This window comes from Ananas comosus, linkage group 1, assembly GCF_001540865.1.
Source record: "Ananas comosus cultivar F153 linkage group 1, ASM154086v1, whole genome shotgun sequence".
NCBI lineage: Eukaryota > Viridiplantae > Streptophyta > Magnoliopsida > Poales > Bromeliaceae > Ananas > Ananas comosus.
In genome coordinates this window covers 9,785,091-9,857,179 of record NC_033621.1, presented here as the reverse complement: position 1 = coordinate 9,857,179, position 72,089 = coordinate 9,785,091, and the positions used below count along the sequence as shown (strand labels likewise).

At 37.2% G+C, this 72,089-nt stretch overlaps 3 protein-coding genes across 10 annotated transcripts; 2 read left to right on the top strand and 1 right to left on the bottom strand.

The window, feature by feature from the left end:
* Positions 16,737-26,977, top strand: LOC109713848. 2 transcript variants are annotated; one of them, XM_020238093.1, is made up of 8 exons: positions 16,739-17,639; positions 18,025-18,147; positions 22,121-22,242; positions 22,365-22,482; positions 24,175-24,294; positions 24,388-24,500; positions 24,580-24,734; positions 25,957-26,977. In XM_020238093.1, the coding sequence occupies exons 1-8, from the start codon at positions 17,117-17,119 to the stop codon at positions 26,648-26,650; spliced, it is 1,968 nt and encodes a 655-aa protein (XP_020093682.1). In that variant the 5' UTR covers positions 16,739-17,116; the 3' UTR covers positions 26,651-26,977. The 2 variants fall into 2 exon arrangements, with proteins under 2 accessions (XP_020093692.1, XP_020093682.1); XM_020238103.1 differs by lacking the exon at positions 18,025-18,147 and having other exon boundaries at positions 16,737-17,639.
* Positions 31,146-56,013, top strand: LOC109721542. Of its 7 annotated transcripts, none has more exons than XM_020249203.1 (8): positions 31,146-31,156; positions 31,271-31,469; positions 31,567-31,769; positions 37,130-37,202; positions 43,701-43,796; positions 44,094-44,144; positions 44,733-45,104; positions 46,696-47,554. In XM_020249203.1, the coding sequence occupies exons 2-8, from the start codon at positions 31,389-31,391 to the stop codon at positions 47,038-47,040; spliced, it is 1,221 nt and encodes a 406-aa protein (XP_020104792.1). In that variant the 5' UTR covers positions 31,146-31,156; positions 31,271-31,388; the 3' UTR covers positions 47,041-47,554. The 7 variants fall into 7 exon arrangements, with proteins under 7 accessions (XP_020104792.1, XP_020104818.1, XP_020104809.1 ...); XM_020249220.1 differs by lacking the exon at positions 31,146-31,156 and adding an exon at positions 55,994-56,013 and having other exon boundaries at positions 31,291-31,469; positions 46,696-47,078; XM_020249211.1 differs by lacking the exon at positions 31,146-31,156 and adding an exon at positions 48,507-48,591 and having other exon boundaries at positions 31,291-31,469; positions 46,696-47,078.
* LOC109711991 (uncharacterized mitochondrial protein AtMg00810-like) lies at positions 56,125-57,046 on the bottom strand. Its single transcript, XM_020235432.1, has one exon. The coding sequence runs from the start codon at positions 57,013-57,015 to the stop codon at positions 56,125-56,127; it is 891 nt and encodes a 296-aa protein (XP_020091021.1). The 5' UTR covers positions 57,016-57,046.

Below are 72,089 nucleotides of genomic sequence, written 5' to 3'. Positions count from 1 at the left end.
TGGCGATTCCGTTAATTTTAACAGTTTTTTTAACGGTTGGGAACTAATTGTAATAAAATCAAGAGATTAGGGACTCAATTGCAAAAAAAAAAGGTTGGAGACTCAAGTGAAAATTGGTGCGAAGGTTGGGAACTACCGACGTAATTAACCTATATTGAAAAAGACCAAAAGTCAAAATACTTTTTGTGCCCCTGACTTTAAGGGCAAATAAGAAAGTCAGTGATGATGGAAGGATATATTTGAAAGAGCAAAATAGTAATTTTACAGAGATAACAGAGTTAATTAACAGATTTTAACTCTAGGGGTATATTAGAAAGGTTGGAACGTAGAAAAGGTATTTTCAATATTAGCCTTCTAAGAAGAGTAAATCGGAAAGTTGGGAACTTTCCAAGGGTATATAAGCAATCGCCCCTATTATAAATGCTGCTAATACTTTTAGCAACATTGGCATAGGCAGCATTTGGTGTCATATACTGCTAAAATATTTAGCAGCATTTGTTGATTATTTAACAGCATAAATAAATGTCACTAATGACTAATTTTCTAGTAGTGACCTTGAAATAAATGATACATTGGTTGTTATTGTAATATTGAATGTCAACCTTGTGATAAAACCATGGATTGGGTATAATGTGTTGTGCATGAGAGGGATATGGCATGAATTGAGAAAGCCTCAAGTATGAATAAAAAATTAGGTCATTGCATCGTGGCATGATGTTGAGTTACCATATTATTATGAAGCATTGCATAGTTGCTTTGTCCAGATAGTGTGGTGTTTGTATATCCTATTGATGCACGCTACATGAGTTGAATAAAATCTCGAGTATATCTGGAAAAAATTGGGTCAGTGCATTTATAGCGTGGCATCTAGTGCTATGATATTATTGAGCATGCAAAGGATTGAAATAGATGCTCTGGACCATACTAGGGATTAATACATCCGAGTGTTATGGCATTGGTTGGCATGATATCCTCAAGGTTAGATAATTGGATCATATTCACATATAGTCTGATTAGCTTGAGGGTGGTCGCTCCACCTCAAGCAGTGAGCTTCGGAGTTGTTATATCTGAGTGGTAGCGGAATTCTCCCCAACAGACGGTCCCAGCGGGTTGTAGCAGAATTCTCCCTGACTGAGGGATTTGGTTTGGTGAGTTTGGCTTGACTTCGTGTGAGCTGTTATGATTGGGTCAAAAAGAAAAGAGACAGGTTGATTGACCATATTGTATCTTATACTATTTGCATTGTTGCATTTTATGTAGAGAGTAAGCATAGTGAGATCGCATGCTGTGTATGGGGTCGATCATGATATTCTTGTGAGTTGGGCTTGGTCTTGTGAGAAGCCCCGATTGGGTCAAGTGTGTGTGAGAAACACCATTGATCATAATGGACCATGACATTCATTCCTTATTGTAAGGCATAGTAGTAATCATTATTGCATATTGTATGTTTAGTAGTGGTAGATTGCATATTCAGTTGCTTATATATCGCATTGCTATCTCCTTTTGTATTACTATGCCTTATTCGATCTAGTGGGAAAGTTGGCGAGGTCGGCGGCCGAACCCACTGGGAACTTCTTTTAGTTCTCACCCCCTGATGTTGCAGAGCTACCATTTGTGGAGCGGCAGCGGATCGAGGCATAGGCGTTGCACCTAGATAGCAGGGTCATCTAGTATAGATCGCCCTATGTCCAAGCAAAAGAATGTAAATGTAATTTTGGGAAACAGAAGTGTAATTGTATATTGGAAAAAGATTCATGTATGTAAAGTGAAAAAGTGGATGTAAAATATAAATGTTCAATGTTGTAATTGTTAGGTTTACATTCTCGCTCTTGTCATATGCTCTCGTGCAAAACTGTGCTGTACTGTTTTTCCTGAGTGGAAATTCGATATACTTGTTTTGTGGAGCCTTAGGCGGATAGGGGAAACTCTATCCGTTCGGCGGTCTATACACGTGCCCGAACCAACCAAATCGGCGGTCCCGGGGCGTAACAATCAGGGTCCAAAGCCTTTCTCTCACCGACCTCACTCCAATTCAAGGGTGATCGATACTTGCGCCCATACAACGCTTCAAACGGAGCTATTTGAATGCTTGCTTGATAGCTATTGTTATACGCAAACTCAACCAATCTCAAGTATCGATGCCACCCACCTCCAAAATCCAAGACGCAAGCTTACAACATGTCCTCTAAAGTCTGAATAGTCCGCTCCGACTGACCATCTGTCTACGGATGAAACGTCATGCTAAAGTGAAGTTGCGTACCCAAAGCTGTCTGAAAGCTCCTCTAGAAATGCGAAACGAACCTCGAATCTCTATATGATACTATAACACACTGGACCTTTGCAAATTACGAGGTTCGAGTGTTTAATTTGTGTATAGAGTTTTCCCAGGTATTCTGGAGGGTCATCGATGGTGTTCCGACCTATGGCTCGCATCCCGAGAAACGAGCTTTAAAACTTAGCACCAAAATCTCTAAAGTGAAGATTTTGAGCTGCTCTCGGGTTTGCCTCTGCAGGGCTGAGTACCGGTACTGCATTGACCTGGTACCGGAACTGGAGGTGGTACCGATACTGCATCGAGCTGGTACCGATACCCAGTGCAATTGTTCGCCAACCCGAGGCTCGGGTTTGCGCGTACTGCTGGCCAGTACCGGTACTCTTTCCCACGTACCGGTACGCAGTGCAGTTCGTAGACTGCTTATTTTTTAGGGGTGTAATTGCATTTGTAGCAATACTACATATACCCCACGCCCCCTCTTGTGTTCCCTGAGCTTGGACCAGTGGAGAATAAGATAGGGAAGTCCTCCTCTTCCTCTCTTTGATTTTCTTCCATTATTGTTGGAATTTTTGAGGATTAATCACCTCTTTTTGCTTCTTTTTGCTTCTTGATGTTATTTCCACTATAAGAAAAGTCTTGAAGCTTGGATTGGAGCTTGTTGGACGAGAGATCTTCAACCCTAGCTCATTCCAAATTTAGTTTGAAGCTTCTAAAGAGGTTAGTAGCTTGTTTCCCTCATTTAATCCATGTTTTGGTGGATTTTTCATGATGAAAACCTAGAAATGAGAATCTAGGATTTTATTTGAAAATTTTTGATTTGTGGCTTTAGGGGCTTAATTGATAGATGTAGAACCTTCATTTGGGTTGGATTAAAAGGGTTATAGCTCTCATTTGAAGATTGAAAGAGATTTTCACCATACAAGGTGAGTTTTTGCCCTTTTTTTGGGTTGGTTAAAGTTGATCTTTGGGGTGTTCGTTCGTTGCATCTAACCCTTGTAGAATTTTCTTTAGGGAGCTAGGAGGCTAGTGGATACCTTCTTTTGCGCGAACGAAGAGTTCCGAGGAGCTCTTGGTGGGTTTGACCTCACCGAAACGGGTGAAATCCCCCCTATGTTATTTTTCTTATTCTAAAAATAGAAATTCATGCATATTCATGCTAGATAGAGCATATGTGAATTTTAAAATGCTTAAAATATATATGTTATATTTTATGAAAAATTGCCTCTATGTAGTAGAGAGAGATATGTGCATTGTAGCTATGCATATGGTTAGCATTCTATTTTATGGTTTGGAATCATGTTTTATGTAATGAAAAGGACGAGAATAACATGCTGTTGGATTTAGAACTCTTGTGTGACATAGTGGACAAAAATGCCATAAAGGAGCATTCAACATAGTAAATGTTTAGCTTCTACAAGATGATATAGTGATAGGCCTTTGGGGTCACTAGCTCTTATACCATGTTTTAGACATGATGACTTTGGATTTGAGACGGATGATTACGCTTACTTGCCATTGTGCTCATTCACACATGCTTGTGAAGGTCGCCCCACAAGCCGGCACTCCGGAGATAGCCATCGCGACATAAGCTTGCTCGTGCGGGATTGGGCGCCGAAATGGCATGCCGTGGGGGAGCCTCATTCCTAGGATGGGAATGTTAACTACCACGGGGCCATTAGGCACGGCGCAAGCCGGACTACCCACGGGTAGGTCCTATTTAATCAGAATATTATTGAACTAAAATACAAAATGAATATTAGACAAATTAGTAAACAATGACATTTTACTAGTTGCACTTGTGAGCATCATGTTGGTTATATTTATGCATATTCATGTTAGAATAGCATTTATATTTGTGGATATACATGCTAAAGTAGAGGCATAGTAGTTAGTAAGTTTATTCATGTTTCATCTGCATGTCGCTCTTTTCATTTACTAGTTGAACTTACTACTTTTGCCTTTTAGCCTAGTGGTGCATTTCGCTAAGGTCAACAATTGCCCACTGAAAACTATTGATTAATAGTTCTCACGCCCCATATTTTGTTGTTTTATTACAGAGCCTTCCACCTTGGGAGAGGCGCGGGATTGCGATAAAGGGATCGCTACTAGCTAGATAACGAGGAGTATTCTCTACTAGGTGGTTCATCTCTCTATTTCTGTACTTGATGTAAAAAGTTTGAGTTTTGTACTTATGAGTAGAGACCACCATTTTTGTACATCTAGCACTTGTATTTGGGATTTCCTATTGTACTACTCTATTGTTTGTGTTAGTAGATTAGTTCTTTTATTTGCCTCCTTGTTCTAGAATCTAGTTATTGTATGCTCTGATACTCTTAGTTGTTCGATTATTATTGTTTTATTTATCGCTTTGCTGTAGACGCCTTATATGTTATAGGCATATGGCGGGTCTGGACATGTACCAGGCGGGCTTCCGCTGGGTCCCGGGGCGTGAAAGTTACGATTGATGTAGATACTCCATGTAACATCACTACCTAATCCAAATACAACTGGACAAGTCGCTCCTTGGACCAAGTGGTTTGCACCGGTAGAAAGTGAGCAGACTTGGTCACTCTATCCAGTATTGCCTAGATGGCATCAAAACCACCATGTGCTCTCGGCAAACCCACAACAAAATCCATGGTGATCTGATCCTACTTCCACTCTGGCACTGGAAGGTTCTGAAGCTTGCCAGCAAGTACACAATGCTCCGTCTTCACTTATTGACAAATCAAATACCGAGCCACACATCTTCTAATATCTCTCTTCATCCTATTCCACCAGAAGTGCGCCTTCGAATACTTATATATTTTGGTTCCACCAGTGTCACGCCCCGGGACCGCCAAGTTGGTCGGTTCGGGCACGTAAACAGACGCCGAACGGACAGCACCTCCTCTGTCCGCCCAAGGCTACACCAATACATGTATAACGATAGCAATTCAAACATAATGAATGCAAGTATACACGGCTTGCACGAGGGCAAGCAACAACCATCTATGAAGTGAAAGTGATCTAACTATTACATTTTTATACATTGTATCTTGATCACTTTCAATCAATTACAAAGCTCATACAATTTCTTTACATTCATTCATCCCAATTTTACAATTTCATCTCTCAAATGAACTTAATACATTTTCACCTCTCACATGATCTTATTACATTTATATTTTATATTTTATATTATCGACATAATAAATGAAATATACATGGGTGCCTCTATACATAAAGGTAGTACGCTACCTAGAGCACGATAACCACGCCACGAGCCCTGATCGCCCCGCTCGCGCTAGAACCTGCATGGTTAGTGGGATGAGAATTAGAAGAAGTTCCCAGTGGGTTCGGCCACCGACTGCGCCGATTCGCCCACTAGGTCTACTTCAGGCATATGTATTTCAATAAAGAAGGATAACAAACCAACTAATGCACTTCTAATACAATGCCTGCAAGAAAGCAATTCATAGATAGATATTCATATTCAAATACATGATGATTATTCATGCATGCCCTTTTCACTTTCCTTTGGCCTTTACCCAATCAACCCGGGGTGCTCCTGGTTTACCCCAAACTCACAGTCCACATATCCCGTCTAACGGGGAAGGCACAAGGCTCAACCGCCCGAAGGATCTTCGCCGGGCACTCTCACCCGTGGTGTTTTTCACTCCGGAGTACACCGCTTGTGGAGGAGCGACCTTCCACAAGCCGGAACCAATACATGTGAGTATGATCCCATCCTCAATTTGAGGAGGTATAGCCAACCAGTCTCAATGCCACAATGCCGATGAAAGGTCTTTACCTATTCATGCATATACTACCATTTCCAATATCACAACGGTCCTGATGCCACAATAAGCTAAATCTTGTTTAGTCGTTTCTTTTAACCATGATGCCACAATACCGATGATAGGTCTTTACCTAATCATGTATGACACTTTACTAAGCCACAATGGTCACAATGCATAGAATGGTCTTTACATCTTTAACCATGATGCCACAATACCGATGATAGGTCTTTACCTAATCATGTATGTCACTTTACTAAGCAACAATAGTCACAATGCATAGAATGGTCTTTACATCTTTAACCACTTTTTCCATTATTCTCATATTGCTCATAAGGGCTTACCCTACTGAGCACATCAATTCATATTGTCATAGGGTCACATTATCTAGGGCCACACTTGCTACAATGTCCACTAATGGGATAGTCAATATTTTACAATGCTTTTAAGGTTTTACCTTATCTAGCACAATATGTCCTTGGTGCCAATCATGTCACTAGAGTCAATGTCACCTTTATTTACTATGGATCAAGTCTTTTCTCACTTTCACATACATATAGGATTGTTCATTTTCTCGTTCTCATGGCTCTATAATATATTTGCAATGTTCATAAGCAGATAATTAACACAATCAACATTTATCTCATTACCCTACATGCATGAGTACAACATTATCAACATGCTCAAAGAAGTGACATAGACATAAAAAGAGATCTGGTGTTTCCGGACAGCACCCCCCAACTTGTAGGAATGCCGAGAAGCCCCGATTCAATTTTCATGATTTTTAGACACCTACGCCGCGAGCTGCGGCCATCTGTACCAATTTAGCTTGTTTCTTCAATATCTTCGTACCGGCTCGACGAATCGACGAATCGAGCGCGCCAACGCGTTCGTTGACCTATCAATTAGGTTAGCAAGAGATCAAACTCAAGTTAGATCTCAACTTTACAAAATCCCATTTTCTAACCCCTATGGTTTATCATCTTTCCCAAATAGGTCCCTAGACCATAGAAATCCATGAATAACCTAGACCATAGAAATCCATGAATAACCTCACCATGACACTCCTAGAAGCTAGATCTAGAAGGAAATACCAAACCCTAACATCAAAGCCATAAAACCCTCAAAACCTAGGGTACTTATCTCAAACTTGAAGCTTTCCTCCAAGCAAGGTTGTACAAGAGGGTTCATCTCCACCAAGCTTCTCTTCTCCACCATGGCTCCACCATTGGAGCACCTCAAAGGGAGAGGGAGAGGGAAATCTAGAGAGAGAAAGAGAGCTCTCATGTTGGATTGGAGGGAGAGAAATAAGGACTAAACTTCATCTCTCCAACATATAAACTCATATACACACATTTGCACTTAATCCCCCACACCCCTCTATGTTTAACACAATGCCCCTGCTCATTCTGGGCATTTTCACGTGCTGGGACCGGTCCCTGGCAGTGAGAGACCGGTCCCCGAAGGTCCAAAAATTCTGCACCTTCCAGACTTAGCCAAATTTTCAGCATTTTCAGCCTTCGGGTCCGTTTTCGCTTGTATGACCTCCGATTCGTTTCAAATCGAACCGAGACTCACAAAATATGTTTTCGAGCGTATTTAAACCATCTTTTCATCCATGCCTTTGTTGGATTTAGTCCATGATCCAACATAGCCTTTCGGGCTCCGTTTTCGCACCCTACGCGCATTGAAGCACCCGAATGCTTCCGAACTTCACCGTAACCATTCTAACGGCTTTCCAAGCTAACATAGACCATAACTTCATAATTATAGAAGTTCGGCATGTTACAACCAGGATGAACCGTAAAAGGGAAGTAATGAGCCTCTCTCAAAATCTCCTCTCGAATCTCTGAATCTATAGGCGCACAATCGGTCCATGTACCGTAGTACTCCCGAACTATCAACAGTCACTACAACAGAATTAGGTTATAGGGACACATGTTTGGGACACTTTTGTGTAAGTATCCTATTTATGCCAAAACTTAAAAAAAAATCTACTAATGCTTAAATATAAAACCCAATCCAACCAAAAATAAAAGATTACTCTACTCAATCTACCCTACCCAGCCCATTCGGCCCGATTATAAATAGAAAAGAAAAAAAAAAAATCGATTACCATCTCCCCTTCTCTCCTCACTCAATCCACTGAAATCCTAGACGAAGATCCCTTCCTTTCGTTCTCCTCCACTACCACAGCCAATGAGATAGAGTTTCGGCGGTTGCTAAATGCTTAAATAAGTGTTAATAAATTAGCAGCACTCTTTTAGGTTATAGCGACACTCTTTAACTGTCACTATATACCTAGCGACCCCACATATAGCAACACTTTTTAAAAGTGCCGGTAATTTAGCCAACAACACTTTTTTTGACCTATACCGACATTTAAAAGTGTCGCTATAGACCGATTTTATTGTCGTGAGTAAAGTCCCCTATCAGTCCACTCTCAGTCTTGTTGAGAATTTAGATGTTGAACTTTTTACCTTCTTAATGTAAGTTCTTTCATAACCAAGCTCAAGTTTGTCCGTTTGACCGAATCCGAGTATATGTTCTAGCCTTTTCGATCCAGAAGAAAATTTTTGAATGTCAGATTTCAATTGATGAACGTGATTGGTTAAAACTTGGTTGGAAGTATGGATTACCTTATATTGTTGTTCTGGAAAACCAATTTTTTCTTGGTGTGATTTGATCGTCATCTCCGATTAGTCTAACTTCTCTTGGAGGACATTATTATTCTTTAATACGTGTTCCTTTTCCTCCTCAAGAGCTTTAAATGCATTCTTCAATCTATTGTTCTCATCCTCAAGCTCAAGCAATCGCTTTCTCAGATTTTTGTTGTGCTTAGCCATCTTCTCGGATTCTTTAAGTAGTTGTTGATACGCCTTGGCTAAGCACTCATCGTCTGACTCCCTCTCACTCTCGCCGTTGTTCGTTGATGTTTCATGCAAGGAAAGAGAAACAAAAGAATCAGAAATAATTGACTATAAACAAAGAGTCGAAAAGGAAGGTAAAGAAGTATAAGAACATAAAGCTATGGCATCATTTTTCTCCTCTTCACTTGAGGTTGATTCATCAGAGGTAGAATCGTCCCAAGTTTTTACTTGCGAAGCTTTTATCTCATATGATTTTTGTCACGCCCTGCTCCCCGCCAATTTGGCGGGTTCGGGCCACGCGAACAAACGCCGAACGGACAGGGCCTCCCCTGCCCGCCCAAGGCTCTAGCAACAAGTATAATAAAGTAATCAAACAATGAGATTTGCAATTATCCAAGGCTTGCACGAGGGCAAGCAACAACGGAAGCGAAAGCTCTAAGCTACAACATACAACCATACATAATATTTTATTACAATTAAACAAAATACTAGTAAACTAAACTATTACATTCATTTTGCTTTCATTCAAGGTTTCTTTACATCTTAATCATTCCGCCAAAAATACATGATTTGTTTTCAACTTATACAACTATAGATCAACAAAATAAAAGTTGATACATGTACACAAAAGGGATGACTAAATGCAAGTACTCCGGTGGCCACTAGCTATAACACAATACCCTTGCCTCGATCCTCCGCCACCCCGCTCGCGCTCGGATCTGTAGGGTTAGTGGTGTGAGAACTACAACGAAGTTCCCGGTGGGTTCGGCAACCGACCTCGCCGACTTACCCACTAGGTCTATTTAGGTATAAGTATTTCAAGAAAGAGAAGCAGTAACCAATACTAATGCTAATACTATGCCTGCAAGAAACACTGTCAGTAGATATATATAATCGAATAAGAATAATTATGCATGCATGCTTATTTCATAACTTTACTTTGGCTTTAACCCAATCTCACCGGCTAACCTTGTTAACCCCAATAACTCACAACCCAAAATCTCTTAATAACGGGGGACTCAAACCTCCCTGGGTACCGTCTTCGGGGACCTCGCTCCCTATGGTGACTATTCCAGAACGCACCGCTTAAGGGGGAGCTACCTCCCTCAAGCCAAAACTTATCGTGAGTATCAATCCAATCCTCAACTTGAGGACATATAGCCACTAGTCACAATGCCACTTTAACAATGATAGGTCTCTACCTTATCATACTTGCCAATCTCTAGGCTACTCTTGCCATAATGTCACTATTGTTTAAACTAGGTTTAACAATGTGTATCTCGATGCCAATCTTGTCTCTATTATCAATGTCACATTTGTTTACTATTATCTTAGTCCGGGTCTCACATTCATACAAGTTTAGGGTTCCCACATACATGTCCACTATGGTTCTTATCATTCTCTATGTTCATCTACGTTAGAAGTATATAAATGAAATTCAACCAATTTTCACATGTAAACCACCCTACCATGCATGAATAACTATTGACATAATACTCAACAAAAATATGAAATAGATATAAAAGGGAATCCAATGATTTCGGAGTGCACCCCCCACCTCGAATAGTAGTAGAGAAGTTGGGGTTCGATTCTCGCAATTTTTAGACTCCTATTCCGTGTGCTGCGGTGATCTGTACCAAAATAGTGCTAAATTAGGCTTTTTATTAAATATCTTTATATAGACTCTTCGTTTCTCCGAACCGAGCGCACCAACGCGTCGAAAATACTCTTAATTACATTTCCATGAGGTCAATTTACCTCGAAAACGATCGGAGGTAAAAGCCCCAAATTCCATGCCTTAACAATGCTATATTTAAATTTCTCCTAGATTGATCTTGTATCTAAGCAAAATACTAGCTTAGAATCATCTAGGAAGCTCTCTAATACCATTCCTAAGCCATTTGAACCATTTCTAGAGCATCTACTATGAATCCTAAATGACCACCATGAGAGCACCTTGAGAAAACCATGGATTTCATGTATTCAATGTCTCAACTAAGTTTCTAAACATGAGATAAGGTCAAAACTCTAAGTTTTGGTGGAAATCCAAACCCTAGAATTGTTCTTGCATAAACTCACCTTAGCCCTAAGCTCCTCCCAAGTTCCACCTTGTTGGAGAGCTTCTAAAGCCTTCTAGACCTCCAAAATATCTCCTTCAAACCTTCTTCTCCTTCTCCTTTGCCTTGGTGCAAAGCTTCTAGAGAGAGAGAGGGAGAGAAAATGAGAATGAGAGAGATATCCTTGCTGCTGTGAAGAAAGGGGAGGGATGGGGTCATACATAGTGTGTCACAATTGCAACTAGGCCCCCCAACAATTTTTATTTGCAACAACTTCAAAGTTGCTGCCAGACCAAAGTGTACCGGTACACTTTCATCTATCACCGGTTACACGATCGTGCAGAGGCAAACCCGAGAGCAACTTTCTCTCGGTCAGCCGTTTTGTACCGGTACAACATTGATGTTGTACCGGTACACTTTGCCCAGACTGCAGTTTTTGCATCGTTTCAACTCTACTTCGCGCCGGTCGATGCTAAAACCTTCTAACCCCTCTTAAACTTATTCTTAGCCCTTCCAACCTTGTTGGAATGCTAAATGGAACTTGTCCAACCAGTTCTCTCGGCACTTTAACCCAATTTGGGTAAAGTTCGATAATCGCTCTCGAGGTTTTAATATGTTACAATTTTTTAGTAGGACAATTCGTAGAAATATGTCCGTAACCTTTGCATTTATAGCATTGGATTTTTCCTTCAAATTATCTTTTTCTTTAGAGATTTTTGTAAGTTTCTTGTCTTTTAAGGATTTTAAACTTGAAGATCCTTCCGAAAGTTCCGATGAAATTTCTTGGTAAGAAGTGTCAATTGTTGTTCAAAATCGGCAAAAGTGATTTCTTTATCAAAATTTGAGTCGTCTTTTTCTCCGTAGTAGATTTGAGTGCAATACCTATACTTTTAGAAAAAACTTTGGAAAAAGATTGATTAGTAGGAAAAGTCATCTTATATGTTTGTAAAGTACCTATTAATTCCTCAGCTTTCAAATTATCCGGATGTTTAACGGTTTCAATTGCCGCAACCTTCGGACGAAATCTTTCGTGAAGTGTTCTTAAATTTTTTCTTACAACTTTGGGCTCCGAAATTTTCTCTCCTAAGCTTGCGCATGTATTAACTATGTCTTGAAGACGGGTATAGTACTTAGTAAAGGTCCCATGTTCCTCCATACAAATAGAATCAAATTTACTTATTAGGATTTGTAGTTTTTGGATCTTTACCAAGCTAGTTCCTTAATGCGTAACTTGGAGAGTATCCCATATCTCTTTTGCCGTCTCTCATGCTGAGACAGGTGAGAACTCGATTTGATTTAAGGAATTAAATAAGACATTGATTCCCCCACCGTTGTAAAAAGATAAATCAATCTTTTCCTTACTCCTTTTATTTTGAGGTTTTAGCTTATCAACATTCTCAACCTTTCGGTAGGATGTTTTCATCCAAATTCGATCGATTGCCAAACCCGCTCATCAATGGCTATTAGAAAGGCTCTCAATATGAACCTTCCACTAGGAGTTTTCCTTACTCCTTTTATCTTCTTTGGATCTCGCGCATACCAACAGGTTGTCCACGCCCCACGTCCGAACGCAACGTCTCGAATCCACTAGACGTCCATACTTCAAATCCACGAAGCTTTGATCACACCAAATCCACAACGCCTACTCAAATCCATGAGCACACTCCGTCCGGAGCAAGATTGAATAAGTTAATGATGATTTATTGCTTAGATGATCATGAAGGAACCACAGAAGATATCTCTAAACAAATCTCAAATTGATTCTAGAAGAAAGTAAAGATCTAGGGCAATGAGAATCAATTTGAGAGAAGCTTGTTGTAGAAGATAAGAAGGACAGCTACGTACCTACAAGCTTCTAGGGTTTCTAAAGGATAAAATATGCTTAACCATGCTTTAGAGACACCCCCACATCTTATTTATAGGTTCGGAGGCAATTAGAATTAAATTAAAATTAAAAAACTGAGTTTAAAAAACCTGTGTCGGGTTCAGGTTCCGGACCATGAGTTCAGGGTCCGGAACTTAAAGTTTTCCAGAACTTCAAAGTCCTGACCTTGCCTACCAAGGTCCTGACCTTCCCTACCAAGGTCCTGACCTTCACAGCCTACCAGCCAAGAAGGCTTATGGGTTCCGGACCTTCCAACAGGGTCCAAAACTTGAAATTTGAAAAACTTAATTTTTATATTTTAAATCAATTTTTATCTATTCTAATGTCTTCCAAACACTTGTAAATGTTCATAAATCACCATTAACTTTATAAAGACTTACCAAGCATCGTGAATTCAAATATTGAGTCTTCAAGTCTTCAAGCTTCATCCTCTCTTTTTTAATCCTTTAAGACTCCGACTCAACCTAAACGACTCATCACGATAAGTCACAAAATATGCCAACCCAAAAATACATAACAACACTTTCTTCATCCATGAGCCATCATTCTCTACTTATAATATCAATCTTTTTTACTAAATATTACTTAAATTTTTATAAACCCAAGTAACGTGGGCATAAGATCTACACTCCTATTGAAAAAATACAAGTAAAATTTACTTGTAGACCCCAAAAGGGGTGTGGATCTTACACTCCTCATCGTAGGGTTCATAAAGTTCAATAAATTAGTAGTATTAGAAAAAAAAAAAAAATTGACAAGATATAGGCCTATTTTCAAAGATATCAATAGGTATGGATACCCGAAATTTTATTCGAATCGGAACCTGAATGGAGCAGATACTAAACAGATATAGTTTCGTATACAGATATAAAAAACGAAAATTCGACAAATTGAATTCGGATATGCATTTTGTCTATATCCGACTCGACCCAAACCCAACCTAAAATTTGACCCGAATCCTATAACGACCCGACCCACTAGCAATAATAACTCGTTGGGCTAAAACCACCGGCCCAAAATGCTTAAACCTAGTTATTATGTCTAGCCCAATCAAGCTTATATACTCCCACATCTAACCATAACTATCCGATGTGGGACTATTCGGGTGTCACAGACTCTCCTTGTTTAAGCCCTGATGTCCTTGTCAGTCTTAAACACAGCCCAAGCCCAAAATCACAAGGCTATGTGAGACTTATCTTTCTAGCCTTTGTCATTCCTACCCTGACTTAGCCTGTCAATTACCAACCTTGGCTTAGTCTGTCATTTTAACTCTGGCTCAGCCAAGACTTATCTCACACTTCCGGCTGGTGAACCTGCTCTGATACTAAATGTAATGACTCGACCCGCTAGCAATAATAACTCGTTGGGCCAAAACCACTCGCCCAAAATATTTAAGCCCAGTTATTATGTTTAGTCCAATCAAGTTTATATACTCCCACATTTAACCATAACTATCCGATGTGAGACTATTGGGATGTCACAAATCCGAATTGATTTTATTATATTATATTTTTTTATTCTTCGATGAGGATGTGTAAGATGTACGTTATTTTTTTTAGGGTTGATTGCATACACGTCCCTGCAAACATGGTGACTTACAGATATATACCTACAAAGCTCAACTTTCATAAGTTATCCTTGCAAAAATTCTAATATATTCAGATATGTTCCTTCTGTTAGGGTCCGTTAGAGAAATTTCGTTAACCACAGTTAAAATACTTAACCATGGTTAATTAATAATGTGAATTGACAATTTTTCCCTTCTTCTTCTTCCTCTCCTGCTTCTTCTCTTTCCTCTTCTTCTCCATATCCTTCTTTTCCTCCTCCTTTTCTCCTACTTCTTCTTCTTCTTCTTCGTCGCCGTCGTCGTCGTCGATGATCCGATCGTAGTCGTCGTCGTGGTGCCCGCGTGGGCCGTCGTCACGGGCTCATCCGACGGCATCGGTCGCGCATTCGCCTTCCACCTCTTCCTTGTCCTCGTTGGCCGCAACCCCGACAAGCTCCGCAAAGTCGCCGTCGCCGCCATCTGCTTCCGAAGCTTGAAGAGGAAGAGGAAGAGGAAGAGGAAAAGGGTAAGAGCAAAATTGTCATTTCACAACGCTACTATTAAAAAATTAATAGCTCTCTAACGGATCTTAACCAGAGGGAATATATCTGAATACATTAGGACTTTTGTAGAAATAACTTATGAAAGTTGAGCTTTGCAGGAATATATCTATAATTCATCATATTTGTAGGAACGTGTAAACAATGAATCCTTTTTTTTAAGGTGCAGATAGGGGCAAAGCTCAAAAAAAAAAAAAAGAAGTTGTGAGGTCAAATTTCATATAGTTGAGGGTGTCTTTGAACGTGGCGTTACATACGCGGCTCCTTACCGTAGACTCTGTCCTCAAGTGAATGAGCTCGTGGAACGTGGGAAATGAATTTGGACCACTTCCCTAATCTTTTCTCCTTCCCCTACTCGCCGCTTTAGACAAACGGGTTTGGTTTCCCATGCAACAAAAGGAACTTACTGCGTGCACCTGGTGCACACGTGTATCTCACACACTGCATCCTTAAAATTTGGTGACAAATTCGAGTTGAGATCGGTTTGTTTCAACGTAAAATTATGAAAAATAATTTTTTATGAAAAAAATTTTTCCGTGGAAATTTTTTAAAAGTTTTGTAATGTGTGATTTGTAGAAGCAAAAAAAAAGTTTTTCAACAACATTTGTTTGGTTGAAAGAAAAAAAAAATCTATATTTGTTTGGTTTAATGAAAAAAAATGAATGAAAAAATTTTATGCAATTTGAGTTTTTATTTTCGGCCAAAAAATAGCGAAAAATAAAACTTCAATTTTTTTTTTCCAAATCCGTAAAAATACTTTTACGGAAAAATAATTTTACGTCGAACAAAATAAGCGGGAAAGTATTTTTCGTACAAAAAATAATTTTTCCCTTTGTCTTACGTTGAACCAAATGCCCCTAAATCAAAATGCAACTTTTTTTAACGACCGTTGGGTTGCATACATTTGTAACTACACTGCAATTTTAACTATCTACAAATTATGGTATGTTTTAAATATAACTGTTGTAGTTCGAGTTACACAAAAAAGCTCCACTACAGCAGTTGAAATTACACCTGAGTTGATCGCATTTTCAACTGCAATGGTTGAAAAGATTAGTTTTAAATAAACTTACCTTACTAATATCTTTTAAATAAGTAATTTATTTTCTTTTTTATTGAGAATAATCCTATCATCCTACATATAAAGTGTTAAATTTATAAAATATAATTCTCAGCTACCAGCAACGAAATAAATAATATATTTTTGCTGTCGTACTTTCCATTTTATTCAACTAAATACAATACAAACAACATCATATTTATCTGCTTGCATTTCTTGCTGTACTATATTTATAATTATACTTAATCAAGGCCTTTTAATATATTTTAGGCATTTTCTTTAGAAATTAAACAATAGTTTTTTCTAAATATTAATTTTGGGCCTACATGATGCCTTGATTATAGATTTTTTTTTTTTAATAAAAGTATACAAATTGCTGTATATTGACTTTAAACATTTCAAATTAAATTTGTTAAATTATTTTTAAATATATATAAATCATTAAATATGATGTGTGGCGTACGAAGTGTATAAATAAACACTCGGTGCAGGCAAAAACTACTCGCTCACACTAGACTCGCGTAACGACTCGTGCGTGATTTCCAACTACTTTTCCTTAAATACCCCTCCTGGTCCAACCGACACCACTATTACTCCGAAGCAGCCACATCCACCGTCCATTGACCTCCCCAAACCGATCCCAACCGTCCGTAACGTGCTCCATTCCCGCATAGAGACCACTATGCGGTCGCCGGGGCATCTCAGTGCCACGAATCTTCCCTCCAATATCTCTCTCTCTCTCTTCTCTCTCTCACTCAAATGGGCAGAAGCAGGAGAAGCGTGCCTCGGAAGGCACTACTCTTCTCCTCCTCCTCCTCTCCGAAACCCTAGATCTCCGATCCCAACGATCTCCTACCCTCAATCCCTCTCCATTAGGTGTGGTTCGAATTCCTAAGATCAATCGGGATCGGTAGAACGGATCTGTAGTGAATCGATTCTTACTCGTGCGATCGATCTGTAGATCCCAAATTCCACTCGCATTGCCCCTTGGATCGCGGTTTTCCGATCGGATCGGTGGATTCTCTGCCGGATCTAGGAGGGGATGAGCAGAGACTAGGGTTCCGGCGTGGCGGCGGCGGCGGCAATGGCGGCGGCGGTCGGCGGCGGCGGCGGCGGGGAGGTGCAGAGGGGGTGGGTGTTCGATGAGAGGGACGGGTTCATCTCTTGGCTGAGGGCGGAGTTCGCGGCGGCGAACGCCATGATCGATCTGCTGCTGCACCATCTCCGCGGCGTTGGGGAGCCCGGGGAGTACGACTACGTCGCGGCGTGCGTCCACCAGAGGCGCTGCAGCTGGACGCCGGTGCTCCACATGCAGCAGTACTTCCCCGTGGCGGACGTCGCGTTCGCGCTGCAGCAGGTCGGGTGGCGGCGGCAGCAGCAGCAGCCGCCGCCGTCCATCGTGCCCCCGCCGCCTCCGCCCCCGCCGCTGCAGGCGCGGCATTTCGATGGGGCGAAGGAGAAGGATGGGAGGAGGGCCGGGTTTGGGCACCGGTACGGTAACCGGTTCGACGGGGCCAGAGAGAATCACGGAGCGGAGAAGGAGAAGGAGAAGAAGGGGGAGGATCGGAACACGAAGGGCGAAGCCCAGATCCCGGATGGGACTGATGGTGAGAATGTATTATTTGCCTCTTTTATAGTACTAGCTTGATGATGCAGCCATCTGCTTTGGATTCTCTTTTAAATTATCGAACTCTTATTCGCATCAACTTAATTCAGATGCAACATTGGGGTCGGTAGGTTGCCAAATCTGTTTGTGTTCACATTTGTTAGGTTATTTTTCGCAGAAAGTAGTAATTTGCTATTACCGTCACGTTGTCCTTTTTGGCTTAGTGAATGAATGCATGATGCACAAAATAATCCTGTTAATTTAAATAATGTGTCTCATATGCTAGAAATAAAATGATTGAATTTTACAACTATAAGAATTTGAGCATAGAGGTTGGATCGATTGATTTAACATTTTCCTTTTTTCTTCTTTCGCATGACACCCAGGGATTAATAATTTTTGCTCCAAGTCGAATTGTTTGCAAACTGAAGGAGAAAATCCTGTTGAAACTCATACTAGTAGGTCAGAACTAGCTGTTACAGGCGACAGCCAGACAATTACGGCAAGAAGTATGTTTTAACTGTTTCATTTAACATTTACTTGATTATGTTGCTTCAGAGTTCCAGCTGTAATGCTTCTAGAAGTAAATACGGGAGTTTACTTCCGCGCCATTTCCTGCAATGTGCCGATCCCTACAGTGAAGCTTGATCTAAGCTATTTGAACCTCTTAGGTTTCAAATTTCGTGATTTTATGACATCATTTTTCTAGTATTCAAATACTCCCAAAATTCACATTCTTTAACAGCTAACATATAGTGAATTTGAGACCACTTGATCACTTAGCAAATGATATCCTAAAGTTGCGAAATTTGAAATTTAAGAAGTTCAAATAGCCTAGAGATCAAGTTTAATGGTGTGGATCATCAATTAGGATCCCTCATCAACGGAAACGATGTGGAAATAAATCCATTTACTTCCAGAAGTATTCTAGCCTAATTCTGCTTTCAGATCATTCTTTGTTTTTTGCTGCATCTCTTGATATATGTTGTATTCGTATCAAGTTAAAAAAAAGGAAAGCAAGGAATTGTGTAGGTACAATTCTGGAAAGCAGACAAGATGGTGCCTAGCCTAAATTCCATGTGGTTGTACTGCATATGGACTACATATGCATTATATGCCTTTATTTGCAAATGATCCATCTTTCTGATATGCAGATTGTACACCTTTCTTGACCCCATATTGACTGCATATGCTGTCTGCAAATCATATGTGAGGTCACTGTTCAATTACATAAGTAGCCTATATTAAAGAGCAATACCTAAAGATAAGAGAGAGAGAATTGTAGGGAATAAAGTAGTTGTGGGCCTTGCAGCGAGTGTGATAGCAATAAAATATCATATCTATCTTAAACCCTAAACCCTAAATTCTAAATCCATATTTAAAGGTATTGTATACATTACTTTTATTGCTAAATCACATAGTACCTACATATGCGCGTGGATATGCTTATGCTATTTGATGTCTTGGCTACCCGCAAAACATAGGTATGTTTTAGAACTTTGATCGCTGGTCTGCATTTGCATTTTTGGGTTTTAATTCGTAAGGACCTGAAATTTTTAATGATTGATGATGAAAAAGAAGCTCAAAACACTGATCTATTAGGAAGTGTCTATATTTCCAAACTAACAAAAGCTTTGTGTATTTTATCTACTGGAACATCAATACTTAATAGCAGAGCTCATGATGTGGTGTTGGCAGTTACATATACTACTTAAAGTCTTGAAATCATCCTTTCTGTGATTTCTATTGCTGCTAAGAGCCTTCAAATTTGATGTGAAAGAGGAATGGAATTTCAGAAGAAGATAAAATTTTCAGAGGTCTAACTTTTTTTTTTGTTTGAGTGAATAAATTCTGGGGCTGAAAGTAGTCATCAAACTTTTCTAATATGACAAACTTTTAAAGATTCTTGGAGGCGATCTCATCTGTAATCCTTATCCATACACGACCACCAATGTTATCCTATCCAACTTCAGCTTTATGCCTTTATGAGATGCCTACTCAAATTGGATGCTAACTGCTCCATCTGTTGATGATTTGATTTTTTTCTTAATATAAGATTATTTTGTTAGTAATAGCTCTCTGTTAGTTCAACTGCTTCTTTAGTTGATTGCCTTTTTTTTCCTTTTTCTCACTTTGAGAATTGTAAAACTGTTATCTTGTTGCTCTGTATATCTTTTATGTTGCAAGTCCCTACCGATATTGTTGATAATGTCAGTGTCTTGATGCGTTTAGTTTTAAACTTCTTGTATCTGTTATCTCTGTCCCTTTGGTTTTGAATCTTGGATAGTACTATAATTATTTTAGCTGGAGTCCCTTTCCTTGCAATGCCTGCATATTCTTTCTGTAATCTTTATATTGTACACTCCGATCTTGCTACAATTTGAAATCATCTCTAATGAGCTCATTTTTCTGTCCTATTCGTAATGTTATTCAGCTTTCACCTTTTTTCTTATTTCTTATCCCTTATATATTCTCCTCATCTTCCCTATCTTGACTTTTTAAACAACATGAATTGCAATTTTTGGTTGTAAATTATGCAAACTGTTAGTTCATTTGTGCACAGTGCTTATTCACCTTCTTTGGCGTGTACCAACTTCTTGTCAGATCCTGCAGGACCAAGCAAAAGATATTTCCCACTTTGTCTTGATCTGCACAGGATGTTTCTCCACTGATATCTCTTGTTCGTTAAATCTGGATTTTGCTAGTTGCTACTAAGAAACCTTATTGTACACTGTTGTCAAGATTCTCTGTTTATGAAATTTTAATTTCACTACAGTTTGTTATATTTGATGGGTAATGGGCATGATCTTTATTATATATGGATAATGCTCACAGTGCCATAGTCTTGGGCGCCTGATTTCAATTGTCAATTTCTTTATGGAAGTTTGAAAAAGATTTTCATATTTCTAAGACAATGCAAAAGGGTGCATCATCAAATAATTCTTTAATTAATTATATAATAGAACTTTCTTTGCTACAGATCTACAATCTTTCTACCTCTATTGTTGAAGAAAAGTGCATCATAAATCATGATGATGATCATCATCATGATCCTTGTTTCTTTTAATTAATGCCTCTTTCATCTGGGGCATGATAACGTCACATGAAAAATACTGCTGCAGGATAAAAGAGTACTAGTTTTATTTAATAATATTTGTTACTACCAACTCTTACTACATAATTTTAAGGCATCAATAAAGAACAACGGGGTTGCAATTGGTGGTTCAGCCGATGCTGTTGGCATGATAATTTATCAAATAATTGTTCAACAATCAATCACCTTTTTTTTTTTTTTTTTTCTTTTTTACTTTGTTACGTTTTCTCTTTAACTTGGTGGTAGATCATCTGCTTCCACATATGTTTGTTTAATTTTGTTGATAATTTTGAACTATCTTTTGCAGTTAGTGATCCACGTTTGACCATTTTGATATTTGTTTCTTTCTCACCGTGGTGGGCCTGGAGGCTAAAGTTAATTCTAGATAGTGTCAATTTTAAGTTTGTCAGCCTCCATTTAAGCGATAACAGCTTTGATTACTAAATTCCTTATCTTGCAAAAGTTCCTTGTGATTTTTATTTCGGAAAGGTAAAAACATACAGACAACACTTGAACAATGCTGTACCTTGAAAAGGGTATCTGGACTTTAAAAGTTTTGATTTTAATAAATAGGCTTTCATTTATGGTGTTACCTCCTCCCCATCAGGTGCTGTCAAAATTTGATAGGTTTTAATAAAAATCTATAGGGTATCCCATCAAGTAATACAATATTCTATTAAAACAGTTAGAACACCATTGACTTCTGATGGAGAGGTGGTAAAATAATAATAAAAAGTTACCTGCTGAAATCAAAACTTTTAATGTTCAGGTTACCCATTTCAAAATGCAGTATAGTTTGGATAATATCCATTCGTCTTTTACCTCCAGAAATTCATTTACTAATCCAATCTTCACAAATTTCTTCGTAGTTCATAGGCTTATTCTCCTTTCAAAGAAAAGGCTGATAAACAGAGCTTATTTTGGTTTAGTAACGTAGATGGAAGTAAATAACATCAGTTGTTTTAAATGCACAATTACTCTTATAACCATTGTCGATCTGATCTGGTGGTTACTAAGGTAATACAATCTACTTTCATTTTGTTCTAGTTTGGCTTATCAGCCTGCTGATCAAGTACATTGATGATTGGCTAAGATGATTGGGTTAAAATTCCTCGAAAATCACTTTTTTCATGTGATGCTTAGACTGTTCTTATAAATGTCAAGCAGTATGATCATGTAATCAGTTGTTCTTTACTCATGTCTACCATAATTCTGATTTCTCATAATTCTGATTTCTCATATGTAACTTTCTGTCCTTTCAGTGTCATATGCTGATGTTTTTTATCATTTGGAAATCACATATATCCTTACTTTTCTGGTCAATATTTTTCAAAAGAGAATGTGTTAGTTGATGTACTCACTTATTGTTCCCTTTTAATATCTTTTAGAGGCTAGCAGTGATTCTGTTCCCCAAGATAGTGGCTGCATAATGCCAGATCAAGATGGAAATGGGAAGCTAACGCTAACTCCAAAAGATTTTGTCACTAACGAGTTAATTGATGGAAAAATGGTAAGTTCTTGTACAACGTTCTTGGAATTTAGATCAAACCTTGTGCCTCGTATTTGGCCTTTCAATATGAGAAAACATGACCTTGTTCATGCCGACAATTAGATAAGAGTCTCTCGTTGTAGGTAAATGTTGTTGAAGGGCTTAAGCTTTATGAGGACTCGGTGGATATTACTGAGATAAAGCAGCTACTCCTGTGGGCAAATGAAATGAGAGCTTCTGGGCGTCGTGGAGAACTTCACGGTAAGCTCTCTGCTTAGCCTCTTTGCTCTTGCTATAGTAAATTTAGAAGGGTAAATTACACCATTAATCGCTGGTTTTCTAGCTATGTTTAATTTGAATCATCTATGTTTAATTTGTTGCAATTGAGTCACTTAACTTGAATTTTTGTTTCAATTGGGTTACCCTGTCAAAGTTTCCAGAGGGATGATTTAGAAGTAGATTTAGCTGCCATTTCATCTCCAAGAGATGACTTGGCGAGAATGTGGCAACTGATTTAGCTGCCATGCCATCTCAATTCTATTTAATTCAACTACCATGTCACCCTTAGGAAATGACGTGGCCGCTTTATCACATGGGCATCATCTTTAGTAGATGACATGACAACTAAATCATCTGCCACATATTCCATTAATTGTTTAGGGTTTCTTTCCAGGTAAGTGCCAAGCTGGACTGATTGTTGAGCTCAGTTGCCTAAAAAAGCAACCATAAAGTGCAACCCTAAAGTCAGTTTGATAGAGTGACCCAAATGAACTAATGTATAACACTCGACTTGGCTTGTGAATGTAAGCAAACGAGCCCAATAAATCACTTTGATAGATTGACCCACTTGGAACAAATATTGCAGTTTAGTGCCTAAATTGTAACAAATTGACATTACGGTGACCTATGTTGGACTTTGTGGTAAGTTCAGAGGCCACTAGTGTTATTTACCTAAAACGAAAGTCATCAACTCCAATGCTACTTAGGCTTTTAAAACAATCTGGTCTTTGAATCTGCTTATCCCTTGGGGTTTTTGATGATACAAGAAATTCTTTTCCTCGTAATTCTTCAGGCAAAGAAATGTAATGCTTTATTTGAAAATGCCAAATTAATTAATTGTTTATGATTCAAACAAATGCTTCTTTGGAAATTAGGAAACAAGCTAGTAGAAATGAAATGAATCCCTTGTTTTTGATAGTTGGTTTGATTAAATCTTTTCTCCAAGTTCAACTCATACTGCTAATTCCTGTCTTGTTGGGAAACACTTAACTATGATACAGGAAGCAGATACAAGATCTCCACAATTTTAATACAGAATGTAGGAGCGGGGCTGTTGTGCTCTTAAGAGCACCGAGGCTTTCGTGCTCATAACCCGATTTTGATGATTAAACTTCCGAATCGACGATCGGCTCCGTTAGACTTGATTTAGCGTATTTGAAGTATCTCGAAAATAAATTTTGCAAGTAACTAACGATCAAAAGGGTTTCAAAATTATAATTTTTAATGGTTGATGCTTGCCATTTTCAAGTTTAACGGTATAGAAGTATCCAAATCAGTTGAAATTTTGATAGAAAATCTTTTATACTATTTACAGCAAGATCAATATCTCTGATCGAAAATTTTAGTACTATATCACCACTTTTTGTGAGATTTTTATTTTTAGCCATTGATTTTGAACCATGTTGATCATTAGGTAAATGATATCGAAAAACTGCAAAATTTATTTTCTAGATATTTCAAATACGCTAGATCAAGTCTAATGGAGCTGATCGTCGATTCGAAAGCTTAATCATCGAAAACGGCTTAAAGAGCATGGAGGCCTCTGTGCTCCTAAGAGCACATCAGCTCTACTCCAGAATATAGATATTAAAAAGTTGAATAAATTTTTACTTTTTTTTTTTTTGCTTCGTTAATTGCTACTTTAAAACGAACACGGAATGTGATGACAAGCAGGGAGCACACTTGTTATAGCAAAAAGACCGATGAAGGGGCACGGAAGGGAAATGATTCAGTTAGGCATTCCTGTTACTGACGGACCCCGTGAAGATGAAATTACAGCTGATAATTCAACAGGTAAGTCCAAGCCTCTTATATCAGGGTTTGACTATCATCATAGATAGACCTTGCAATGACAGCCTATGTGGACCATGAAAACAAAAATTTCAGAGAAGAAGGTGGCGCCTATTCCTAGCTTAGTGCAGGATGTATTTGATCACTTGGCTCGCCAGCAAGTGTTGCATTTTAAGCCTGATTATTGTATCATTGACTTCTTTAATGAGGTAACTTATTCAAAAGTTGGCATTGATGATTGAGAAAATTGGATTAATGAGCCTGACTTTGGGTACTCACATTCTTCAGGGGGATCATTCTCAGCCTCATGTATGGCCACCTTGGTATGGTAGGCCGGTTTGTACCTTATGTTTGACTGACTGTGACATGTTCTTTGGCCGAGCAATAGGAGGAGATCACCGTGGGGACTATAGAGGTTCTCACAAGATGTCTCTTCAAATGGGGTATGCTTCGTTTCCTTGCTGTGTGCATTTGCTTTTTGATTTTTCATGTAGAAATTTTCTTGTACTTATGCTTCCTATAGTCTCATGATTTCTGATCATGCTTCGGGTGGTCATTAGTGGATTACTTTTTTCTTTTCTTTTTCATGGTTAACGAGTTCCTGAAGTTTGAACCAGAGTTTGGTTTCGTCCATAGTGTTTCAATAGTAACAATTCCGTTCCTACTATAGTTCGATTTGATATCATCCTCAAAGTTCCATGTTCAGCTATATAGCCGATGAATTTCGATGCCGGCTTTAATTTTGTTCTCGGATTTTCAAACTTGACAAAGCACAGTTCAAGTATGGCGTTGACATGGAACCCCTTGTCTTGATGATGTATTGAAAGTTGGACTTTAAAAAATTACTAGGAATAAAAAGATGTCCGAGAATCTTATTTATATTCATCCTATTACTAAGAATGTGGCATTACTGTGTTTGGTTCGTACGGTCATATTATTTAGTCATGTTATTTAAGATTACAAAAAAATATACAATTTATATATTTATTTCTTTAATTAATTTTAGATAATGCTATCAAAAATTTTAACATTTTTTTAGAAAAAAAGGAGAGAGAACATAGGTTAGAGAGAGAGTATAATTAAAAAAATAAGAAGAGAAATAGAGTCGAGATTAGAGGGAGTGAGAGAATTGAGATTTTAGGAAAAGAGAGAGAGAGAGAGCTTAGTTTAGAGAGAGAAAAAGAGTTGAAGTTTAGAGAGAAAAAGATAAGCTTAGAGAGAGATATGAAGTTAGAGTGTAAAGAAAAATAATACCAACTAGCCGGCGGATAGGAAGAAAGAAAGAGATTATACATATTATGATTATTCCAATCTATTAATATGAGGATACCTATCCTTCCTCAAGGGAATGAGATTAGTACTTTGGGATGAATCTTATTCCCAAATAAATCTAATATTACTAACTAGATTACTTAGTGCGTTTAGCCAAACACCGTCATATTTTGTTATTCCTATTAGATTACTAGGAATCTTAAAAAGATAACGCGAACCAAACGCACCGTTATTGTTATGCAAAACAAACTTCAACGACTAAATTGTCGCAGTTAAGATTACGAGGGCGAACGAAATAGCAAGTTTACATTATAGAGACTATAATTTTAATTACCCTTTTACTTTTTCACTAGGGCTTCTAATGTCCTCCTTTCCTTGTCTCTCCATTTGCAGGGCTCTTCTTATATTGCAGGGTAAAAGCGCAGATCTTGTCAAGCGCGCCATCCCCTCCGTATGCAAGCAGCGCGTATTACTAACCTTTGGAAAGTCCCAACCAAAGAAACCCATTCTGCATCCTGAAGGCTCATACTTCACTTCGACCACGGCACCTCCACCTTCACCTTGGGGTGGAATATCATCACCGGTTAGGCCATCCAACCTTCCCCGCCCTAAGCACTTTGGAGCCCTCCCATCAACCGGTGTCCTTCCAGCTCCATCTGTCCGGCCTCCACACGTGCTCCCTGCCAATGGAATCCAGCCACTCTTTGTTGGCCCGTCCCCTGCCCCTCCTGCGCCTGTGGCATATCCAGCACCGCCACCCTCGCCTGGGTGGGTTTCAGTGGCCCCTCCCTCGAGGCACTCGGCCCCCCGGCTCCCTATTCCCGGCACCGGGGTCTTTCTGCCCCCTCCTGGGTCTAGTCCGCTGGCCCAAGCTCAGCTGACCCCAGTCTCTCCACTGTCTGTTGACCCCAACTCATCTCTAGAGCCAACTACTGCTTCGCCCATTGGTAACAGCTCTCCACAAACTTCTCCGGAAAATGGTATCGCTGAGACGGAAAATGGCAAAACGGGTTGTAATGGGAGCTTGAACTCCGCTGCTGCCAAGAAGTTAGGAAACAAACCGTCTGCTACTAGTCCATCTAAATAGGTCAAATATATGCATACAAAGCAAGCGAGAGAGGCATTCTTTCAATATATTGTTGCGAGAACAGAGATACGTGGCAAATGTAAAGCACAGCAGAGATTTACGTTTAATTTTGAGGTGCTTCCCGCGAGATGTCATTCAGAACTGGAACAGTCTTAAATTTTGTAGCTCGCTCACTTTAGCCATCCGAATTTTCTTATTAATTATAGTTCCACTTCTTTTCTTTTCTTTCTTTCTTTTTCTCTTCTTTTCTTTTGATGTATTGGAACATGAGATATTTATTTGATGCCATATTGGGAACGTGCGAGCATACTCGGGATTTTAGTGGTATTTCGGTGATTCAATCACTGAGCGACATGGTTGGGGGCTTTTGGTTTACCGGTTTCACAAATCTTCTACTGCATTTATTATTCATGATGCTCTGAAACAGTGCTATACTACCTAAATTAGGAAGATGTACGAAGATCTGGTAAAGTTGTAGAATCTCTTAGTAGGTATATTGCAATGCGGTGGGTGAGTAGGTTTTGTTATTTTCATTCATGACTGAGATAAGCTTTCTATTTATATTACTTACAAAAGCGTGAGATTTGAATTTTTTTCTCTTTTCCAAAATGTCGATTCCTATTAATATAATTCTAATTACATACTAATAATATCATTCATTCAACTTTAATGAAATAAATTACAGCCGTACAATTTTTATTTTATTTTTAAATTATCATAAAATATATTAATTCTTAGTCATTCGATTTAATCCAATGACTGACGAATTAAGTATCTGTCACTTTTTTTACCTAAATTGTTCTTAGATAGTACGTATCAAATTTCACTTTTTATATGTGAGTCATATTTCTTAATAATCGCCGCCAACATAATATCATATTTTATCACAAATAATATTCGCATTTCTTAAATATTTTCATTCTTACACGTACGCCACTTATATAATATCCAATCACATAATAACTTCCGCATATATAATATTTAATCATATTTTTTTAAAAGTGAATATATAAAAATTATCTCAATTTTACCTACTAATATTTAAAATATGAGATATTTTTTCAATAAAATATAACATATAAATTTACAATTTAAAATTTTAAATTTGTAGTAAATATGATTCACAAATTGATATTGATTTGAGATAATTATTAAAATAATTGTTGACACAGACATACCCTTTTTTAGTCGGAAAAAATATTACATTCTATTTGTGAGAATAGAAAGAAATTTATACTTATCCAAATTTTTGTCAACCGAAAGATATTTGCGCGTCCCATAAAATAATATTCCATACTTATCAAAAAAACGAAAATCTCTATGCAACAAACATTGAAAATATTTTGTATCTACTATCTCTCAATTAGCTAACTAAAAAAAATTAGATTTGAAAAAAAAATAATTTAAATAAGCTTATAAAATCAACTTTAAATTTTAAATTTGGTTCATAATTTCAAATGTGAATTAATATTTTAATTCAAAATTTGAAATTAATTAAAATTTTAATATTTTGGGTGTGTAAACAGTATTTCAAATTAAAAATAATTAATTAACTTGAAAATATATCAAATTTGAAAAATAGATGGGATGATAAATAAATTAATGTCTTTAATAATTATTTATATTCAAATTATGGATTCAAAATTAATTTCAAATTTTGAGTTTTATTCATAAATTTAAATATGAATTTATTAATTTAAAATTTAGAATTACTTTAAATTTTTAAAATTTGGATATATATTAAAAAAATTAATTTTAGAAAAAAATTAACTACTAAATAGATTTATTCATCAATAATTATTTAATTTAAAATATAATGTCATGCCCCGAATTACACGTTCTCCGGGCACGCCGACAAATCCGCCGTATATAAAGAATTTTCCTTGTATATGAAGCGTAAAGGTAACTGTAAAATATACAATACCACAACCAGTAGTATAGAGCTGTAAAGAAATTAAACAGGTAGAATAAAACAAGTCTCATATACATACAAAATAACCAAATATAAAAGTACTCGCTCCAGCGAGTTACAATTCGGGTATGTACATGAACTTAAAATAACAAAATACTACTACCTGCAGCAGGTGCTCCTCTATCACAGCAACTCGACTGTTAGAGCTCTAACTCGCGACACCCTTACCTCGCTCTAAATCGGCAACAACTGCAACAGCTGAAGACGATGGCTCTGCAAAACAGTGGTAACAACTGGGCGTGAGAACTACTATAAAAACAAGTAGTCCTCAGTGGGCACCGCCCTCAACATCATCGGTCCACCCACTAAGTCTACAGAAGGAAACAAAGCTAGTAGGTAAAGCTGGAAAGAAATCTACAGCTATATGCCACTATATTATCATGCTCTATATTATCCAACTGTAGCAACTGTCAACTCTGACCCAATCTCACTAGGGACTATGAACGCACCCGTCCCGCCTGTCTAAGCCACGCTACCTCCACTCTAAACAATCCGTGTATAGCAAAATTAATCAGCGACATCAACGCGAAAGCACAAAGCCAGACTCCGAAGCGGCACTCGTGGGCGCGACCCAACCGAGTATGCAAGCGTATCTCTGCCGAGCTCAATCAGACTCTCACAGGCTAAAATCAAGAAAACAGGTCCAACTGGATTACAAACCAACTAGTCACATGCCCTCGGCACAATCTGATATCAAAACGGTCAAATCCGGGTCCGCTGTCAACCACTACGGCACCCACTAGTCCGGAACAGTGTAAACACTATTGTAAAATCAGGCTCGGCATCCCAGCATGAGCGTGACAGTAATCTAAACTATATGGAGTACTCACTACAAGGATACTGCGGTGCTACAAAAATACAACGGCTCTTAGAGCTAAATCAGGTAGTGTAACATATGACAGGTCCCGAATGCTGGTTTTCTCCTATGTCATATCCACGTCCAACATGTATAATTATTAACACTTAATAACATGCTCCAAATTCAATTCATATGTTTAAAACATGCATAACTATGAATTTGAGCTAAAAACAATAACGACGAATATACACTAATTATATATGTCGACCAACGGGACTATAGGAGTATAAATCCGATGATAAACCCACCTCAAAAGCTAATTCAGAATAGCGAGAAATCGATAGGAGAAGAAATTTTCGCGCATGCTCGGCCTCGCCCGACGCGACTTGTCGATCCGAACTCAATCCGCGATCTCCACCAAGCCACGATCAATGTCTAAGATGATACGAGATAATTAATTATCTCTCTACAATAGATACCTATATATTATAGGTTGAGTTGGTGGGATGGATAGCCATCAACAAAAATACCCCCCCCCCCCCCCCCCAACAACTTAACCAAGGGGTATTATATATAAATATAAATTTAATTTAATTAAATGTTATGTGCATTGCACGTCCACTATAACTAGTTAATAAAAATACATAGCATTCCCTTACATGTTTTGTTTAGTTAGTATATTTTATGCAATTTTCACAGTTATAAATTTACTAAATAAAATAATTAGATTAAATTTTGAAATAAAAGTATCGTTTACTCACTCAAATCAGACAAATTGAAAGGATTTGATAATAAAATTAAAATTTTGCAAGGTTCGACAGCCAAGTTAAAATGATCTTATAATTTCAGTAAGTTTTGTATATTTTTACTAGAGAATTTTTTGAACTACTGAATGCGAATGTGGAATTTTAAAATTTTAAATTTGATATTTAAATTTTAAATTTTAAATTTTAAATTAAAATTTGATATTTAAATTTAAAATTTAAAATTTAAAATTAAAAAATTTAAATTCAAATATAATAGGCCTTTTTGCATAAAAAATTCACTTATTTTGGGCTTTTGCAAAATCGGATCACCTTTTTCGTTTTTGCAGATTNATTTGAAATTTGAAATTCAAACATTAAAATATGAAATTTAAAAATTAAAAATTAGAAATTAAACTTTAAAATTTTAAAATTTAGAATTTAGAATTAATTAATTTATAATTTGAAAATTTAAAATTTTATTCAAAATTCTAAAATTTCAATTTTAAAATTTAAAATTTAAAACTTGAAATTAAAATTTTAGATCTTATATCATAAATTTTTAAAATTTAAATTTGAATCCAAGACATAAACTTAATTTAACATTTAATCCTAAATTAGTATTAGATTTTAGATAGCAGATTTAGCAGTTTGTGATTTTGGAACTCTAAATTTAGAAAACAGGCTCTAAAAATTGGAATAAGATTATGAAATATAAGTTAACATACTAAAATCACGTTCTAGAATCTAGACCAAAACACCGACTATTATGACTTTGTTTGGGATTGCAAAAGATTACGTTTATGATTTTTCGTTTGGAATTGTGGGAAGATTGCATTACGTGCGGTGAGAAAGGACGATAAAAAAATATCTGTTTATTTTCGTACGTAATACACAGCGATGAGTATCCCAATATATTTTTTTCTAACTCAATTTTATTTAACAGCGTTCGATTGAACTTAGTATCTGCAATCCCATTAGAGAACGCAGAAGTATTTTCCTATATACTTTTTTTTCAACTCTATTTATCTAATAACGTTGGATAGACTTTAATATCAAACTAAGCTTTCTTGGAACGTGGAATCGTATGTAATGGCGTTGGATAGGTTTCAATACCAAATTAAGCCTTCTTGGCACGTGGAATTGTGGTGCGCGTGCCGTTGCTATTTCCCCTCCCCGTCGTCCGTACACACGAGGCAACGCGAGCTCCAGGTGGCGACGGCCATGGCGGCGGCGGCGGCGGCGGATGCGGAGCGTGGCGGCCGTCACATCCTCCGCGGGTTCGTCTCCCGCGATCTCTGCAAGGTTCGCACCCTCTCTCTCTCTCTCTCGTTCGCTTTTCTTCTTCTTGATTAATTCTTGATTTCTTACTGAATGGTTGTGGTGGTGGGGCGCGCGGCAGGAGCTGGAGTTCATCCACCGGAGCTGCGGCGCCGTGGGGTACCGGCCGGGCGTGCTGTCTACCACCCTCCTCCACCTGGCCGCCACCGACTGCGCCCACCTCCTCCTCCCCTTCCTCCCCGTCCGCGACCGCCTCCGCGACACCGTCGAGTCCCTCTTCGCCTGCGACTTCGCCCTCTTCGTCGAGTTCACCGCCCTCATCAGGTCCCCCTAACCCTAACCCTAACCCTTTGGGCTTGTGTGGATGTATAGATATGTTGGTCGAGATATCTCTTTGATTTTCTCAAGAAGCACGAATCGCGTAGTATTTGGTAGATAAAGAGTATAGCAATGATATCGTATTTGGCCTTTTTGAAATATGCTATGCTACCAAATCACGGATGCCAAGATCTTTCAAGGAGCAAAAATCGAACTCCCAGCTTCAATCGCATGAGAAAATTTTCATACTGAATAAGTTATCATTGGTTATCTTATTCCGACATCCAAACATGTTCTATAAGGCTTGTTTGGTTTGAGAATGGAAAGGAAATAGGAAACATAATTGGTTTACATTGGAACGGGAAATGGAAAGACCAACTATCCTTAAACATCTGCTTCGCAATTGGAATGGGAGTCGAAATGGATCACTCCCATTCCTCTTGTTTGGTTCATGAAAAGTGCGAAACAGAATCAATATTCTCCCGCATAACTAATCTCCGAATGTAGATCTCCTTAAAAAAATAAATTAACAAAACTTGCTAGGAAATTGTTATATAATTCCAATTCTACTATCCATGAACAGAGAGTTTTGCATAAAAATAGAAGTTTTTTAACAAAAAGAAAAATTTAGACTGAAGTTCATAAACACTGCAAGGAAAAGATACTCTCAACTTTTCTAAAACTTCATACATGTTCCAACACCATTGAATCCCTCTTCACCCACAACGTCGCCCTCTCATCGTTCACTACCCTAATTAGTTCCGTGAACCCTAACCCTTCCATACTTCTTGCTTTAGGCCTAATTAGCAATGTGTCCGCACTTTGTAGCGGGTGTGTTGGATAGGCTTTGTAAGTTTTTATTGCATTTAGTTAATTTTAGAGTCAAATAGGAAATAACACATGTCACGCTACATGAAATTTCAAAGCCAGCCTCTACAACTCAAATAAATTATCACCTCAAATCTACTTTTCCTCACTCCCATCCTGCAAATTGCGGGGAGCGAGAAAACCATATATCAGAGATCAACAAACCACCGTATATTTAAGAAATTAACATTTTATTTATCCTGCTTTATGAAAATCCCATGCCTTGATTTGAGCCAAAATTCATCTTCATTCAGAAAGCAACAGACTATTGCAGAAAATGAAATACATAAAGCTTCTGCGTGTAAGGTGTAGCTAAAAAATCTAAAAATAAAATTGGTAACTTACAACCATTTTACGATAAAACTTTAACTTCATATAATGATGTGTTATGTTAAATAAGGGACTGTTTGGTTCCTCAGAAAAGTGTGGAAAAGAGTTTTCCAAGAAAAAATTTTTTCCATGAAAAAACATATTCGTGAAAAACTTCTTTTTTAGTTTTTTGTCCATTTGGTTCAACGAAAAACTAACTTTTTTGGAAAGTTCTTTTTCTTTTCCAAATTTTATGGAAAACCAGTGTTTTCATTTTCCTTAAAAAAATCCGTAAAACGAAAACACTAGTTTTTCATGAAATCTGAAAAAAGCTTTTCCAAATAAGCTAGTTTTTTTGGAACCAAATGATTGAAAAACTGAAAAAGAGGTTTTCCATGGAAAACATTCATTCGAAATTTATTTTTTATACTTTTCCAAAGAACCAAACAGCCCCTTAAGCAATGATGGGAAAAAGATAAAAAACCAAAAGAGAATACAACAACAGCACATGCAATTTAAAAATCATACTAAAAGGAGCAGAATTTAGGATAATATCATACTTGATTGAAGAAATATCTATCAGTGGTAGTTGTAAAAAAAGGCAAAAGTTACTGTATAAAAATTGATCCAAGCATGACATGCTAATGCATAAATCTTCTTTCCTTAAAAGAAAATTTTTACTAATTTTTTAGTTGTTTAGTTTTGAAAATTCCATACAATTTAAAAAAGCTACTAAAAAAGAGCATTTTTTTAGAATAATAACATACTTGTAGGGGAAGAAAAAGCTATCACATATAGCTATTAAAAAAAGACCAAGTCACTATATGCAGTTTTGTAAAAGTTGACCTTTTTAATGCATAATTTTAGGGATAATTGCCTATATACCCCTCATACGTTTGAAAATATCCGATTTACCCCTACTTTTTTTTTTCTTTCTAAAATATCTCTTATATGTTCCATCGTTATTACAAAATACCCCCGCAGTTACCTCTTGTTAAGTTAACTTGGGTTAAACGTGAGTTAAATATCTACAACAGTTAAAAAAAAATTAAAATGCCAATTTTGCCCTTAACTTAAGGGCAATTAAGAAATATTGGTGACGGTAGAGGGGTATATTGGAAAAGACCAAAAGTCAAAATAATTTTTGTGCCCCTGACTTTAAGGGCAAATAAGAAAGTCAGTGATGGTGGAAGGGTATATTTGAAAGGGCAAAATAGTAATTTTATAGAGATAACGTAGTTAATTAACAGATTTTAACTTTAGGGGTATATTAAAAATAGGTTGGAACGTAAAAAGAGTATTTTCAATATTTGCCTTCTAAGAGAGGTAAATCGGAAAGTCGGAAACTTTTTAGGGGTATATAAGCAATTGTCCCATAATTTTACTTTTTAATGCATAATTTTACTTTCCTTAAAAGATAACTTTTGCTGGTTTCTAATCCTTCACTTTCTAAAAGTTCATTAACTAAAGAAAATAAATCAACAAACATGCAAAATAGAGAATAAACGAAAAAAAAAGCAGAATTTAGAACAATAACATTCCTAATGGAGGAAGAAAAAGTTACCAGAGATAACTATAAAAAAGGTAGTAGTTACTATCTATATAGGTTTATAAACAAAACTTACAGGTGTCAAAAAGAAAAAACTGTCAAAAAGGTTAAAACAACACGTGCCAAAGTTTAAATCCATAAGCAGAGCACCTTGCTTAACCCAACTATCAAGTTGACTATTGTTGACTCTTGTTGTATGGTTGACCATCATAGAGAATAGTAAAAAACAACAATTTTAAGCGAGCAAGCGAGCGAGCGAGCCAGAGAGAGAGAGAGAGAGAGAGAGGGAGAGAGAGAGGAAGACCCGCGCTGGGCCGCAGCGTAGAGGCGGTGCGGGGCAGGCCAGCATCTAAAATGGAGAAGGGTGGGCAGCAGCATATCGCCACCTTTACCATCCTGCTGTCGACAGAGGAAGAGGAAGGGGCATACAAAGAAACAATCGAGAGGAAGGGAGGAGAAAAGAGAGAAAGAGAAAAGAGAGAGATAGGGGCACAAAAAAAAATAGAGGGCGCATATCTCGAGGAGGGGGAGGGGGATGGGGATGGGGATGAGGTGCGGGGGAGGAAGGTAGGGGAAGAGAGAGAAAGAGAAAAGAGAGAGATGGGGGCACACAAAGAAATAGAGGGCATATCTCTTGGTGTGAGAGAGGGAGAGAGGGAGATAAAAGAGAGAGATGGGGGCACACAAAGAAACATAGGGCACATCTCTTGGTAAGGGAGAGAAGGAGGGAGGGACGGATGGGTGTATAGAGAAACAGGGGTCGCATCTCTCAATGAGTGAGAGAGAGAGAGTAGGCATAATTGAAAAGATGTGGAAATTCCTTTTATGATTGAAAATACTAAAAAGCCCCTATAAAAACAACTTATGTTAAAATGTATTATGTAATTTCCATAATTCACTGAGGTAATTTTGTCCAATTTTAGTATATGTGTCAACATTTATAGGTTGCTCCACAGGCTTTAGTATATTGTAATAGATTGCTCTAGATATTTCGTGTTTAGATCCTTAACCTTTCAAATTTAGCACTATTAGATCCCTAATCCATGCCTTATCGCACTCTAATTTCTTCAATGCTTAAGAATTTCTCCATTTAGAATTGTTAGAACAATATTTTAGTTACGTGGTACGAAGATCCATCCTAAGCCGCATGAGTTCCAAGAGATCATGTGTTCCATTCCCACATCCGCTATATAATGGTATAAGTTCTTGTTTGTTGTCTCTTTTAGTTACCTCTTTGGTTAGTACGCTTAACATTGGTTCTTTTGATATCTAAGACTATTGCTAGAATGCTTTCTTAGACTAATCTTTTGGATAAAATAGGTAAATGGCCTTGTCCACATGACCATTGCTTTTGCGGCATGGATGAATTTGTTGGAAGGACTAAGATTGTTACTAGAAGTAGAGGTTAACAACCAAATTGTAAGCTGACGACTTTAAATGAAATTAATGTTTAGGACCAATGTGGAAGATTAAGAAAAGGTTGAAGGCCTATTTTGCAATTCACCCTTTGTTTTTAATATAAAATCGAAAACTAATCGTAAAACAGAAAAAAAAAAAAATAAAGGGCGGGGATCAATTTCGGTGATACGAAAGGTTGAGGGCTTATGTTACAATTTGCCTTTTGTTTTATAGTACAAAATTGTAATTTGTCCTTGATAGGATAGTGTCATATTCTAATCTTTGATCTCTAAACAGTGTTAGCGCTAATTAGAGGAATGAACTTATAAGTTTCTAATTTTTCCTTTAATTCATGATTTTTTTGGGAAATATTTTGTATTTTGAGTTATTTTTCATCAGATGAATGTTTTTGCAATAATAATACATCGTGGTGTATCTATTTATCACTTGGAATGATAGGAAGTGGTTTGTTTCTATTTGATTGCTTTGCATTTGGTTCAATCTTCGAGTACACCTGTTGCATACAAACGGATATTGTTGCCTCGTATCTGATCTATTGACCATTTAGAAGGTGCATTCACACTGTTTTGCTTTTATATTGGCTAGGCTGTTATGCCCGCTATGGCGGCCACTATAGCAGAATTAATATACTACCACTACGCCATAACATTGAAAGTGGGATTTAGCGGAGTGGGTTAGTAGCAACCGCTTTAGAGGCGTTGGGCCGCTAAAGTGGGCGCTATAAAGCGGGATTAAGGCGGGCACTACAGGCCCAAAAGCTTGAAAATTGCAAACGCGTTAAAATCTCTTATCAGATAGGGTTTTGAAGGTAAATATATGATCAAAAATCTGTAAATAGACTATAGAGTTTCTATTTTTTGTCTTTTTGGTTTGCTAAATCATAATATTTTTGAAGTTAGACTTCCATATAATGACATAAAATTATGTATAGACTTGCAATACTAGAAAAAGGTTATGGCTAGTTGTTTTTCTTTCTCTTTAAAATCATATGTATTTTCTATAAGGAATATAGGCATATAAAGTAGTTTTTTGTGAAACTGCTATGAGTTTGTAGTGCCGCAATGATGCCCTCTATCCGTTTTCCGTTACGAGACACCCCAAACGCTATGTATCCGCTATCTGCTATTTTCAACCTTGATGTTGGCTTAATTGAGATTAATAGAGAAATATGAGCTAACATACTCTTCCTAACTCTGATAAATGATAGTTGTTTGGGATGCAGTTGGTGTAAAGGAGCATCTATTGGATGGCACAGTGATGATAATAAGCCTTATCTTAAACAGAGAGATTTTGCGGTAAAGTGTTCCGCATCATAATATTTAAGAGATGTTCACCCTGCAAAATTATCTATCTAGTATCTACATACATAATCCTGCAAAATCTGAATTTTCTTATATGATTATAAATAGCATTATAAGTGGCTTTCATATGCCCGTGTTTTTAGAACCTCTGAATGTGCAAAAGTTAGCATTATTCCATTTGATAATTTCCGTTTTATAAATTATTTTTTATGCTGTCCTCTTTAAGCATTCTGTAGAAGCTGACATAATTCCATTGTTTATGTTATTAGGACGTCCGAGTCATGGAATAGACAAAATTCCACTGCATATCATGTTGCATATTACAATTTCTTGGTTACGTTATCTTCTGGTCATGTGTTCCTTGTCTGTATCTATTGTTAATATTTAACATGATCTTATTCTAAAGTTATTTTCTATTTATTTGCAGGCGATTAATTATAATGCTAATTTCATGGTTTTTTTTTTATTCTATATGAGTGGATAATGTTGCATATTAGTTCTTTTTATAGTTGTATTCTATTTGTTTGCAAAAGAAAGAATATTATTTGAACTTTTAGAGTAGTCTGATATTCTGATGGCTTCTGGCACGAACCGGATATTCTGAGTTTTCTTTTCAACAAGCAAGTTAACCCGTGCATGCACGGAGTTTTAACTTAATAATTGAGAGATGTGATGTTAAAGCAAGTTAACTGGTGCATGCATGGAGTTTTATCTTGATATTTTAAAGTATATTTATCTTTTCATGAAATCTGATGTTACATTTGGAGCAAGAAAAATCTTCAAAATTAGCAAGTTTTTAGGAAAGAATATAAATCTATTCTAAGATGCTTAATTGTTCCATAAGAAAAAAAGTCTTTAAGAGGTGATGCACATAATGAAGAATAGGTAAGAGGAAAAAAAAAGTGAATTGTAATATTTTAGACGTGTTAAAGCTATTTAAATAGATATTGTGCAGGAATGAACATGCCAACTCTACTTAAACATGAAGTTGTAAATAATAACATGATAAGCGAAAAGAACTTATAAGACTTGACTTCTAACTCTTAGCCCTTGTTTGGTTGGGGGTTAAGGGGTGGAATAACCCCTTAACCCCCATTTTATCCCCAAACACCCCAAAAAATACGTGGGGTTAGCTAACCCCACCTCAAATAAATTATCCCGGGTTAGCTAACCCCACCTAACCCCACCAAACTCCAACCAAACACTATTTTCTATTCATAATAACCTACTATCTTTCTTATCACACCTACTCCAACCAATCATTATCCTTCTTTATCAATCATTATCTTCTTATCCCACCTACTCCAACCAAACACTATTTTTCATTATTCTAGACTAACTCCAACCCCCACCCAAACACAAAAAAATTTTAACCCCACTTTAACCCTAAACTTAACCCTATCCCTGGAATAGCTACTTTTTCCTTAACTCTGAACCAAACGGAGGCTTAGTTTTAGGTNTTTTTAATAGAGCTATTTTACAATTGAAATTTCTTTCGATCCCTTAAGCGTAATCTAGATATGAAAACATCAATTTCTAAAAGGATTCTGTCATGGTGCACATGTACATAATGAAAAGCTTTTAAAATAAAGAAGTATAAGGTTAAAATCCAAAATGATCAATTTAAATGGTCTTCAGTTGTAGGGTTTTTTGAAAGGTAAAGGTTCTAATATGAAAAAGTAGAAGGTTCAAATCCATTAGATATTTAACATAATTATTATTTATATTTTTTTAAATATTCAATATTGAAATGGTGAAGAAAATTAACCTTATCTCAAATCCTTTATGACTAATTCTGTAAAGTTATATTTTGAAGGATTTGCCGTGACTAAATTTAGAAAGTAAGTTTTTAGAACATTTGTAGCATGATTCATATTATGATTCCTTTAAACTGGAAAGTGCTTGTTATTATGAATAATTAATGATGTATATCTATCAATTATTTTCAGCAAATCAACCAAAAATTTAAATATATATATATCAAACATACCTCCCAAAAGTAATTATCGAGTATTTCTTGGGGTAGGGGCAAATAGTTATGCTCTCAGAAAATTCCAATACTATGATGAACTCCCAAGCTACTGGTATGTATCCTGAAAAAGAAAGTTCAGATATACATTACTAACCGACCAAATTATTACGCATGACTATTTTCGAATTTTGAAATAAATTTGCCTCCTGTAGAAAGATGGTGTATAAAGGTGGAAAATAAATCTGACTCCACCTATTATACATATAGTTGATAACAGTGAGAAAATAGTGCCATGTACTTGTAATAAATCATTGAATTATAATTTTTAAAGTAAAGATTTGTAACGTTTTAGGTATTAACTGCGAAAGTTGAATAGGCCTCACAATCGAAGGAAAAAGAAAAAAAAATGTAACGATTGTGCAGTTAAGAAGAAAAAAAAAACAAAAACCCAAACATGGTTGATGGCCGAGGTGGGCGGCGAGGGTGGCGGGAGATGTGGTACCGGCATCATTTGTAAATTGTGCAAGTATAAGAGGAAATTCATCATATTTGTAAAAAAAAACCTAGAACACAATGAAATCAAGAGTATTAATTGTGGAAGTTGAATAGGCTCAAGAATTAATCAATTTTATTAATTTTGTACCCTTTAAATTAAGCAAAATAGAAATTACTGGAGTCGGTGAGTGAGGGCGGAGGTCGCGGAAACGTTGGCGACGGCGGTGGCAACGCCATCTTCGGCGATATTGGAGGAAGCTAGACGTTAATAAGAGGAAGTCCTTGTAGATTGGGGAAAAAAAAGAAGACTTTTAATACCCATAGAATAGAGTATAGAAGAAAATGTGAAATGAAGAAATATCTGAAACATATTTTAATACTAATATTTGGTTTTTTAAAAAGGAGGAATGTGAAAATAAAACTGACTTAAAAATTAGTGGCACCATTAGTTAACAATTATTATTTTTAATTATTTTATTTTTTTAAAAATAAGTAAAGCTATTATATATAAGGAAAAAAAAAATAAAAAAGAAGATCAAGTTGTACAATATCAAAATAGTTTGGTATGTATGGTTATCGTCACGCCCCGGATGTCTCGTTCCCTGGGCACGCCGACAAATCCGCCGTATATAAAGGACTTTTCCCTGTATACGAAGCGTCAAAAGTACCTGTAGATATACAATACTACAAATAGTAGTATAGAGCTGCTCAAATAGACAAACAGAGTTTCATATACATAGTTCCAAATCCAAAATACAGAGTTACTCACACTGGCGAGTTAAGTAAGCTATGTACATAAACTCAGACAAAACATCTACCTGCAGCAGAGGTGCCACTAGCTCTGTCAGTCGGGTAGGGCTCTAACTCGCGACACCTTTGCCTCGATCCTGATCCGCGAAAGGCGCAGCAGACGAAACCTGTGGCTCTGCAAAACAAGAGTAACAACTGGGCGTGAGAACTACTGTAAAAACAAGTAGTCCTCAGTGGGTACTGTCCAAACCAACATCGGTCACCCACTAAGTTTACAGAAGGGAGCAAGGATAGTAGGAAAAGCAGGAAGTACACTCTACTGCTATCGATCACTACACTATCATGCTCTACGCTAACCAACTGTAGGAAATGTCAAATCTGACCCAATCCAATCGGGACTGTAAGCATACCCGTCCCCAGGACTGTGAATACACCCGTCCCTGCCCCGTTGCGACTGTCCAGCTACCTCCACACTAACTGGTCCGTGGAGAGCAAGTCCAACTGGCATGAGCGACACCAATGCGAAAGCACAAAGCCCGTTTCCGGAGTGGCACTCGTGGGCGCTACCCAACCGAGTATGCAGCGTATCTCTGTCGAGCTCAATCAGGCTCCCAATAGCCAAAGTCAAGTAACTGACTGAAACTGGTCTAACAACCAACAGGTAACGTGCTCTCGACACAATCTGACGCCAAAAAGGCGATACGGGTCCACTGTCAACTCTGACGGCACCCAACAGTCCGGAACAACCTGAACGACCCTGTAAAAATTCACTCGGCATACCAGCACGAGCGTAAATGTATTCTAAACTACCTGGAGTACTTGTCTTGAGGATACTGCGACAGTACAATTTTATAACGGCTCCTAGAGCTAAATCAGGCAGTTTAAACAGGTGACAGGTCCAAATCGCAGGTTTTCTCCTAATTCAATTTTCAAGTCCAACATGTATAACCTACTTAATTTATTACCACATGCTCCAAATTCAGATTTGCAATCTATCATATAATCCATGAATTCGAACTAGAATAGATTATCAAAAATCGAGATCTATACATGTCGACGATTATGAACTTAGGAGTCAAAACCGATGTAACCCACCTCGCACGCTAATCCCTGGCAGCACGGAACCCCCTCAGTTGCGACACCACCTGCTGGATCGACCAAAAACACCCGAGTCTCGAAATCGAGCTAACTCCAAACTAAAAACACCAAAAATCCTCAATTCAGTCCAAAATCCACAGCAGCAGAGAAGAGAAGGATTTCGACCAAGCTAACCTTCACCAAAATTCGCAAGTAAGGGCTTCGTGGATTCCTCTCGAAGTCCCGAATCCAACGAACCAAGTCTCGTCGCAATCCGATGCTCCTACGTCGAGAACGAGCTGAAATACTAACAGTCGACGACAAGATCCTGCGAATCAGCACTTAAGCTCGAATTAATGATACCCGAAGTATGCGCAGCAATTCCATAGAGCACTCACCTCGATAGATCCTCAAGAGTCGGCGCAATGTCGAGGACGATGGAAATCCACGCTCGCCCGAGCTCCTCACAGCACCAAGACGACACAACGTGCGCTCGAACGGCTCCGCGGCACCACGTCGGCGACGAAACTCCACCCGAGCTCCACCTTGCCCACAATCGGCTCTAGAGAGAGAGAGAGGGAGGAAACCAAGAGCAAAACTCTCTCTCTCAGCCTCACTCTACATGTAAATAAGCTGGGGAGAGGAGGGTGATACGAACGAGGTAGAAAAAGACCAAAACACCCTCTCACCTACCCTGGTGTACCGGTACACGGGATTGCGTACCGGTACAGGAGGCCAACCCGAGAGCAGTACGTGCTCAACCAGTATAGTGTACTGGTACACCTCGCTGGCTGTACAGGTACAGCAAGCAGGAAAATCTGCTATTTTGTAGATTTCTTCGCTGAAGGCTGCCCTCGCGTCGTACGGAGTCCGTTTTGTGTCTATTTGACGCCAACGCGACTCGAACTTGTCCCGACACTCTCCAGAGCTGTCGACAAGCCTCCATAGTCAAATACCAGGGATCTCACAGTTATGATTTCTTCTAATTACTTAAATATTTATATAAATAATATTTGTAAAATATAATATATGATTAGTATAATATTTGTATTGTTATGATAATATATGCGCCACGTGGCATATTGGAACTTCCTATGTAAGTGTGCCACGTGGCAGCGTATGGTTCACTTGGAACAATGCTTCCAAAATTATATATATATATATATGATGATTGAATTTTCCATTCATGTATCATGATACCTTTCTAAATTTAGGTGTGTTATTTAACCAACTTTCATGACTCAGCTATCAATTCTTGGTGCTGCACCATAACAAATAGATGAACATTACTGATATAGATAGTCCTATAGTTTCCCGTTATTTGTGACTTGGTCTCTGAGATTTCAACTTAAATGCTTCGTCTCTGGACTTTCTTATATATTGCAACTCCATGAATGCGATAATAAAAGAAAAAGAACAATCTTATTTTTGTAGCAAAATGTCCATTTTACACCCTTATTTAAAAAACAAACCTTCTTGTAGCATCATCCTGAGTTTTTTAACTATAAAATTTCACATAGGTTTTGTAACAATTAGTTTTCATGTACTAAGAACTAAGTTCTCTCTGAACAGTTGGAACTGAATGTTTCAGTTTGTTTGAAATTGGTAACAATCTCATTTTGCAGAAAAAAAAGCTCAATAAATATCTAATTTCTTGTGCTGATCTGGGATGGAATTTCAAAATGTTAGAATGTTCAGGGGCTAGGTGTTAATGTGGAAACTTCAGGAATCAAGTTGCAATTTTAGGGTACTGCAGGGTCTGTCCATGCATTTTACCCGAAATAGCTTTATAAAAGGGCTTTTCCTAGTCCCCTTCTATACACTAATTGATACTGCTGATTATTAGATTCTATCCCTCTTTTGTTTTACTGAACTTCTTGAATAAATTAGGGATGTATCAGTCATGCTATCAGCTATAGGAAGTATGGGCCCGTTCCTTGCATTTGAGTACATGTTTTTTCTTATTTCTTTGTTAGTTTATTATTTGCACATGGAGTTGGGGGAATGGCCATAATTGTGACTGCAGCTTAATGGGCAAAAGCCAAAAACCTTATCGTTTCAATATCACTGCTTCTGTTCCATAGATGAAGTGACTTTCTTGTGTTGTTTGTTGATGAAATTTATATAATTCCCATGTTTGGAAACTGCTTTTCACTAGTTATTTTTATGCTAACAGCTGTTTGTTCTTTTGGATAAAGGCAGTGTGCTATTTAAATAATCATGGAAAGGATTTTAAAGGTGGAATCTTTCACTTTCAAGATGGCGAACCCTCTGCTGTTGTTCCATTTGCTGGTGTAAGCATTTTATCTTTAGCTACTTCCCTTGCTTCCCTCTCCAAAAAAATAAAAATAAAATATAAGAATAAGGGAAGCGAAAAAAAGAAGAGAAGGAAGTGTTAATACCTTTTCTCCAAGTTCAGTCTTTATAGGACATAAATGGGCTGCTTGGGCCAGGCAGACCGTCTGAGACCCCTAAAATCAGAATAGTAATCTCTGGAAAAGGATTGTACTTGCATTTCTTGTTGTTAGTTAGACAGAAAAAAAAAAAAAAAACTGTACTATAAACTGGTTTTTCTGTTTTTGTCCTCGCAGGATGTTGTAATCTATACAGCTGACCGTCGCAATGTCCATTGTGTGGATGAGGTAGTTATCTCTGTTCATCTTTGATAGTGACAGATTGGTTTGCTGTATACCACATTATAAAATATCAAATATGTAAATATAGTGTGTATGATATATGTTCACGTACATAGATGCTGAGAGATATCGCTTCTAATACTTAGAAAACCAAAATGAAGTTGGCGGAAAGAAAGATGGGTGGACTTGATTAACGACTGTTCCTGTTTATCAGCAATAGAAGCAACTGCACCTGTTTATCAGCAATAGAAGCAACTGCAAAAACAAAGTTCGTTGGCTGCAGTTAGAATTCCATTGCCAGTACTTGATGCAGAGTGTCACTTTAGTAAGATTGTAATTGCAAGCCATAATTTAGTTCAAACCTTTTTCTATTGTACTCGAAATGTTATTTTTACAGGGGAATTGGGAGCACAACTTCCCTTTAGTAAGATTGTCATTCCGCCATAGAATTTCAATTTGCTCTGATATATGTTCTTTCTGAAGTTCTTTGCATTAAAAGAATATACATGCAAGCGGTACCACTGAATTTCAATTTGCTCTTGTATTCTTTCTATATCCAAGTTTTACAATCTGATCCACCTCCAAAATCAACAGGTAATCGAAGGAGAAAGGCTCACGCTGACTCTTTGGTTCACCCGTGACAGTGCTCACGATGAGGATGCCAAACTTCTCTCTCTCCTCTCTCATCAACCATCATCGAACAACAATTTCAATAACCCTAACTGTTTCTTGCCTTCACCTGCATCCAATAATATGTATTGGTTTTCCAATGAAAAATCGGGGTTTGATATCCGCTGTGCCAGAGTGCAGTTTCTCGGGTATTCTTTCCTTACGACCAGTGATTTGAAGGATAGTTCATCTGATCAATCAATTGAACCTTTTGAGCAGCTCAATAACCCATTGACACTTGCTAGAGGAGATGAGGTTTTTGATATGAAATTCATCAACAGTTTGCATGCACTTCAGGTAACTTATACAGGGAAATTTACTTTTCACATTTGTCTTGGTTTATTGCTCGATTTAGAGCCTGTTTGGCTTGGCTGGAGCTTCTACATATGGTACTACTTATGTGAAGCTGTTTAAAGGAGTACCAATGGTTTCGTCATTAATATCTTCAATAAGAGAAGCAAAAACTTCAAATTAGAGTTTTGGCTGTGGAGTCCAAAAGCTCGATCAACTTTCTGTGGTGGCAGAAGTTCTAGACTTTGTTATTGCTAAACATCTGGCTGCTTCTTCTCAGAGTACAAAAGCTCTTCTAGAAGCTAGCATAGACGGGCACGTGTGCTTAGTTTGGTAATTTAGTCACTAAAAGAACTAATTTTTATGCTTTGGAAAGCCCAAAAGACCCAAAATGCTTCCAATTTTTCCTCCTCTAATGTTATAAAATTGCAGTTGTAATCGCCATTAGATTAGAAGTTTTATCCGTTTGAGTCGGGCTGAATTAAAAATGAAGCCACTTTGCTCTTTCAATCCTATCTCAATTAATCCCTGCCCCCCTACCCTGTGTACAATTACGGGAGCTACATAAACCGGTAGATTGTTGGATAAATTGTTAGATTTGTGTGGTACTATTTCATTAGGCACACATAGGGGAATCTGTCTTATTTCTGTGATCCATATTATGCAAGAAGACATTGCTTTTGCTAATTCGAATTGAAGGGTGATATCAAATCGGTCTATTTTCGGCGTCATATACAGACCAAAATGAACTCCTGCTTCCATCATCTCTTCCAAAATGATGTGAGGGGCAGCTGACCGAAAGGAAAGCAGAGACGTCGAACAAAAATTCATTACTTGTGTCAAGACTTATCGAACAAGTACTCAAAAGACTCCGTTGACATCACAAAAGCAGATTCTATATTTGATCAACTCTATCGAAGAATTTCTTGGGAATCCTACAAGATCAATTCGTTCTTTTTTCTCTGTAAATTTTTGAATCGCTTTGACACAAGTAAAAATGCAAGGTTCAAATTTCTGAACCTTAACAATCATCCCAAAATTTTGAATCGTTTTGACACAGTAAATTGCAAGGTTCAAATTGAAGCAATTGAAGATGCTTGAGGTAAGTGAGATAGGGGAGAAAGTGCAGGAGTAATTTTTGTAATGTGGCCATTAATCCATAACTTCATTTCAGCTTTCCTCATCATTGTGGTTCTTCATATATCTAATTTTAGTACCTTATCGGGGTTATCCTAATTGACGTTGAGAGTTTTATTGTGATGGCCAACATCAAATAATGGGCGTTGGACAAATTGAACAGTAAGTCCATCTAATTAATTTTGGAATAAAAGGAGGTTTTGTTAACTAACAGTTTCCTTTGAAATCATTCACCATTCACGGTGAATACTAAACCTATTTTGAACGGAAGTCAGCTATGCTAAGAACTTCATTTTGTGTTTTCCAATACTTGGTTTCTCGCGAGGTTCAATTAAGAGCATTTTGTTACTGAAGCAATAAAAGTTTGTCAACATCCATTGAAGAGATGTTCTCTTTCGAAATTCCTCATGATATTTCTGAGTTTATGTTAGCTTACAACTGATATGGTCTTTGCAAGCAGGTGCTACAATTCTACTACTGGAAAGCCTCTGAATTGGCTGCAGCAAGAAGTGAAGCCATCGAAAACTCGGAATCGCCACAACTGTCTTTCCGATTTAGGACATCCACTGACATGGAAATCTGTTTACCATGCGATCGTGAGCTTGCTGAGAATACTTTAGGTTGTTCATGTTATGAAGAAGCTAAAGTTTTCACTGATTCAAATGACTTATCGCTCGCTGTTGTCGCATGGGAGAACTACAGTTGTAAACTACGAAGAGATCTACTGAGTCTCATGCCGCATTGGTTACCCAATCAGTCTATCTTCTTTGCTGACCCCTCGGAATTGCGGATGTATAATGGATGACCAAATCTTGGACAAAAAAAGGGGAAAATTTTGGCAAGGTACATAGCTTTTTCTTTACTGCTTATGTTACTATTTCAGTATACTAGTGCTTCCATAGAAGTTACATTTTGAGGGAACACACTTCTCATAGCAGGCAAGAAAGTCTTATATGAGATGAGGGCAATAGGAGGAATTGAGTTCTATTGATTGGTCTTGTCCTGTAAATTAATTTAAGGGCGTGGATCAAGGATTAAAGTGTCGTACGGCACGAGCCGGCACGGACACGTATCGGTACAGGGGGGTACGAGACCCCCCCCCCTCCATGCCGCGGCACACTGCCGTATTGCACGGTCCGCCGTGTCGCACGGTCTCATGCGATACGGCGGAGTGTGCCATGGCACAGTGCCATGCCGGTATTGTTGTTTTCTTTTTGCTTTTTTGCCTTTTTTTTTTTGGTTTTTGGTTTTTTCTTTTGTTTTGTTCTTTGGGGTACCAAGAAACATTCGAGTATCCCACATCTTTTAAAGACATTGCAAATCGAAAATTTATTTGTTAGATAAGTTAAAAAATTTATAATTTAATTTTTTTTTGTTTATTAATATATAGGTAAATTTTTAATTTACATATCCGATCCATACATCCATTTTTTCTCTGCTTTCACCATAGATATTTATTTTTCCTTCACAATTTATTTTATCAAAATTTGTCACATCGTGAAATTTTTTGCCAATTAGAGAACAAAATCGAACTCAATAAATAAATTTTGAGGCACATCAAATATAAAATTTTATTTTTGCGTTAAAAATTAAAAATACTGATAAAATTAAAAGCTAAACTAAATCAATTGATACTTAAATTTATTTTAATTTATTTGTCATATAATTTATTGCTTAGGTTTTTTTGATAGATCTAATAATATTTTGAAAAAATAATTAAAAAATATTTTTTTCAAATACTTTTCTCAAATAATTTTTCAAATAAATTTTAAAATTATTTTTTTGTATTTTATAAAAGAGAAGACTGTAATATGATCAAAAGAAAGAAAGAAATATGTCTTTGCATTTTAAAAGTTCTAATATGTAAAAATTTCTATTCTGTATCAGGTATAGCTGTACTTTACTTACAAAAAAATTTTACAAGCATGTTAATTGTATAGTACGTTATACATTGCAAATATTCATAATTATTTGATTAGATCTTTAAAATAATGATTATAAGAGTTTATTGGAACAAAAAAATTAAAATAAGTTCGTACTAAAATGTACTAGTAGGAGGTTATGCGTATTTATTGGCACGTAAGTGTATCACGTGTTGGCACGAAAACATACCGGTGTCGTATTGTGTCAAGCAGACAGCGGCACACTCCCGTGCCACGGCACTTTAAACCTTGTGTGGATAGTATATTTTGTTTACATGCATTTGTAGTCCTAAGCTGTGATTTGTTGTGACCTTTGTTTTCTTTCTTCTTTGTTTTTTGGTTTAAGCAGGGATTATTGCAAAAGTTTCACTCAAAAATTTTATTTTTTTAAACTCATGTTGTTGTTAGAATGTCATATATTTGTTTTTTTTTTTTTGTTGGGTCGAGTTAGGGGTGTAAAAGGGCCCCGGTGTGGCCCGCCCGGCCTGCACGACAGCGGTCCGGGCATGGCTCGGTTCACGGTCTACTTATATCGTTGGCGGGCCGGCCCGACATAATCCCGGTTCTATGACGGCGAGCCTGCGGCCGTAGGCCGGCACTGCAACGGCCAGTCTCGGGGCTGTTGGCCGTGCCGGCGTAAGTACGTCGCAGCCCGCATGCACGGCCCACCGGATGGCCCGCTGCGGCGACGCCGAATAAGTTAAGTATTAGATAGCTTAGCATGCTACTAGGCCTAGCTAAACCATTTTTCGGATCACTGTCAATGTGTCTGCCAGATTGTAGAGCCTTGGGACGTGGGTCCCTCAACGCTATTATGCGTTGTATTTTTCCCTTTTCAATTTTTTTTTTATTATTTTTTAAAAAACAAAGTGTGGTGGGGTTATAATAACATTAAAAAAAAATCATATGTTTTGAATCAAAAATTATCTAATGCCCTCACGAACATTCAAAAATTAAATGTTAGAAGATGGCATTTTGGTCAAAAGTAAAATATATATTCATATATATTTTTAAATTTTTTTTATATCTATAAATACTATTACATACATTCAAATTCATCAATTTCTCCTCAAATAATAAAAAAAGTATTAAAAATATTTTTTTTCTGAAAAATAAAATTCTGAAAAAAAAAACTGTGGAAAGGAGAAAAAAAAAAGCCCGGCGCCCCTGGCAGGCTGGCACGAAGCCCGGCCCGGCACGGCACGGCCCGTGCTGGCCGGGCCATGGGGCCGGGCCGGGCCTACTATTTCATGAAACCGGGCCGGCACGGCACGGCCCGGATTAAAAACCGGGTCGGGCCGGGCCGACCTTTGGCCCGATGTGGCCCGAAAAATGTGGGCCGTGCCAGCCCGGCACGGCCCACATTACATCCCTAGGTCGAGTTCATGATGTTTCTTACTGAAAACATCGCTCTAATCATGTCACTGTGTACTAACTGAGGTCGTAATGAATAGTGGATGGAAATAGATGCACATAAATGGGATAAATTTACCAGGAAAGGAGGAGGTTTGGGATTGACTTTGACACTGTTATCCAAAATATCCATGTATTAGCATTAAAACAAAGAAAAATGCTTATATGTTTCTGCTTGTATTTAGGTCTCATCGTGATCTGGTGCAGTGGCTCTGTTATCCATTAAAAGAGGGGAAATAGTTATGTTTTACTGTAGAAATCTGCAAATTCAAATTCAAAAACCTAGTATTTGAAATTCTAAATTTAAATATTAATTCGGATTTTGGAATTCAAATATGGGAATTGGAAAGAGATAGGGGTAAGGTCGCAAATCGGAACCATTTCCGACAAAACGAAGTCACCACTTTAATGGTCTAGCAGTGTCGGAAGTCGTGGTGAGGTTCGTTTTCGGATTCTGCGAGCCAAAAGCGCTGTTTAAAATGAAAATAAAAAGATGCCAAATGTGGAAATACGAGTTTTTCAATAGAAAGCGCGATATTTTATGTGCCGAATTGCATAAAAATTCAGGGAAAGGTGTCACTGTGCAAAATACACTGGTGAGTTCTTGGTAAGAAACTCGGAGTTTAGGGGATCAAATTGCACATTTTGCAATTTGCAAAAATTGAGCACATCATGAAGAGGCTATCATTTCATGTGAGAAACCTTGGAGTTTTGATGAGCGGAAGAACTCGAATGAAAGCAGATTGAGAGAGGAACACGCAAATGCAATTTCGTGCAATTCTGTGATTTCTGTGCAAAATGGCACAAATCGGAAGTTAGAAAGAGAAAATTAGATTGAGGGATATTTCTGTAATTAACGTGATATTTCATGCACCAAATTGCGTGAAATTGCTCGGAGAGGTACTACTATGCATTTTACGCGGGCTAGCGGGGACTTAATTACAATTCTGGATGTTCGAGGGACCTTAATGCAACCTTTATATATACATATACATTTTGTGTGTGTGTGTGTGTATAGGCTTGGCTACTATACTCTATTGAGTATAGGCTCCATTGTACTCATAAGTTTTTAACCATTAGATGACAGTATATGTGGTTAGGATGATAGTGGTTCTTAGGGTTGAGTGGGTGGTTGGTTGAATAATATGATCTAATGGGTGAAAATGATCAATGTGGTAGATTTAACGATCGAAAATTTATGAGCACAAAAGGACTTGCACTCATAAGAGTATAGTAGCCGAACTCTCTCTCTCTCTCTCTCTCTCTCTCTCTCTCTCTCTCTATATATATATATATATATATATATATATATATATATATATATATATAGGCTGGGGCTACTATACTCTTATGAGTATAGACCTCCTTGTACTCATAAATTTTTAACCGTTGATTGATGGGATGTGTGGTTAATACGATGATGGTCCCCACTTAGAATAGTAGTGGTCCCCTAGGGTTGAGTGGGTAGTTGGTTGAATAGTATGATCTAATAGGTGGAAATGATCAATGGAATAAATCTAAGGGCCGAAAACTTATAAGTATAAGGGAGCTATTACTCATAAAAGTATAGTAGCCGGACTCTATATATATATATATATATATATATATATAGAGTTTTGTTAGAATACTATCGGTAGTAAACCGAGCCGTTTACTACTGATTTGTTTTAGATCATAGAGCTTCCAAATTGATGATCGACACCGTTAAACATGATCTAAACTATTTAAACTATCTGGAAATCAAATTTCACACATTTTCGATATTGTTCTCTTGTCCATCAAGTGAACAGAAAAATGAATGGCTGGAAATGAATATCCTTCAAAAAGTGATGATACAATTTTTATATTTGAGATCTAGAGTCTAGATCTTATTTTAAATAGTTTAAAGAATTTTCTAAAAAAAATTTAGTTGATTTGAACTCTTCTATACCGTTAAACGAGCAAACGCACCATATCGGCCATTAAAATTATAGATTTTGTGACCCTTTTAATGGCCGATATGGCCGGTATGGCCTTTTATATATAATTTTAATAACTATCCATTATCCTTCTTACTTTACTTACTCTAACCAAACACTATTTTGCTTATATCTAGACTAGACTCAATTCTCAACCAAACACAAAATTACTTTAACCCCACCTTAATCCTGAACTTAATTCTATCCCTGGAATAACTAGTTCTTACTTAACTCTAAACCAAACGAAGCCTAAGTCTTCAATCTTCGTTTATTCTTCTTTGAACCTTCAAGACTCCGACTTCACGAAATATGCCAACTTAAAATCTGTAATAGTACTTAGTTTAGTCTTCGATTCTTGTTGGATTAGTTCTTTGATTCAGATCTCTTGGTCAGTTTAACTCATTTCCTGCTGATTATTCATGATGATTAATAACGGTGGATTAAGTTATTGGTTTAGTTGATTCTTAAGCATTGATTAATAGTATTATGTGATCATCTATTTTTTATTATTTCCTGTGTGGTTATATGCATGCTTGCTGATTTTTCTAAAATAGATTTTCAAAAAGAATCTCCGGACGTGACAATCCATCTGAGAATGCCTTTGTTACGCATTTACATTATTGAAATATGTAGCAACTAAATAGAAAGATGTAAACAGATAATATCACTTTTTATATGTTCATGGCAAAAATGTAGAAATAAGTCAATGAAAGAACAACTAGCATCTTTAAATATTTTGGTTTTATTGTCTCATCTTTAAGTTTGATTGATTTGTAGCCTCCTTTGTTAGATGTAATAGTAAATGCAATACAATTGAAAATGTATTAGTTACATTACACCATTTTTCCAGTTTTGTTGCAATTACAACTACTGCAGCTACACTCTCTCTCTCTCTTTTTTACCATATTATGAAGGTGTCTTTATTTTCTTGTTAAGTGGAGTGATTAGATTCTTCACCAATTACTGTAGTTAGTGCTCTAGCTGATTTGAATGTAGTTCTAACTGTTAGACATCCTTAATTTTAACTGCAGTAGCTAAAGTGAAATGCACCAATTGAAATTAGTATTCCATTTTAAAACTAGACTAGAATACTATTAATAGCACCAAGTCATTGGTGTTGTTAAGTTTTTGGCTCTTGGATGAAAGGATGTACGGTTAGAATGATACCGGTCCTCTAGGGTTGAGTGAGTGGTTGGTTGAATAGTATGATTTAAAAGGTGAAAATGGTCAATGGGATAGATCACGGTAGAAAACTTGGTAGCACAAGTGTTTAGTACTATTGTTAGCATTGTAGTTGGACTCTTCGATTTTACATGCAATATAAAATAATTTTTTTAATTAACAGGTTTTAAAAATATTATAATTATAAAAATAGTTTGGCAAAAAAAAATATTACAAAACTAGGCATATGCGGTCAATAAATTACTGCTTTTTAAATAGTGCAAATCATTCATTGCTTTCTTCAACATATTAAAATTATTTTCAGAATTTAATATTATAACTTTTTCAAAGTTGGCATGTGGAAGATATTTAAGTTATGTGAAAGTGGTGAATGATTTATTATTTTTAAAAAGTCCGTTTAAACCTAATTTTGTAAATAAAAATTTTATATGCTTATTTTTATAATTAAAATATTTAGAAGGCTTAGTAGTCCGAGAAGTCAATTGCAAGCAATGTTTGATTGTGTGTGAAAGATGCATGTTATACTTATATGTGGTAGTTACAACTTTATACATCTTGTTTGGTTACACTAGTAGGAAATATGGTGGTTACAAATAATTTATTTTGTTGAATGCTTTTGAAATTTTGTATTTATAAATTTTATCATTTTATATGAGACAGTGAAATAACCAATTAACACAGCAAAAAAATATATTTTATTTCACTGGTGAGAAAAAAGATAAGTTTATGGTTGAGGTATTTTTCTTAAATTGTTGCAGTTGAAATTACAGCTAATTTGAGTTTAGCTCTAGCAACTAGAAAAATTGAGCTTACTTGTGTAGTTCTAACTTATATCAATTAGATTCAAACATATTAAATCAATAGGACTTTTTTTTTCAAAATAACCCTAATGAGTATTATAATTGGCTACATACCCGTACTAAAAAAATATTTTGCAAAGTAACCTTCCTTTTGCCAAGTCAGCGCTGGGGTGAAATTTTCTTTTAAAAGCGGTGAACAGTTCACCGTCTTTAAGAAGACGGCGAATTATTCATCGTCTCCATAATTTTCTATTACCTCAACCAGGATATAATTTTTATTTGATTATTTGATTGTTAGGATTGTATGGATAGATTATTACGATTTTCAGATTGTTAAGATTATATATGATTTGTTAAAGTTTTTATGTGGTTGTTAGAATTATATATGAAATATAGAAAGAAACAGTAAATAAGAAAAGTCAGTAAATAATTCTCGCTTTTGTAAAAAATTAAAAAGGGGGTGAATCGTTCATCGCCTTCGTAAAGGTGGTGTGACGTGGCTCCTACATGGCAAGATGAGGGTTAGTTTGCCAATTTTATTTTTTATAGGGTTATTTACCTAATTAGAAAATTTTATAAGGTCATTTTCAAAAAAAGTCCAAATCAATACTATATTCAAATCTTTACATTATTACAACTAGGGTTTAATTTGATGCAAAGCGAAGAATCTTACCAGGGCTTTACATATTTCTGTCTTATCCATTTGTAGATGGAGCTTCAACAGCAGCAGCTAGGTCCCAAATACTACACAATTCCTTTTTTTTATTTTTATATTTTTCAATATCGTCGCTATCATCAATATCGATATCATCATCGATATCATCGATAAGATAACCTTTAGGCTTGTCATCTAGGAACTTGTTCAGTTCTAACTTATTTCAAGTAAATTAAAATATATTAAACCGATACTATATTCAAATCTTTACATTATTACAACTAGGGTTGGCAATCCAGCTGTTGTTCGCGAGCGAGCTTGTGTTCGATTCGAAAATTGCTTTAATACATCTATCTTATATTTATATATTATATATTATATATTTATATATAAATAAATAATTATATAATATAATATAATTTTTTATTATTTAATTTTTAGTCCAACCTAAGCTCAACTCAATTATAAAAAAAATCTCATTTATATATAAAGTTCCAATAATTATATAAAAATCTAATGAGCAAAATTTTTTAAAAAATATTTTCTATACATATTCTTTTAAATTCATTTTTAGATTATTGTTCGTCAGTCAGCTCATATTCGGTTTGTTAATAAATATGAGCCGAATATGAGTTGAATTTTTCGGCTCGATATTTTAACGAATTAGCTCGTGCTCAGCTTGTTAAACCCCTCTAATTACAACTACAGAATAAGAGTTTTTTTTTGCATTTGGCCTTTTCAAAAAAATTATTTTCACAAATAGTTCCATTAATTTTATAATTATAATTTTGGCCCTATCCACATCATGCAGGTATCACGTAAACGCCATGCGAGCAGGGGTGGAGGGTGTGGAATAAGTTGAATAGGGTAATTCATTCACGGTGTTTAGTGTATTATATTACTTGAGCACGGGGTGAATATAACCACTAAACTCAGCCCCCACTCTGTTCGCGTGGTACTGATGCGGTGCTTGTGTGGTGGGAATAGGGTCAAAATTATAATTATAAAATTGATGAGGCTATTTGTGGAAAAAAAAAATGATGGGGCCAAATGCAAAGGAAAAAAAAAAAAATAGCCCGCAGATTAATTACTTCTAAGTGCATCAAACCGGTGGTGAACTGGATTTTTTCTCCCTGCCCATCAAAATTTTTGGGGTGGAGGGATAAGCTTGTATACTTCTTTCATTTTAAGGATGACTTATAAACAAACATTTTTTGAATTTTTTAAAAAAGGGCAATAAATATAATCCTCCAGAATTTTAAAATATCATAGGTGAGTTTTCAAATTTTAAATTATCATTCATATCCCTCTCAGTATATAAATATATTATAAATACCCCTCTAAATTTCAAACCCAAAGCCTAAACCTTAAACCCTTATATATATAAGGGCATTAATAATATTTTACAATTTTTAAAAAATTATCAAATTTTAAGAGGGCATTGAAGAAATTAACTCAAAAAAAAAGAAGAAGAAAAACATGGAGGAGGGACGAAAGTGGTTAGAAAACTCCGACCGAATCTGACATCGTCGGATTCGGTAGAATGCAAATATAAATGTCCAAATTTAGTATTTGACACATATTCATGTTTGAATTCACATTTCAAACCAAAAAAAAGAAAAGAAAAAAAGAATGCAAATATAGTTTCTTAAAAAGCTAATTGCATGTGACAGTTTTTATAGGAGCATAAAGTGATTTTCTATTCTATTCTTTGTTTATTTTATTATAAGTTTAGTTTTAAAATTATATTTTTATTTTGGCCAATTTGCATAAAAAATTCACTTATTTTGGGGTTTTGCAAAATCGGGCCACCTTTTTCCTTTTTGCAGATTCGGTCCGCTTTTTCCGCCGCCTGGCCAAAATGCCCCTCCTATACAATAGCCTCCCGCGTATTTCTTGACATACGTATACTGCCCTGCCGTACGGTCTGGCGCGCATTAAATGACCCGTTCAATCTCAGTCATTNTCTCAAGAACTGAAATTGTTCACGACCCAAAGCCTTTGTGAAGATATCTGCTAGCTGTAATCGTGTAGGGACATACTGTGGTTTGATCATCCCTGACTGCAACTTCTCTCTAACAATGTGACAATCTATCTCGATGTGTTTTGTTCGTTCATGAAAAACAGGATTCGCTGCTATATGTAATGCTGCTTGATTATCACAAAACAAAGATGCCGGCCCCGTCTGACTTACTCTTAGATCACGAAGCAAATAATGGATCCAAGTCAACTCAAGACATGTATTTGCCATGGATCTGTATTCTGCTTCTGCCGAAGACCTGGAAACATTAGTCTGCTTCTTTGACTTCCATGAGATTAATGAACTTCCCAAAAATATGCAATAACCTGAAATGGAACGTCGCGTTGTACGACAACCTGCCCAATCTGAGTCACAAAAGGCTGTCAACTTCAAATTATTTTCGCGCGGCAACAACAAACCTTGCCCCGGAGTACTTTTAATATACTTTAAAACCCGAATAGCTGCTTCCCAATGTGGTTTTCTCGGTTCATGCATGTATTGAGATAATGTGCGCACAGAATAAACAATATCCGGTCTCGTTACCGTTAAATAGATCAACCGACCGATCAATCGTCTGTACCTCATTGGATCATGTAATTTTTCTCCATCTGTGAGTGTTAATTTAACATTTTGTTCCATTGGGAAGCTCTCCGGCCGTGAACCTGTGTGACCAGAATCTTCCAAAATATCTAGCGCATATTTGCGCTGGGACATAAAAATACCCTTTTTAGAATGAGAAAATTCTATACCCAAAAAATAACCAAGTTTTCCCAGATCCTTGATTAAAAATTTCTTGAGTAAGAATTGTTTAAGGGCCATGATTTCTTGCATACTGTTCCCTGTTACAAGGATGTCGTCATGTTAAATATAAAAATGTTTAAACACCGTTCTCTAACAGCTTAAGCTTTTAGAGTACAACGGTTGTTTCACATGGTATCAGAGCACCTTTCCTGGTGCTCTTGAAGCTTCCGTTTTTTTTTTTCCATAGTCAACAATGGGAGACGGATCATCAAAAGCTGGTAATATGGATCCTTCACATCCATATTACGTTCATCATTCAGATCAACCTGGTCACATGCTTGTACCAGTTAAATTAAATGGAGCAAATTATCAGTCATGGAGTAAGTCTATGATTCACGCTCTTACTGCGAAGAACAAGTTGGGGTTCATCGATGGGTCGCTACAAGCCCCGTCCCAAAAAGAAAAACCAACGGAATTCGCATTGTGGAATCAATGCAACAGCCTAATACTTTCTTGGCTTACTCATTCTGTTGAAACAGATATGGCAGAAGGTGTCATTCATGCCAAAACACCATACCAAGTTTGGTCAGACCTCAAAGATCAATTTTCCCAAAAGAATGCACCGGCAATATTCCAAATTCAGAAATCTATTGCAACCATCTCACAAGGCTCTATGTCCGTGGCCTCATATTATATCAAACTCAAAGCCTTATGGGATGAACTCGAAAATTATCGAGATCCCTACACTTGTAATCATGCCAAGGCACATCAGGAACAACTTCAGGAGGACAGGTTGATGCAGTTTCTTATGGGTCTAAATGAATCGTATAAAGGGGTAAGGTCAAATATCCTTATGATGACACCGTTACCCAACGTACGACAGGCGTATTCCCTGGTGATTCAAGAGCAGAGACAGAGACAATTGTCATCAGAACTCACTGAGAACTTCACCATTGCCGCGAATGTCCAGAGCAAGGCATCCGGAATCAAAAATACCAAAACATGTGATCATTGCCATCGTTCTGGTCACACAATTGAAGAATGCAGAACTTTGAAATATTACTGCAAATTCTGTGACAAAAACGGACACACTGAGGATCGCTGCAGGCGGAAAAACAACAAGGCCGGACTGCCGCAACAGAATCGGGCCTCACGTAGCAAGCCACAGTCTGCGGCTAATATGGCAGAAAATTCGAACATGAATGATGACAATTCCCTCATGAGTTTTTCGCCTGAATATCTTCAAAAATTGGCCAAAGCATTATCTACCATGAATCAGAATTCTTCTTCTGGTAATAATGATATTTTTGCAAACGCAGCAGGTTTGTTTTCAGCATCCGAGACTCATGTCAATTCTGTTTTTACCAATTCTTGGATTTTAGATAGTGGTGCCACCGATCACATGACATCGCACCCTTCCCTCTTGTCAGAAAGTCAACCACCTTTCTCTCACACAGTAAATTTGCCAAATGGCACATCTGCACCAATTACACACACTGGCAACATAGTTTTCAATCGGGATATAACACTCGAAAATGTCCTATGCGTACCCACTTTTCGTTTAAACTTAATATCAGCCAGCAAAATTACAAAAGGTCTTAATTGTTCTATCACCCTCTTTCCTGACTCATGTGTTTTGTAGGACTTAACGACGGGAAAGATGATTGGCTCGGGTAAACAACATGGAGGACTCTATTACATGATGCCGAATTCCATTTCTCCAGCTTCCTTCCAAGTCTCAAATAGTCCCGATATATGGCATTCACGACTCGGACATCTTTCTTTTTCTCGTTTCAAATTACTTTTCCCTTCATTACCAATCAATAAAGAAACAGTCTCATTTCACAATAACTGTAGTATTTGTCCTCTTGCAAAACAAACGAGATTGCCTTTTCCTATAAGTTCTATCACAACCAAAATTCCTTTTGAACTATTACACTGCGATGTATGGGGACCTCATAAAGTTCCTTCGCATTCTGGGGCACGTTTTTTTCTCACCATAGTTGACGATTTTACTGGCTGTACTTGGGTTTTTTTTTATGAAACAAAAATCCGAAACCCCTGAATCACTCATCAAATTTATTCAGTTTGCCAAAACACAGTTTAACACTTCCGTTAAAATCATTCGCACTGATAATGGGACTGAATTTCAGCCTTTACAAAATTTCCTTCTCAATCAAGGTATCGAGTTCCAAAATACATGCGTTTATACTCCACAACAAAATGGAGTAGTCGAACGCAAGCATCGTCACATACTCAATGTGGCACGTTCTTTATTTTTTCAGTCCCATGTACCTCTTAAATTCTGGGAGGAATGTATCCTTACAGCCGTATATTTAATTAACCGGCTTCCAACTCCTCTTTTATCTAATCAATCACCATATGAAAAACTCTACAAAAAACCGCCCTCACTTGAACACTTGCGAATTTTTGGTTGCCAGTGCTACGCGACCAACGTTCACCCGAAAGGAAAATTCGATCCCCGTGCCGTTCAGTGCGTTTTTATGGGATATCCTCATGGCAAAAAAGGTTATAAATTATATGACCTATCTACACAAAAATTCCTTATTAGCAGAGATGTCTACTTCCAAGAGGACACTTTTCCATTTACGTCTCCTAATAATATGCAGTCATCACAATCTTCTCCCAATTCTGTGAAACATAATTTTCCTTTATTGCCAATTTTCCCAGAAGGAGAATCCAAGATATCCAAACCACATATTGCGTTGGATTCATCCTCACCCGCGCATAATTCAGCGCCATCTACATCTCCCCAAGATCCTCCTTTATCTCCTCAAAACAACCGACCTTTGCCCGTTAATTCCACCTTGCCATCACCACAAACTTTCCCTTTGTCAGAATCTTCCAACTCTTCACCACCTCAACCGAATGAAAATTTCCAAAATCTTCGTCGCTCAACTTGCGACCGACAACCTCCAGCCTGGCATCAAGAGTACTTCATGTCTGCTGCAGTCAATCATTCATCCCCTCGCACAAGTCCTCGTCGAAATACAAGGTATCCTCTGTCTCATCATCTATCTCTTTCACAATTTTCATTATCTCATCTTACCTTTTTAGCCAGTATAACATCACAGATTGAACCTACCACATATTCCCAAGCTGTCAAATTCCCTCATTGGCAAGCAGCTATGGATGCTGAATTACAAGCATTGCAACGCAATAACACTTGGTCTCTTGTTTCTCTTCCCGCCGGTCACAAGCCCATCGGCTGCAGGTGTGTCTACAAAATAAAATATCATTCTGATGGTACAATTGAGCGATATAAAGCTCGCCTCGTTGCAAAAGGATATACACAAATTGCAGGTCTCGACTACAAGGAAACCTTTTCTCCTACAGCAAAATTGACAACTCTTCGTTGTTTACTTACTATTGCTGCTGCCAGAAATTGGTTTACTCTTNAGCAATTGCTTATATACTCTTGAAAAGTTAGTTTCAGACTTTCTGATTTACCCTTTTTAGAAGGCTAATATTGAAAATATCTTTTTCATATTTCAACCTATTTTAAATATATTCTAGAGTTAAATTCTGTTAATAAACTATTAGCAATAGCTGTTATCTATATAAAATTACTATTTTGCCCTTTCAAATATATCCTTCCACTATCACCGATTTTTCTTATTTGCCCTTAAGTTAGGGGTACAAAATTATTTTGATTTTTGACCTTTTCAAATATACCCTTCTACCATCACCAACATTTCTTATTTATCCTTAAAGTAAGGGCAAAAGACGCATTTTGATTTTTTTAACTCTAGTAGATATTTAACTTGTTTTTAATATAAGTTAACTTAACGGATGGTAATTATAGGGATATTTTAAAATAACGGAGGAACATATGAGTAGTATATTGTAAAGAAAAAAAGATATGAGTAAATGAGATATTTTTAAAGTTTTGAGAGATATATATAGACAATTATTTCGTAAGAAAATTTTAAAATTCAATATATATATCTGCATTGATATACACATTTGAAGCAAAATAAGAATATGGATATGATCTGATCAAAAATTGGACCATCTTCAACTGTTTTTCCCTGACACCGACAGTTGCTTGTGGCAGCTGCCTGCCCACTGACGATCCAAATGTTGGTGTCGTTTTTTAGCCGTGATACAAAATTCATGGCAGATTCCTCTCAGACACAAAAAGGACAGCCGATAGTAGCATCGTTAGTACGGAGTGTCTATCAACATGGACAGGTACGTTCCACCAACCACTGCAAGAAATTCTACTTAGGCACGTTTGGATACTCAAAGCGAAAGCTTAGCGTAATTAAATTATACTATACCGGTAAAAAAAAATTATTTTATAAAATGTTTGGAAGAAAAAGAAGAATAACGTAATTTTTGAAGAATATTTAAACTATATTCTAAAAAATAAAGTAAAATTATAATTCACTCTAACCAAAGAAAAAGAATTTTTTTTTACCGGTATAGTATAATTTAATTACGCTAAGCTTTCGCTTTGAGTATCCAAACGTGCCTAAGTAGAATTTCTTGCAGTGGTTGGTGGANCAAAAATATATCAAATTCTAAATTTTAAATTTCAACATAAAATTTTAAATTTCAGCCTAAATTTTAAATTTTATAGTTTAAATTTATATTCACGTATTTAATTTCAAATTTCAAATTTTGAATTTTAAAGTTTGAAATTAAAAATTTCAAATTTTTGATATTTAAAATTTAAAATTGAAATTTTAAATGTCAAATTCTAAATTTCAAATTTTCTAAAGTTATAATTTTAATTTTCAATTTTCAATTTTCAAATGTAATTTTTGAATTGTAAATTTCAAATTTAATTTTAAATTTTAATTTTCAAAATCCAAATTTCAAAATCCCAATTTCAAATTTCAAATTTCAAATTTCAAACTTTAATTTCAAATTTTAAGTATCAAATTTTAAATTTTAAAATTTAAAATGTAATTTTTTTAAAGAAATTAAATTTTAAATTTTAAATTCTAAATTTTAAAATTTTGTTTTCAAAATTTTAAATTTTAAATTTTAAAATTTTAAAATTATATTTAGATTTTTCTATTTCAAATTTGAAATTTTAAATTTTCAAATTTCACATTTCGAATTTCACATTTCAAATTTTAAGTTCTAAATTTTTATTGAAATTTTAAATATTAATTTTAATTTTAAAATTTAGAAAAATTTCGTGGAATTACACAATGCGTATTCAAACAGTTTAAAAATTGAATCCGTGGAATTTTTTATAGTTACAAGATTCCCTATTTTATCTAGACCAAAATCACAATTTATAAATTCCGTGGAGACAGTGTAGTATTATGTGGTTTAAAGTGTATAAATTTGGTATCCTATAGTTTCATTTTTTTTTCCTTTTTGTCAGCTCCTCCGTCAATATTTCGTTAAATTATATACAAAAAACTTTAGATACTTCGCCTAGGTTTATTAAATATTCAACTTAGTACCTTCTAGTTTTAACTTTGTCACTGATTTAACAAAAAAATATCAGTGGAGGGGATAATCAAAAGAGAAAAATGAAACCACGGGGTACTAAATTGATACACTTTAAACCACAGAGTACTAAAATAAAAAGTATGAAACCACAGGGGTGGTATTCGAAGTTTTTCCTTCTATTTATATATCAGCCATACCACATTTTTTTTAATTAATATTCAATTATATCTTTCTATTTAAGAAAAAATATAATAAAAATATTTTTTTAATAAGCATGACGATGGGTTAGGTGAATTCAAGGAAAACAATGTGATTGGTTGGTGACGCCATGTCACACCCCAATAATCCCACATCGAATAGGATATGAATGAGAATGTGATTGTAAAAGACTTGGACACTATTAATAATAACCGGGCTTAAGTATTTTGGGCCGGTGTTTAGACCAAATGAGTTATTGTTGCTAGTATGCTGGGTCGTTATATTTGTTATCAAAGCCGGTTGTAAAATGGAAGAAGATAATGGTTTACAATATTGTGTTTATTTCATTAGAAAAGTGCATGATATATACAAGAACAAGAATCAATCTCAACCTATAATTATGCTAATCTCGTCCTATAATTAAGCTATGCCATCTCCTATTTATAGAAAAGATATACAACGATAAATGGTAAGGATAATTACAATCAACTAATTAATATTTTCCTTAATACCGGTTCACCAGCCGAAAATGTGTGGCGAGTCTCAACTGAGTTAGGGTCTGAAAGACAAGGTGATAGGTTATGCCGGAGTCTAAATGACAAGGTGACCGGTTATGGGTCTGGATGACAAGGCTAGCAAGTGGGTTGTCTGTGTGATTGGACTAATAAGGACGTTAGAGCATGTTCAATCATCACACAAAATTTGTTTGGTCAAGCAATTCTATTTTATCAATTCAGCGTAAGGATGGAACAAAAATTAAAAGATACTAAACGATTCCTCGTTTTTAATAAAAAAATCATATAATTATTTATCACTTTTCTCTTTAGAAAAAAAACAATGAATGATTTACATTTTTTTTGTTATATTCTTCTAATATAATCCTAATAATTACACAAAATTCCAACAACCAACATATTGCTCTAACAAACTCACAGAAATTCTAACCACCTGCAATATAATCATGACAACTAAAAAAAAATCCTAATAACCTACATAAAAATTCTAATAATTCACATAAAAATTCCATAAGTGACAATAATAATTTTAAGGTTTTTAAAGACGTTGAATGATCTGCTGTATTGGAAGGAGAGTAGTATTGCAGCAAATTAGATTAAAAACTTTATTAAATATGGACTAAATTTCGGTAGTGGATTATTTTTCACACATTTATAGCAGTCTATATATAGACATAAGCCAAAAATTCTTGCAACAATAATTGAATAAGATTTAAACTTATTTCTTATATTTAACTAACAAAATATTAAGAGATAAACTTGACAGAAATAAATCTAAACTTATAAAAAATATTGGGTTACTTATCAATATCTTCCCTTAACCCAATTTTCCACATTTCGAGTAGCTTTTGTAGTTTCACGAAATTTCCAATGTTAGCGGCTTCGTAAATATATCGGCGACTTGATTCTCGCTTATGCAAAAATATAGCTTGATCTCGTTCTTCTTCACAAGTTCTCGAATATAATGATAATGGACTTCAATATGTTTACGCCTTTCGTGAAAAACTGAATTTTTTTGCGATTGCTATAGCCGAACTATTAGCACAAAATACTTTTGTACGTGGCTTTTGATTTTCACCAAATTTTTCAAGAACTCTTCTAAGCCAAATAACTTGTATAGCGCTTGCTGACGCCGCTACGTATTCGGCTTCTGTTGTAGAGAGAGCTACAATATCCTGTTTCTTCGATGACCATGTGAATGTGACGCTTCTAAGAAAAAATACGTTGCCTAATGTGCTTTTCCGTTCTTCTACGTTGCCGGCCCAATCGCTATCGACGAATCCGATGAGTTCGGATTTGCCACCGTAAGAGTAAAAAATACTATAGTTGACCGTTCCTTTTATATAGCGTAAAATACGCTTTGCTGCTTGTAAATGCATTAAGTCAGCTTTTCTATATATCTACTGATCAACCCAACACCATAGGCTTTGTCGGGTCTAGTTGCAGTTAAGTAGCATAGGCTTCCTACCAACTGTTCGAAATATGTGGGATTAACAGGCTTTCCTTCTCCTTTCTTGTTGAGCTTTAATCCGATCTCTACTGGGGTAACTATCGGTTTATAATCCGCTATCTGAAACTTTTCAAGTATTTTCCCTGCAAATTTCTTTTGAGATATAGAAATGCCTTTATCTTTTTGTGAAACTTCGATGCCCAGATAATAAGCCATATGGCTCGTATTGGTTACATCAAACTCATTAATCATGCTCTTTTTAAATTCTTCAATCATACTAGAATTATTTTCCGTAAAGATAAGATTGTCAGCATAGAGGGAAACAAATAAAACATCACCACTAGAATTATTTTTAACGTAAAGAGCATGTTCACAGGGGCACTCACGAAATTCGGCTTTTTGAAAATATAGATCTACACGTGTGTACCGGGCTTGCAGAGTTTGCTTCAAGCAGTACAATGCCTTTTTTAATTTTTAAACTTTATCTTCTTCACCTTTTTGTATAAATTCTAGCAGTTGCTCGATGTATATTTCTTTATCGAGAAAGCCGTTGAGGATAGTGGCCGGATTTGACATCCATCTGATAGATCTTCCACTGTTTTTGTGCCGCTAAAGCAATGTAATATCTGAGATTTTGACAATGTAGTTAAACCCTCTGTTGACGATATTTTTGTGTGTAATGTAATTACATAAGCACTTGTCAAGTTTCAGGAGAAAACGAGTTAGAATAGAGAAGTTATGCGACCTGTACTAATCACCTAAAGTGAATAGTAACTCCGATTTTTCGGAGAAGCCAATGAGTGGAGAAAGCTTCTGGTGCGTATTGGACTCTGTTCATAGTGATCCAATAGCTCATTTTCGACAGTTCGACTATTCTGGACCCAATGGCACTGACAGATTTGGGTTCTGATGCACGGTTTTCGAGAAAAAGAGTTGTATTGGATTTATATGTATAGGTGTGGTTTTTGGAGATTGGAGAGGTTTAGTTTTGTCGCAAATCGACGACCGAATCGGATGAACGAAATGGTAGATTCGATGTCCCAGTCGTGCTGAACGCGCTGGCGTGATCCGATCGAAAATCCGACGAACGGATCTCTGGGAATCTTGAAAAGTTCGCTGAGGAGTCGAAATTGGCAAAATGGAAATTTCGCGTGAAACCCAATATTTTATGCGCCGTTTTGTATTAATTCGAATGTCGAGGGGCTTGTGTGCATAATACACGTACTTACAGGGACTGAGCTAAAAATAATTGTCTATGGGGGACCTTTTTGCAATTGTACACAATATATATATAGTTGCAACTAGGGTTTTCATGAAGAAACCCTAGCTCCTGGACTCCTCCTCAGCTGAGCTAAGCCCTAGCCGTCGCAGCACCCCTCCACCCTACTGGTGCGCACGCCCCGGCCGCCGGCGAGCACCCCCGGCCATCGGAAAAGCCACCTCGGCCTCCCAGCCAACTCCTCCTTCTACCTTGTCTCCACCACATCGGCGGTTGGACGTAGGAAGTCACCCAAACCCTGGGTGATCGTACTCCTCTGGCCGAGACCGATCTCCGGCGTCATCCCCGCCGGCCCCCGCTGTCCCCGTGCGCCGTCGGTGCCGACCGTGCTTACTGTGGCTAACCTGGTTCCTGTTGGACCGATCTCGGGCTGAGCATAGCTTAGTTCGTGGCCGCGAGCTTCTGCCGCTTGTGATCGGTCGTGCCGTCCTCCGACGACCTCCGGCGACCCTCTGCTAGCCCTCCCATAGTCCCGGAGTGCCGCCGGCCGCCGCTCGTGCTCCCTGCGGCCGCCCAGACTCAAGGCGGGCCGAGGCTGAGTCACCGCGCATCGCCGCCACCCACAGTTGAGTGCGCCACCCTCCCTCGGACTCAGGCGACTGAACGCCGTTGCCCTGACGCTCCTCCGACCGTCGCCTGGCCGCCACTGCCTTCCTGAGCCGAGCCAAGCTGTGCGGGCTCGTGGCTCTCCGCCGCGTCACTGGTCGCCTCCCGCCGTCGGCCAACACATGCCCCGGCCCCCACTGACCGGCCGCACCCTTCCCCTGCCGGAGCGCCCGCCGTCCGGCCGCCGCCGGCCACCCCCGTGCTCCAACTTGCTCCGGTAAGGCTGTTGCTGTTTTCTGTGCACTGTTTGGGATTCCAGTCACCTTTCCGGCGATCCGGAGACACCCCGACACCCCCGTAAGTGAGCACGATGATCTCTGATTTGTGCCGAATATCTTGCTCACTTCCTTTTAGGTCAGCGAAGCCCCAGTGTGCGTATTAAACGCAGTTTAGGCACCGTACACGCGATTTCACTGAAGTTTGGTCGCTCGCGCGCTTGCCACAGTGGCCGGCCGTGCTTCGAAGTGTGAGCACAGCCTCCGGCACATCGAGACCTGTCAGTGGATACCTCGGCCAGGCTTGAGGTTCTCGGTTTGCGCTGTCGGGCCGTAAAACCCCGAAAATCATATGAAATAATGTGATTTTATGTTTTCGCGGGGGTATTTATGCAATTGTTTAATTTGTGGTTGCTGTTGGCAGTGTGTGCGGGTAGCGGGTAACCTCTGGATTAGTTGTCCAAGGCCCCAAGCCTTTCCGAAAATCAAATGTTGATTTTCAGTGCGTTTTTTGGCGAAATCTGCCGACGGAACGCGTTTTCGGTTCGGAATTCTTCCGACGGTACCTCGCGGTAGATCATGTAGTCGTTGAGCCTTGTTGGCTGGTCACTTGTGTCGTTTCGAGGGTTCGAAAACGACGGGTGAGCGACGGTGGGTTCCGGTGTCGAATTGGACACTTTTGGCAACCCAGATCGGAACGATTATCCGACGATAATCATTTCGAAGTGAAGCGGTGTGTTTGCTGCCAAGTCCTATGAATAATGGTGTTTAGTGGCAGCGGGTGACTCATAGCATGAGTCGGTGAGTTTCAGGACAGTTCGTGGGTCCTGGCGGAGTCTCGATGCGATTTTCGGGGCTTCCGGCGTGTTCGACAATCAGTTTTGGGAAACTAATTTTCGTAGGTTTGTTGGTGGGGATTGTGTGTTAGCATTTTGTGTACATGGGTTGGATTCTAACCCGGTGGACCCTTCGTAGGTCCGGTTGTTATTTCCTCCGCAGTCGGAAGATTAGTACGGTATTCGTACAGGTGGGTACTTCGATCCGAAGTCGGTACAGTGATGCACGCTTAGTGATATCTTCTTTCCCTTGTTCTCCCGTTATTACTCTACATGCATATATTATATGTCGAGCCTGGCACCTATACCATATTTTCTTGTTGCTCTACTTAGCTGTTTTGCATATCCTATATCATGTTTAGAGTAGAGCGGTTTCGTGATTATTTGTGATATCTGTGATCTGGTTGGTCAGTTCTCGTATCTCGTATCTGTGGCCTATTGGGTCAGCTTATTGCATTACTATCGTGACCTACTTTGTCGGTTAGACTATTTGGTGACCTATACGGTCGGTACGCCCTGAGGGGCAAGATTGTCGGCTAGTTGCCGACAGTTGGCTATTGAACATATCATCATTGATCGCCCGAGACTCGTACGCATTTCACGAACACCAGCGGTCTGATCCACCACAAGAGGGTGTTCTTTTCCGTAAAAGTGGTTGTGTGTGCTAACCTGTGAGCCCAGCGGCCTAGGCTGGGTCATATACAGGTAGATTGGCAGTGGCATGGGCTTGAGGTCTACAGATCGATAGGGCAGATTTAGATTGGGTATTTTTGGACTGTCGTCCGGTTGATGCATACATACAGTAGCGGTAGTTCTGCATTTATACATCCTGTTCATTTATTATCGTTGCTACTGTATTACACTTATCTATACCTTTGTTTATTTTCCTTGACTGGTGAGTACTCCTTACCCTCGTCGGTTTGTGGTACCCACTGGGAGAGGAGACATGTTTACATGTTCTCACCCCCCACCCCCATTACAGGTGATGTCGTTGGTCCTAGTGGGATGGTTTGTGAGGAGCGCAGTTAGCGATCGATAGAGCCACCGTCCTGCCATTTTGATTTAACTCCTTAACTCTGTTTCCTTCAATAATTAACTTAGACAACAATTATGGTTCAGTATTTTATTACATCTGAATATTTGGGTTTTCATGAATGTAATAAAGGATTTGTGATTCTTGTAAACTAAAAATGGTTTCTACCTCTCATGGTAGTGTGTTTTAAAAGGAAAAAGTTTCCGTGTGGGAAACAGTTTTTAAAAGATTTTCTCTTAGTTTTCATGACTTAGTATTTCAAAACGAGTTTCCGGGTAGGAAACATTTTAAACTAATAGTTGTGAATTTATGGATAAACTCTGAATGTGAATTTAAATGTGAATGGTGTATGAAGGCGTGTATATTCATGTGTAGTGGTTGTATCCTGTGTTATGTATCTTGTACAAGTGCGACACCGTGCAAATACAGGGAAGACTCTGTCTGTTGGAACAGTGAACTTCCTGTATTTGTGGTGGATCTGGCATACCCTGGGGGTCAGGTTTTTCAAAAAAAAAATTTGGGCACTTTCGCTTTGCTTTTAAATCAAAAAGGGACCCTGGGACGTGACAAGCAATTAGAAGCCGCACCGACTCCAATCTGGCAATGGTAGCAAACACCTCGTGAAAATCAACACCGAACTGTCGGATCGTTGGCGCTAACCATTAATCCCAAAAGCTCAAGCTGTTAGAAATGTGCAACCAATTCACTTAAAGCGTACGGATACAGTGCAGATGGATCTCGATTATGACTTGGCCCAATCAGCCTCACGCCACTTCAAACATGACTCGGCCCACCCAGCCTCATGCCATTTCGAATATGACTCAGCCCAACATGGCCTCCCACCATAGGGCAGAATGTTGGCCCATTTAAGCCAACAATCCTCCCTCCAGCACTTGCACACATTTGTAACATGCGGGAAACGAACCCGTGACCTCTGGCTCAAATACCACTTGTCGGATCGTTGGCACTAACCATTAATCCCAAAAGCTCGAGCTGTTAGAAATATGCAACCAATTCACTTAAAGTGTACAGATACAACGCCCACGGATCTCGATTGTGACTTGGTCCAATCAGCCTCACGTCACTTCGAACATGACTTGGCGCACCCAGCCTCACGCCATTTCGAATATGACTCGGCCCAACATGGCCCCCACCACAGGGCAGGGTGCTAGCCAATTTAAGCCAACACGGGCTTTTGCTTGTAGCCTTTTACAACGGGTCTAGCTTTATGACGATCGATTGACCCGTCTTGTTTGTACTTGGTTTTGTATACCCACTTCATGCCAATTGCTTTTTGGTCTTCTAGAAGTTTTGTCAACTCCTAAGTTTTGTTCTTCTCAATCACCTCGATTTCATCACACATGGCTTTACGCCACTTTTTTTCTTTCGCCACTTCACTAAACTTGAGAGGATCACAATCTAAAAATATGATGTAGTGGGTTAAATCACTATCATCATCATTGTCAGTATCATTAATAATGTAATCTGTTAATTTTACGGGCATTGTAATATTACGTAGAGAATTTCTTCGAACATTTTCCTTCAAAAAATAAGGCGAAGAACCTGATGACGACGAGGGTGGTGATGCTAGTGCAGTCGGAGGATCCGATGCACATTGTTCTTGATTCTCGAAATTATCTTCAAATTGAATGCTAATACCTTTATTTATCCTTTCTTTTTCTTTCCAATCTTATCATTTAGTTTCATCAAATTTTACATCTCTGCTCATTATGATTTTTTCTGCTACTGGATCATATAATTTATAAGCTTTTATATATATTTTCTGTATAGTCGATAAAAACGCACCCGACTATTTTGTCATCCAATTTCTTTCTCATTTGTTTTGGAACAGGTGTATATGCCATGCTTCCGAAAATATGTAGATACGCTATTATAAGTTTTCTTTCATTCCATACTTCTTCAGGTGTTTTATTCGCCACACTACTTGTCAGACACCTATTTAATATATAAACTGTACATGAAACAGCTTTAGCCCAAAAATTTTTCGTCATATCTTTTTCAATAAGCATGCTTCTTGTCATTTCCACAATTGTACGATTTTTTCTTTCTACCATGCCGTTCTGTTGCAGTGAATAGGCTGCGGTACTTTGATGCACAATTTCATGTGTCCTGCATAACTCATTAAATTTTATAGAAAAATATTCTCTTCCACCATCTAACCGTAGAATTTTCAAATAATTTTCACTATTTTCCAGAAAGTGCTTTAAAATGTTAGAATACCGTAAAAGCTTTTAATTTTTCTTTCAGAAAATAAACCCAAAATTTTCTGCTAAAATCATCAATGAAAGTTATAAAATATTTATTGTTTCCAATGGAGCGTATATCCATCTCACATAAATCCGTATGAACCAACTGTTGAGGCTTTGTGGCTTTAACAGACTTTTCTTCGGATAATGGATCTCTATGTTGCTTTTTGAAAATGCAACCTTCACAAATTTGGTTTGGATAAGTTATGTAGGGTAACCTCTTCACCATATTTTTGCTAGCCAATTTTTTCAAAGATCAAAAATTTAAATGACCAAACCGTAAATGTCATAACCAAGATTCATTATGCACAATTGTATTGAAATAGGGCAAAATATCATTATCAATTCTGAAAGAAAACATGCGATTTCTAGTAATTGGCACTAGTAATTAATCTATTATCTTTATTCTTCAATTCACAAATTCTCTTTTCAATATGCACAATACGACCATTTTCTTAAAATTGACCAATACTTAATAGATTACATTCTAATCTAGACATATAATAAATATCAGATATTATAATATGATCACCATTACATGCTTGAATTAAAATGCCACCTTTTTCTTGAACAACAACTTTTCTTTCATCTTCCAATTTTGCCATCATATTTTCTTTATCATCTAAATTTATAAACATCTTCCTTTTACTGCACATGTGGTTGCTACAGCCTGAATCTAAATACTAAATATTACTTTTTGGTGTTTCAACAATATTGCAAACGAGAAGCATAGGTGCATTATTTTCATCCTTAAATTTGAAATCTTCATCCTTATTTTCAACAAAATTTGCATTAATATTATTCTGCTTATCCGCTTGTTTTCTTCTACATTCAGATTGATAGTGCCTATATTTATGTAATAATAATATTGAATTCGAGATTTGTCATATCTTTACTAATTGTGGTAATTATCTCTCCTTCTTATTCTTCTATTTGAATTTGAACCATCTGTATCACCAACGACTATTTTGTTTTGGCCTCGGCCTCTGCCGCGGCCACGACCGCGTTTGCCACCACGGCCATGTCCTCTGCTAGCTTTGTTTTCTCTTTGAGTTCTGTCGCTGATTGTTAGTAGGGTTTTGAGAGCTTATTTAACTGTGCGCTCCGCTCTTAGTTTCACATGCTATTCGTAGGCTTGGAATAATCCCGACAAATCTTCTACTATTAGGTTGTCTATGTCTTGGCCGCCTCAATTGAAGACACGGCGTGATCATGTTTGCCAGTTACTTATCTCATAATTTTTTCAACAATTAATTTGTCGTGCTAGTTTTCCCTATTCATCCGTATTTGATTTGATTCGAATACTACCAGACTACAATAGTCGTCAAT

Coding starts and splice junctions, on each gene's coding strand:
- LOC109713848 (XM_020238093.1), top strand. CDS start 17,117: ATGGCGGCGGCGGTCGGCGGCGGCGGCGGCGGGGAGGTGCAGAGGGGG. Junction 18,148..22,120: donor CCAGACAATTACGGCAAGAA/GTATGTTTTAAC, acceptor AATATCTTTTAG/AGGCTAGCAGTGATTCTGTT. Junction 22,243..22,364: donor AGTTAATTGATGGAAAAATG/GTAAGTTCTTGT, acceptor CTCTCGTTGTAG/GTAAATGTTGTTGAAGGGCT.
- LOC109721542 (XM_020249220.1), top strand. CDS start 31,389: ATGGCGGCGGCGGCGGCGGCGGATGCGGAGCGTGGCGGCCGTCACATC. Junction 31,770..37,129: donor GAGTTCACCGCCCTCATCAG/GTCCCCCTAACC, acceptor TTTGGGATGCAG/TTGGTGTAAAGGAGCATCTA. Junction 45,105..46,695: donor ACAGTTTGCATGCACTTCAG/GTAACTTATACA, acceptor CTTTGCAAGCAG/GTGCTACAATTCTACTACTG.